This window comes from Dunckerocampus dactyliophorus, chromosome 3 (genome assembly GCF_027744805.1).
Source record: "Dunckerocampus dactyliophorus isolate RoL2022-P2 chromosome 3, RoL_Ddac_1.1, whole genome shotgun sequence".
Lineage (NCBI taxonomy): Eukaryota > Metazoa > Chordata > Actinopteri > Syngnathiformes > Syngnathidae > Dunckerocampus > Dunckerocampus dactyliophorus.
Genome location: NC_072821.1, coordinates 15,253,149 through 15,315,014, shown reverse-complemented (window position 1 = coordinate 15,315,014; position 61,866 = coordinate 15,253,149). Strand labels below are relative to the sequence as shown.

Below are 61,866 nucleotides of genomic sequence, written 5' to 3'. Positions count from 1 at the left end.
AGGAAATGCTTCGTTTTTAAAGACATAAATAAGCATAATAATATAACAGGAAGGCAACTCTCAACAGAACTGAAGAGAACCATAGCAAATACTATTTAGAGAACGAGGTACTGCTGATAGGAGGAAAGCACCTGATTGGTGGAGAGATGGAGGAAAATTACCGGAGGAAAATAACAAGAGAGGCCTGTATAACGAAGCAGGATTTTTTCTTATCCCGGATAAGTTTGAGGATTAATGGATATGCAGTACTACGAAGCTGGTTCACTTCTTAGCTGGATGCCGATGCCAACATTGTAACTTACACAGTTGAGCTAACCTGCTCCAGAGCAGTTTATGTTTGGGGACAAGAGCTCAGACCCGAAAATAGCACCACATACTGACCAATGTGAGATGAGAGCCTTAAAAATCACGGTCTACTGACCCATCAGTTGCCTCTGAAAATTACACCTCCTGTGTAGATCAGCGCAGATAGGAAGAGCAAGGACTTTCCTGGATCACACTGCAAAAACAGCCATACTTGAAAGAAGTCCAAATTATATTAAAAAGAGACAGCTTCTCTTATTTCAAGCAAAAGCTGGCATAGGCTCCAGCATACATGACTGTAATGAGGATAAGCGGCATAGAAAATGGATGGATGGATAGTTTTTTCAGCACAGGCAAAAGCCTTTTGTTTTTCTTCATTATTTTCATGAAGAAAGTTCTTGATTGTCGTTGGAGGGGACTGGCTTATCTTTGCCAGCTTCTGTGGTCCTATGTCCTACAACATGACAAGGTGAAACACTGCGTATATGGTGGTCATAAAAAGGACAGACAGTCCCCAAAGATCCAGACAACCGGACTCCGCTTGTTTGTTGAAGATGTTTCACCTTTAATCCAAAAGGCTTCTCAGCTTCAACATTTTTAAGTGTGAATTGCCCCTTTATGTCATTTATGTCTTGGGTAGGTGTGTCCTCTGGAGGTAGTCACAATAGGGTTGTTGTTGTCGCCTGGCGTGGTTGATGAATGACTGTCCTGCATAACAACCCTTTGACTGACGCCCGAGCCACCTCAACTGGCTCCTCTTGATGTGAAGAAGCAGTGGCTGTACTCTGAGTTCCTGCTGGATGACTGAGCTCCTCAACTTATCTCTTTAGCCACCCTGCGGAACAAACCCATTCTGTCTACCTGAAGTGTGATCTTGTTCTTTCGGTCGCTACCCAAAGCTTGTGACCATAAGTGAGACTAGGAACGTAGACCTGATAAAAGGTGAGCTTTGCATCCTGGCACAGCTGTCTCTTCACCACAGCGGTTTAGTACAAGGACCTTATTACTGCATCAATCCGCCTGTCTGTCTCACGCTCCAGCCTTCCCACACTTGTGAATAAGACCCCAAGATACTTGACCTCCTCTATCCGAGTCTACCCGACCTGAAGAGTGCAATCCACCCTTTTCCAACTGAGAAAATTGGTTGCGAATTCGCCTTTTCATGTCCACAGGGCACCCCGAAAAAGCACTACACCCTTGCAAGGTTCAACTAATGGAGCTACCCTTCTCTCCAGCTCTGTGGAATATTTCCTAGGGAGGCTGAGAGTGATCCTCCTGTAGTTGGAACATACCCTCTGATCACCCTTCTTGAAAAGCGGGTGGTCAGCCTATACTGTACATCTAATTTGACATAGTTATTTGCAAAAAAAACCCCAACAACATCAAAACCGTGTGCAGCTCTGAATCGAATGCATCGAAATGAAAATGTATGAGAATTTAACATTTAGTAGTACTCAACATTGCAAGTGAGTGAGCAGCTTCCTGGCGTTATGTAGCCCCTCCCTTTCAATCAAGGGGAAGCTTCGAGCACGCGCGCGCGTGTAGCTCAACATTGAGCCCCGTGGTGCCGATGACAACGCGCGTGCACGCAGCGCTGACAGTTCGCGCGCCCTCTCGCCAGCTCTCACTAGTGCTTCAACCCAGCAGCACCGCGGCTGCTCGCTCCCCTCACGCTGATTCCTGTGGGTCGGCGCCGCCGGCGCTGAGAGGTGGAGGAGAGACGTGCCTTCGACCGCTTCTCGCACACCGCAGTCCACTCGGAGACATGGAGGGGGTCGGCAGCAACAGGAGCATGTCGTACAGTAGATGGAGCTATGACAGGTAAGCGCTCCTTCCGTTCATGACTGCTTCGATGCTCTCAGTCCACCTCGTTCAATTGCGTTTGTGTTGTCATGGAAGGCCGATGATACTAGAGTTGGACCCTCCCCCTCAACAATGACTATTTATCAATCTATCTAGCTATCTAGCTATCTAGCTATGTATCTAACTGTCAATCTATTAAAAGTTGAATGTATGGGGAGTCACAGCTGGAGTATACAAACATTATCTTCTGGCTTGAATCCAATAAATATTACAAAAGAGGTTGTATAAGATAACCTACAGGTGCAGCATTAATAGGACTGACTTAGACACTATTGTAATCATTAGCACATGCAGGCCTGAGTCTTTTACGACGGACGGACAATTGCCCATTGTTTATGGTTATGGTGATGTCAGCATACTGTGCAAAGGGGTCGCTCATGCTTCAGACATGTCCAAGTTTGTTTTGCAGAACCGTATTCATAATAATAATAATAATAACAATCCCCACCATTTTCTATAACACAGTCACAATGAAAACACTGCTGAGTCGGCCACCGCTTCCTTCTCCTATTCGTTTTCCAAAAGGGTGGTTGGTTCACTTAATGGCAGCAGCAGCAGTAGCAAGAGACAACACTGTACATGTTGCCTCTGTCTGTATCATTGGTATTCCGAATCTGTTCTTGGGTATCCCAAGAGACTGCAGCTCCAGCCACTGATCTCTTGCAGCCTAAGATTTCTCACCAGACTGTGAACTGTTAACAATCGCTAATATGGTTATAGACTGCACACCGATCTATAGTAATTAACAAGGTGTGTGGTTTGCTTTTTACCTCGATATTCTGCAATTTAAAATATTACGGCACGCCGATGAAGACAATAAGCGATTAAGGATGATTCCCAGTGCATCTCCTGTCTACATGAGTTATGTGTGGTGTGACCTATTCTACACACAATCGCACAGGTGGACAGTTCCACAGTGTGTGGATATTTCATAATTTTTTGTCAGAATACATGCTTTGAAATCTGTAATGTCAGTGTAACACCTCTTCTTTGCAACTTGGCTGGCATTCTGTTCATGTCCTCTCATGAAATGAATGATCACGCTGACCTACAATAGCTATAAGAACATTCAAGGCCCTCTACAAATACATCAAATACCCCTCGGAAATTGGAACTCCTGTTGTTGTTTAATTATGGTTTTATCTTCACAGTTTCTTTCAATAGCATCATGTCAAATACCATCTTGATGGACTGCAGTTTTGAGGGAAAAAAAACAGCTTTTCTTAAATGCCAAGAGGTGTTATAATGGCGTTTGATTCTTCTACTGGAGCTTGTTGTTCGAATAACATTCAATTTCTAGATAAAACAGAGTCACTTTCTTTGTTTGATTTTACCAAAGGAACTGAAAAAGTATTGACGTAAAGAAATGTACGTTTGGAATTGAATGTTCATTTTAGAGAAATTATATATTTTTTTGTTTCAGTTGATGGGATGTTAAAGGCATGGGGGGGGCATTATTTCACTAGTTATTTTCATTATTTTTAGGAAAAATATTTCTTTTTAATGAAAAATCAACTTTACAGTATTTCACAGAAGTGAGTACACCCCTCACATTTCAGTAGCCATTTTTAATACAGTATATGTCAAGGGAAAGTACTGTACAAATGAAACTTGGATATACAGTACAGTACAGTGGTCAGTCTTATAGCTTGAATAGCAGTATAGATTTTCTATCCACTAGGAGTGTCACGATACACTCAGCTCAGGAGACGAGACGATAGACGATATTTGGGTTCACAAGAACAAGACGAGATGAGACGATATTACTTTTAAGAAAACAACGACAACCTATAGAACTGGGCAAACAAACTTTTTATTTAACTGAGTCACAAAAACAATGCAGGTACGTTTTGTAACTTTGCATGCATCACCTAAGCATCATGCTTTTCACTGTTGAACTTTTTTCCACACATTGAAACAAAAACTACAAATGATAAAAAAATGAAATAATGACAGCAGTTTTAGCCGCTACTACTAATCATTTATGTTGATGTGTAGCTATGTAAAGACTTGTAAAATAGATTGCAGATTGCAGGAGATTCGTTTTTTGGTTATGCTAAAAGAACTACAGCTCGAATGATGCTTACAATGCACTGCCAGGAAGTAGTGAAATAGACGTTCGTATCACATGTTCTGGTAGAAGTCATATGCAGCGATTGTGTTTTGATCTGACAAATCTTAAGTAAGTTTGATCAAATGTAGAATTACTACAGCTGACTGTAAGCAAGACAGATTATCTTGGACAGTAAATCTATACTGCTTTCCAAGCTGTACACAAACTACTATATCCAAGTTTAATTTGTATCGTATTATGTGTTGATAAGATATAATAAAATGGTTGCTGAAATGTGAGGGGTATACTTATTTTGGTGAGATACTATATATGTTGCATTGTGTTATGCAGAACAACAAAATGTCTTGCAATTCTCTCAAATGAACTACTGTAGAACCAAGGTATCCTCAATGAGGGAAGAGGAGTGGAGAGGAGGATGAAGACACTTGGGCCTCTTGGCATCAGCTACAGTATGTACTGGTATGATGACTCAAGTCCAATCACTCTCCTCCAAAGAGCTCACATTTTATTGAAATGATTTATAATATGGCATAAGTCAGAAATATTGACTTTCATTCTCTTCTGGTATTGTTGTTTTTTGTTTTTTAAATTATATATATTGCATTTTGTAGTAAATTCTGTATTTCCCAGTAACAACACACACACAGTTGTTATCTGTTGCTGACTCAGCAGTACATTGCCAGCCAAGGCTGAAAGGTACTTGCCAGTGTCTGCATTTGAAATCAACAGTCGTCGTATTCTGCTGTCTCACACATCTTTCCTAATTGGAGCTTGAAGCCCATGTAGGAGATGTCTTCAAGCACGATATAATCCTGACACTATATGGTCAGCACGAGCAAAGCCGTGAGGCCGTAAAACCCACCTTGAGAAGAAGATATAAACTATTATTTGTAATCTGTCAACAATCATTGGCAATATTGTGGAAACATTGAAGGGTGCCTTGAATGAGGGCTGGAAAGATATACATACATTGTATGTATGTACTGTATGTACATGGATTATGTAACAAATATTTGACTAATATAATAATGTGCTTAACTTCCAGCACCATTTTAGCTGTAAACTAGAAAACGTTCAATGTTTTGTTGCAGTGAATGTGAATGCCATCTTAAAATGTTGTCACAAATAGAATGACAGCCTGTTTGCTGAAGTCAACTTTTGTGTTTTGACTAAATAATTACTTGGATGATGTGAAGATGATGAATGGGCGACTCAAGCGACGAGTGATGATACCGGGGGTATCTATCTATGTTCGCAGGCGTCTATGTCTCAGGCATTGTAACTCATGGCATATCTGCCAGTGCTTGGACATACAGTATGTGCAATCTCACAATGTTCTCGCACCCACTCAGCAAACACTGCATCCTAGAGATGGAGGCACAAGGTGGGCTAACAAGATACCATCCAGATTCTAGAAAGCTCAGCACAGCATTTTTTTTGTTTTGATTCAAATATTATTTTATACTTTTTTGTGAGTGGAAAAAAAACTGCATCTTAAAAACATGGTCTTTATCTCCTTATTTCAGTACGGTTCCACCCAGTTCGTTATCTCTCCTCTATGCCTTTTCCGACAGTATATATTTTTCCAAACTGGTGTTGTAGGGAATGCAGCATGAGCGGACAGTTTAATGCTGCTCTTTTCATCCTGGCTAGCTGCATTGGACTACTTTTTCATTAGTGATTTCATGAGCACATTCATAAGCAACAAAGATAGCGAGCAACTATCTGTGTTAATCATTGACATGTAAGTACATTTTGGAATGATGTGTCTCTCTGACTGAAGGGGTTGGCACCTGACGCAGCTGGCTTAGGGTGGCAATTGGGCGAATTGATCCGAGTATTGATAGTATCAGTATCGGATCGATAGTAGCGTGTTGAGCTTGATATTTTTCTGTTCTCTTCTATGCTTATTTTCACAAATATCTGTGTGTATTTTGTTGTGTTGTTGAAACATATTGTATGTGTATTGTTATATTGTTTACAAACTCAGGGAATAAGTCCTTGGACACGGGAGGTTGTGGAGAAAAAAAGCGAAAGGATTTGAATAGCAAATAGCAGTCAATAGCAGTTGTTGCTTTTGTTTAGCCATTTTGCACTATTGACTTTATTTTGCTCAAACAATTGTATGTAATAAAAGGAAATAATTGTATTATTTGGTTGATATTGTTACATTGTCTTATATTGTTGTATTATATATGGTTAAAATGTTCACAAATAAGTTTGTTGATCCAAATATTTTTATGTTTGCCTGAAATGTTTGCCGTTTCTTTTTTTCTGATTATAATGACGATCAAATAATTAAAGGCAAAAATCACAGAATCATTCAATGAGCTTGAAAATTTTCAAGTAAAATGTATCGTTCGTTATCTGTAATACTGGCCCTGTAGTTACTTGGTACTGCATCTATTCCAAGCTTTGAATAATCGCCCACCTACCTACCGATCACCAATCAATCACATAAAGACGGACAACAATTCACAATTACATTCATACAACATTCGTGCAACTTTGTTTCTCACTGGTAGTCGTCACCGCTGCTTGAAGAAGATTTCTTTATTGGCTGTTGAGAGTGATGTGTGTTGCAGAAGCGTAAACTCCATACAGGTATCTAACGTGTGTTTGAAGTCTTTGTCTCTTTGACGCGTTCACTGTCATACAACAGGACAGGTTGTTGGTTCTCCTTTGCATCAAAGTATAGTCCTGTTAAATGACCCTTTCAGCAACAGGTGCGCTTTCAGACCAGTTGTGTGGAGCAGTACGACAAATCAGCTGTGGCCTTGACTCTGACCAAAAAAAAATTAAGAAGCAAGTATTTTCCAAATTGTAATCATAGTTGAAAACCCATCATGCATGACGTCAGGCAAGACCTCAGCATGCCCTGGGAGAACCCAGTTCAGAGCATCAAATGATTCTCTGCGTTTTTTGCAGTTTTCATTTTTCTTTGGCTTTGTGTGGCTTTTCTGGAACACTGATTCAAAACCATTCAAGACCATTGTTGTGCATTACATAATGCGAGATGTCAGCATTTTGTACAAGACCTCAACGTACCTCACAAGACCTAATTTCAGCAAGCATCAAAGGATTAAGTTTGTACTTGTATTTTTCTTTAGGTTTTTTTTATTTCTGATTCTTAATCCAACTGGAGGATCAGCCTCAATTAAGGTTGTTGGCAATAATGTCCATCCATCATCACTAGGGTCGCGGGTATGCTGGAGCTGACTTCAGGCGAGAGGCGGGGTACACCCTGGACTGGCCGCCAGCCAATCGCAGGGCACATGTTGACCAACAACCATTCACACTCACATTCATACCTATGGACAATTTAGAGTCACCAATTACCGTAACATGCATGTTTTTGGAATGTGGGAGGAAACCGCAGTGCCCGGAGAAAACCCACACACGCACGGGGGGAACATGCAAACTCCACACAGACATTCCCAACAGAGATTCGAACCCAGATCTTCCCGATCTCCTGACTGTGTGGCCAACATGCCACTAACCACTAGGCCACCGTGCGGGCCGGACAACAATGTAAGAAAAGAAAATAAAGATCCACGAGAAGTTACTTAAAGTAAGCTGATTTATATTACCAACAAAAAGACAGAAGTAATAATAGTAATCAAAGCTAGCGTACAGCGTTATGTTTTTTTACATAACACTGAACTATGACTAACAGTGGTTCACATCTTTTTACACTTGTTTGACATGTAAAATATAAAAAAGCGTGACACGGTAGCTCAGGCACATACTGTATATGATGCAACTCACTTTAAGGTTTATATTGAGTACTTATTGTTTTTAGGTTTTTTGAATATTTGCTGGAGTTTGGGAAGTATGGATTTGAGCATTTCTCATCACTGATTGGCAATTATTGTTTATTCATTTTTTTAATAGATAGTTTGTCCACAGTTGTTGACAGCCACACAAAGCAAAACCACATTAAAAGAGAACACGACTGTAAAGAGGATTAACACACTGGAGTCTCAGTGGACATTTGGCAACAAGCAAGGTGATGAAAAATAATTATAGCGCAAGCATCCTCTTTTTCTTTTCCACATGTGACCAATTAATTTTATCATCTCATTTGTCCTCCATAATAGTTGTTTATAACTGCATCTATTCTCACATTTTGTGCTATTATTGCCTGAGGACATTTCTTCTCCAACATGTATTAGTCTTTCAAAAACTAAAAAATATGCATTACCAGTGTTTCAACATGTTGAAACGCTTATTTGACAAGTAAAGGCGATCTACTTACAGACGCTTTCTGTCAAAGCATTGCATAACAAAGCTAATAACCAATATAAAGAATTTCTAATCTTTTGATTTTGTCACATTTTTTAGTTGCCTTTTATCCTTGATTGATATGTTAATAGGGTTCCTTCACGCTATTCTTTAATTCAGCTCTCCTCCAGAGCTCTGCTCCAGTGCTGAATGTGAGATATGCCTCTGGAGCTGGTTGCTATGGTGAAAGACCATGGTGTAAAACTGGAGAGGTGGCACTACGTGTTTTGGAGAAATATGATTCTGCAAGTCTGGTGTGTGCAATTATGAGCAAGCTTCACATGTACAGACATTCATTTCTGGTATCCCCTTCAGCATGGGGAGCAGTCACAATACTGCGCATGAACGTAAAGGAGCAAGGTGAACTACATTGAATATTCACCACGGGTGTAACGGGACACTAAAATGTAATTTCGGTTCGGCTCAGTTTCTTGAAGTGCTCGGTTCGGTGAATTTTCAGTACAAAAAAGGCAGAAGAAATTTATTTAAATTGCTTTTATTTTTAAAAATGCAAACAGAACTTTTTTTAAAATAAATAAAGGCGACCCATTTGTGTGATATTTCAAAAAAAATTAGACCCTGAGTTTTTTAAAATAGAGAAATAAGAATAAAATGAACTGGTGTATTTAAACAGTTGTTTAAACATTGTGGCGAAATGTAATGGAGAGTTCAAGTTAAATAGCTCTCTGTTGCACGTGAAGTCCAACCATCTGTCGTAAGTGAAATAGCGGACACAAGTGATAGCTCGTTGATGACATCACTTTTAGCTTTTTCATAAAGTGCTGGTACAACTTTCTGGCTAAAGTGAGGACGTGATGGTGTTTCCTAGCGAGATTCAAGAACTTTAATCTTATACAGCTGTTTTTTTTTTCTTGTAGATGTAACATTCACTGCCGGATGATGCCGCTTTCAGTGCGCTAACATGTTAGATGTGTTTCCTGCAGCATACCTGATATCCGTGGAACAATGTCGACACACAGCTTTGGATTTATCCACTTGCCTTTGTCCATCCGTCATTTTAACAGGGGAGCCAAGTGTTTCCAAACAGGAGACCGTAGTGAGATCTTCCAGCTCAGGCTTCTCGCTTGCCATGATGCCATTTGTCACGCCTGCGAGCTACCTGCGTTCCTCCCCCTCAGTCAGTAGTGTCCGACACTCAGAGGCGTCCGTGCGGAAACACGCCCAGGACTTTAGTTCCGCTTGAAGCGCTTAAAAAATATAACCGAAACGGTACACAAGTGGACCAAACCAAACATGCAGAACTGAAATGGTTCAATAGATCCATGTGAACTGTTACACCCTTAATATTCACTTGCCCACCACAATGTAAGATACACCTGCACTATTGAGATACAACACAAGAATCAGAATTCGGTCTTTACAAAGACAATATAAAATAACAATACTCTCACTGTCACAGAGATTAAAGTAGAACTGCACTGCATCTCACATTTTGGTTACCTTTTTAGCAACACAAGTCCAGTTAGAAACAACAACAATAATGAACATGTTTGGATGTGTACGACTAAACAGGGCATCTATCTTTTTAAAGGCTCTTGTATTTAACCTCATTACATTGTGTTGATGTACTTAGAGGGTCACTGACATGATTTATCAACTTTGCTGAAATATGTTCTATATTGTTTGTAATTATGTTCTATGTTGTTCACTTATTGAACGCGAATGGTAAATTTGTAAAAATTATATTTATATTACGTGGGGGGAGCCAAGATGGAGTGAAGTCCTTAGAAAAGGGACGTTTCCCAAGTGACGTCGGCGAAGGCGCAGCGCTCATCTTAAACAGAGTAAACAAACATGAGAGGATGGACGAGACAGAAGGTGTTTACAGTGATTATAGCAAAGATTTGAGCGACGTGTCAATAGTTTTCGAGGAGGAAGAAAGATCTGAAGATGAAATAGAGAACTCGCAGAACATGGAATTAAGCTGTATTTAGTCTAAGCACCTACAATGGAACTACTGTAGCATGTCTGATGTGGAGGTGTCCGATGACAAAGACGTGGAGATGAAGATCGGTCGGCTTCAAACACAGAATGGTAAGTGTAAATTACTTTGGAGTTGCTTATCTTTCAATTATTGTTTTGATCGGCTTCTAAATAAGTGTAAAGGGGTCTTTAGAGCCCTTTTTATTGCGTATTTCATCACCATTGCCGCCCCGCCCTTACAGAATCATTCGGACATTGTGAACAGCCAGCAGCAACACAACATTTTTACATGACTACTATTTTGATGAAAAATATACTGAACAAAGTCGACGAGTTACCTCTAGAAGGGTTTGTTTACTAGGCGTGAGCTGAAAGCTGTTCCATTGCCGACGTCACTTGGGAAACGCCCCTTTTCTAAGGTGTTCAGTCCATCATGGCTCCCGCCACACTATAAATGTAATTTTTACGAATTTACCGTTCACTTGCAAAAAACGCACAATGTAGAACATAATTACAAACAATATAGAACACATTTAAGCAAAGTTGATAAATCACGTCATCCACCCATCCATCTTCTACCGCTTATTCGGGATCGGGTCGCGGGGGCAGCAGCCTAAGCAGGGAGGCCCAGATTTTCCTCTCCCTGGCTACTTCGTCCAGCTCCTCCCGGCGGATCCCAAGGCGTTCCCAGGCCATTTGGGAGACGTAGTCTCTCCAATGTGTCCTGGGTGTTCCCTGATGCCTTCTAGCGGTCGAACTTGCCCTGAACACCTCCCAAGGGAGGCGTCTGGGAGGCATCCTGACCAGATGCCCAAGCCACCTCATCTGGCTCCTCTCCATGCGGAGGAGTAGTGGTTCTACTTCGAGTCTATCCCGGATGAAATCATGTCAGTGACCCTTTAATGACGTATCTAGTCATTGAAATTTGCAGTAATGCTGATCGTTATTAATAACAGATTATTCAAAAATAATAATTTTGTCCCAAAGCAGAATCCAGTCTAAACATGCACATCAGTTTTGCACTTTGTTCCTAAAAGGCGTATCAGTGAAGTATTTTCGTGAATGTTCTGACAATATGTGATTATTGAAGTGTATTTTAACACATAGTCCTCAACCTTTCTGAAACTCTGTTTTACTACATATTCATAACAAAAACGTGCTCATCTATCTTTAGGAAAAAGATCAACATTCATGTGGTGTACTTTTTTGCAGCATAATCTAACACATTTTGATATCATTTTTTTTTTTTTGAGCACCCACTAATATCATTTTAACTAATGAACCAGATCTGCATGAATATTCGATTATGTTTTTTTTCTAAAAGTCAGTGTGGGTGTCCTTATTGATGCAGGGAGCACAAAGGCACACTTTTACAAATGGTATCAGCAGACTTTGTGTAGGTGAAGGCACACTTCTGTTAGTTATGTATTCTCAGCACAATTTAATATCAAATATCGTTACCTTTCCAAATAATTGCCGGAGTCATTCTTTTTTTCCTAAATAGACAAACTTTATTAATCCCCTAATTGGCGAAATTCATTTGTTTTAGCATAAACACATACACACACATGTAAGACACCCATGTAAATGTACTGTACTTTTAAAAACAGTTAAAAACAATAAAAAAGGCTACGTGCAAAATTCTGAAGGCTACATATGAATTACACAGTCTGACAGAAACGACTTGCCATAGCGCTGCTTTAGACACCTCGGCTGCAGAAGTACTGCTCTTCAGACTGACCTGGGTGCTGTAAAGGGGGTGAGTGACGATGTTCACTTAGATCATACGCAGCGTTCTGTCTCTGACCACTTCCTCTAAATCAACTCCTTGATACTGCCCACCCCTGTAAAATCCACTACACTATCAGCTTGACAGATCATGTGATATCAAGAGTATGATAGGCATGTGGCTCAGTTTTTTTTTGTGTTGTCAGAAAAAACTGAAAAAATGACTTAGGCGACGATATCCAAAAATACAGTACCTCGCTGCTGCTGATGTCTGATACTATTCATCACTTTACTCCTTTTATCTTTATGCATATAGTCGGACACAGTAGATAACCAAATAAGTGACTATTAGTACGTTTGTTGTGATATGGGTGTGTTCAATGTGCTTGTTTGCTCATTCAGCATCAACTTTTAGATTCGCTCTTTTCAGTGAAGCTGCGGGTGTAGTGTGTCTCTTCCATTGTTGAACAGCGCCGCTGTGTGTTGATAAGCTGTCATTACACATTCCTCTTACTATTCGAGGACTCCCCCTGTTGGTCAAGAAAAGAATAAAATGCTTTGCTAACTACAGACACATGATGACGTTGAGGTGCATTGACAGAAAAGGATCATGTTTTCAATGTGATAATCACAGCAATGGAAAGTGACAGCAAAGGGAGGCTAGCTAAATATGTGTGACGTACACAGTCATGCAAGCTATGGCAGAATAGGCTGCCACAGTGCCTTTTTTCCCCCCAATAATGGCTCTGCTGTTTCCATGGTTACGAGAACCTGTGTGTCTTCTAGAGGAAGCTGCCACCTCCTCGCAAGGGAGCTGAGTTGGGATGCAAGTGATGTAGTCAATTACACCGCGATGGTGCCTCCATCTCTGTGCACGCATTCTTGTGCTGAGATTGGGGATGACAATGTTTTCAGGGGTGGGGGCTTATTTGAGCAACTTGTCAACAATCTGTCTGACTTGTCCTCATGTGCTGTACATGAACGCATAAGAGAATGTCATTTAAAGCTATGTACATTTGATTCTGTTGCTACCTATGTTAAAACTATTGCGTGAATATACATGTAGATGAGAATGCGACAAGACAACCTGAGGAAAGCAGCCTAGAAAGTGTGAGTCACTTTGTGTCGTTAATCCTGTGATAGATTGGACAGCACCTGACAAATGACACTCTGGGTTAACATCGTTGTCTCACTGCTGCTCAGCAGAGTGTGAGGTACAGTGTGTAAACATGGGTACCCTTAAAATGTTTCTTTTCATGCTCCTCCGTTCCTTCACCACACAAAACACTCATTGTGTAAGATGGGATGATGAGTGAAAATGTTTTTCTTTACAGTATATTAAGACCACTCATGTTGATGTGGAGGATACTGTAAATATGAGTCATCAGCAGACTACCAAATATTACACTTATTCTGAGCTGCTGTTGCCCTTGGATACAAGTGGTGTCCAAATTGAAAAGTAGAGAGATTTATTTCGACCATCTACAATCATTGTGTTGCTGTTAATGTTATTTATGCCTAAAATCTTAAGGCAGTGGTTCCCAAACTTTTTACAGCCACGTACCCCATCGGACATTTGACCTAAAGCCATGTATCCCCTACTCCTGCACACTTACAAAACATTAACCCTTTTATCTTAATTAACTGGAAATATTGAACACACTTAATTGGTATTCATTTTATAGTAATTTCGGGTCAAAATTGTGTATTTTGCATGGTCACATTTTGGATTTTCACGTGAGCTCTAATAAATAAGTAATCATTCAACATATATTTTACAAATATTGAACATTTACTGACTAATTAATTATAAAGTAAGTCTGAACTCAGTCATCCGGGAGTGGCTCAGAGTAGAGCTGCTGCTTCTTTATATCGAGAGGAGCCAGTTGAGGTGGCTCGGGCATCTAGTCCAGATGCCTTCCGGACGCCTCCCTGTTGAGGTGTTCCGAGCATGCCCAGCCGGGAGAAGGCCCCGGGGCAGACCTAGGACACACTGGCGGTATTATGTTTCACAGCTGGCCTGGGAACGCCTTGGTGTCCTCCCGTTGGAGCTGGAGGTGGAGGAGGTGTATCGTAGGAGTCAATCCGTGTTCTTCAGTGGGACACTGGGATGTTGGAACAATATTTCATCCAGAGTGACATTTTGTAATCCAAATCATGTTTTATGTATGCCCTCAGTTAGCCAATACGGGGACTTACGGTATGTTGACACAAGGCAAGTGTGTGTGTGTGTACTCTTCTTGCAGTCTCAAATATATACGTAACCTCGACAAAGGTAGATGTGATGCTTTTGCACAATCAGTCTTTGTAAATGTCTCACTATTACATTCACTAGTACATTTTTAACCACAATGTGTTGGCGCCAGCAAAGTGTACACTGTATTGCCCACATTAGCAGGAACCAGTAATGTGGACAAATTTGATTAAATCCATGCTGGAATAAAGCCAGTCACTTTTCATTCACATCATGCATAAACTCACACACATAATAATAAGTCAGAGTCTGAAACCTATATTCACACACACCTGCCTAGCGTTGTGTCTCTTATACCTTTGCAACTTCCATCCATCCATCCATTTTCTATACCGCTTCTCCTCTTTAGGGTCGCGTGGGCATGCTGGAGCCTATCCCGGCTGACTTTTGGCGACAGGCGGGGTACACCCTGGACTGGTCACCAGCCAATCGCAGGGCACATATAGACAAACAACCATTCACACAGTTAATACCAAATAAATGACTCTATGCAAGACACTGCAGTAAGAATAATTTAAAAAAAAACGGTTGGGTTACATACCAAGAAAACTACTTACAATTACAATTTCTCTTTTAACAGCAATTTATTAAACAACACAGATGTCCATCCATCCATCCATTTTCTATACCGCTTCTTCCTCATTAGGGTCGCGGGGGCATGCTGGAGCCTATCCCAGCTGACCTTGGGCAAGAGGCGAGGTACACCCTGGACTGGTCGCCAGCCAATCTCAGGGCAACAACACAGATGTGCTTAAATCATATTAAGGACCTCACAACTGACACATTTTTGGCTACAGATGCAGCAACTAATTTTACTGGACTCTCTCTCTTGGTCATGCCACACTTCGTACTGCACCTTGTTGCTTGCGATTTGGGGAGCAGACTCATTACTAAAATAATAACTCCAAAAACAATGTGAGACAAATTGAGTTGTTCATGTAACGGATGCCAGATGGCGTGGCTATGCAATAGTACGTAGGCCATTTGTGGAGCACACTCATTATTAAAACAATAACTCCAAAAACAATATAAGACACATTGATTTTCTCATAATGCCAGATGGTGTGGTTGTGCAATAGTACGTTGGTAAACCTCACTCACTGATGCCTTAAGTGCTGGGCTGGACAGTGAGTTGACAGCCCAGTGGTCTCATCTGTGAAGTTTGTGCACGCACAAAACAGAGCCGAAAAGTTGCATGCGGCGTTTTCCTGTATGCAATCTTTAAAAACACAACCTGACGTGAGAACTTTGTACCTGGCGTATGCACTCTTTGGAGACATAGCAAAAGGGGACCCACATGTTAAGTGGCGAAGTGATGTCATATGTTAGAAAGGAATTTTGATCCTACTTGCAATGGAAGGGAATACAGGTTGATCAATCATTATATTAACTGTCAGGTTGTTATTGAATTAATAAACATTTGTGTGGAAAGTGTTGCTATTTTACATGACACTGACGGACATAATTTATCATTAACATCTATAGCCTATATTGTATGTTCTTGTCAACATATGAGCGGTGGCTGTAAATAGATTAGCTTTCCTAAAGTATTAAACACCATTACGCACGAGTGTATTAGTATCCTGACAAAAAGATACATAAAAAAACAACGCTGCGGTTGGATATTTGATCATTTTACTTCATCAGCATGAGGACATTATGCATTTGATAATATTTAATTAGAGCAACCATCACGTTATCAATTGAATAATTACTGTAAATGGGTTTAAGTTTACAAGATATGATAGATACCTGATACGCATGTTCTCAGTTTCCCTTTTCCGCAAATGATAAGTTTGCTAATCTTTTCATGAGATGTATTCCATTGTAACTTGCATGCATGTTCAAATCAAATTAAACCAAACCAAACCAAACCAAACCTAACCGATCTTGGGATTTTGTTTAATTGTGATTCACTAATACACACTAATACAGACCTAATACACAAAATGTGTTTGTATTTCTGCTAATAATAATATTTCTCATATTTCCATGGCGTTAATGTCAGCATAACGTTAAATATTTTTGAAATATCTGCCTAGAAATATCTGTAGCAATTAATCTGTGGCGCAACTTCATCCATGTTTTGATTTTCCTTTGCATAAAATACTTAAATGTAGGCCTGCTGAAGTTTACTACCTTTAAACTAAACAACATTTATGACAGTTATTTTAATCTAAAATGTGTCATCGATTAGATTAAAATATTAAAAACGTGCTTGCTAAAATGAAATGACATCTGACCAATGTTTTTGCAACGGTGCACCTTGTTTCCATTTTCTTGTTCCATGAAGTGGGGTTGCATACACACACTTCTACTGAGCTAAAATACAAATTGCCTGAAGGTGTGGGTGCTTGTATCACTTTTTGATAGTCCGAATATTTTTGGCCATACGCACATTTTGTTTTCTGGCATATGGCGACTTTTAGTCAGAACTCCATGCACAATTTCATGGATGAGACCCCAGGGCCTTTAGCTCGTTGGCTCGTATCGACTTAAAGTATCTCTCATTCAGTGGGAACATGTGGACCCAGCTTAGAGCCTTGGTGTGTGCAGGGCCGGACTGCGCGGATGACCTCTGTCATATTCACATGCATTTTGTGATTGAAATATAGTAATGCTTTGTATTATGGATGAAATACTGGGAAGAAAAAAATATATGCTGGATTGCAAAAAGTTATGTATAAATATATAAAGTGGCAGTCCTTCAGGACACGGTACGATTTCCATTTTCTTCCGTTTTTCTGGGGACAGAAGTCTTAGTAGGGAAGCCCAGACTTCTCGGTCTCCGGCGTTCCAAGGCGTTCCGAGACCAGCTGTGAGACATAATCCCTCTAGCGTGTCCTCGGCCTGCAGTATGATTCTCGGCCCAAATTATAGTTGTGCCTAGTGCCGAGTGCAATCCAATAACCATCGAACGGCATTTGCGAGAGCAGTGTTTTAAGAACAAAAAATGTCTTCAAAGGCCTCGTTTCCTTTACGCCGCAAAATTTGGAATTGTCATTTGCACGAGAGCACCAAACATTGAAAAGTGGAAGAAAGATTTATTCTCTGATGAGGGAAAGGCTTCTTGAGACGTCATCTGTACTTCTGTGAAGAAGTCTGATGAGAAAAAAATATAACCTTGATGGTCCATATGGCTTCCAACATTATTGCCATAACGAGATCTCATCTGAGATGTTTTCTACATGGCGCAGTGGAGGGGGCGTTGTCATGATCTGGAGTGCTTTTTCTTTCAATGGAACAATGGATCGTTCAGGTTGTGCAGGGGCGTCAAACGGCAAATGCCTATGTGGAGATGTTACAGGGGGCATCTCTCATGACTAAAGGCCCTTGTCTGTGTGGAAATGACCGGGTTTTTCAACAGGACAACGCTGCAGTTCACAATGCCCGCCTGACCAACGACTTCTTCCAGAGAAATAAAGTCAGTCATTTGGGAACATTTGGGAATGGATGGCAAGGAAAGTTTACAAAAATGGACATCAGTTCCAGACAGTGGATGGCCTCTGCGAAGCCATCTTCACCACCTGGAGCAACATTCCCACTAGCCTACTGGAAACACTGGCATCAAGAATGCCACAGCTACTCACTACTGAGTCGTTGTTTGAACATTTTATTTCTATTTTAGGGGGTTTCATTTTTTTTAGCTATGGTCTTAAACGTTTGAACAGCTAATCAACAGCCTATTTCAGTTCCTCCTACATTCCAAAAACATGCATGTCTAAATTGTCCATAGGTATGAATGTGAGTGTGAATGGTTGTTTGTCTATATGTGCCCTGCGATTGGCTGGCGACCAGTCCAGGGTGTACCCCGCCTGTCGCCCGAGGTCAGCTGGGATAGGCTCCAGCATACCCCCGCGACCCTAAAGAGGAGAAGCGGTATAGAAAATGGATGGATGGATGGATGGTTGTTTGCCATTCATTGCTTATTCAAAAAAAATTCTCAATAAAATTTTTCTTTTTGTATTTTGAAGGTCTACTTAGAACCTCCCAAAGGTCCAACAGTGGAAAATTTAAATTCTTGCAATTTTTCAACTGGTCTTAAAATTTTGAGCAGAAGTGTATATGAAAACACATACCTGTACAGTAATTTTGGAAACACGTTGTCACTGGCTCATATCCTTAAGAACGCCAACCGCGCTTACATTCTCTGCAGTTATAGTTTAGTTTCAATGAGACAAGCGGACAACAGCCAGAGAGTCATTTTCACATCCTGTGCCCCTTCTGTGCACAGTCCATTATTCTAATTACTGATATCCGTGGCCTGTTGTTACGAACAATACTGTGCCTCCAGCAACAAATACAAACTGGACTGGAAAAATATAATTTATCATAACAGATTTTGTCATTGTCTGCGTGGTGCTGCCGTTACTGTAAAGCCAGCGGGACAAGTACTTTGAACAAGCCCGTACTTTTATCTTCAAGTCCCTAATGACCAAAACTATCCATCAAAGTCAAACTTCAAAGTCTTCTGTTCTGCATCAAATATTCAGCAGGGTGTTTTACTCAGGAGCATTCCTGAGCTGAGTGGCTTGTTCTATTTAGCTCCAATTTCTTCCAGCAGATCATACTGTACATGTGCACATCATAAACCACAGAAAATCAGTTATTAATCAGGTATTTGAGGACACGTAGATGAGACGGACGATGAACCCTTAGATACTGAAGACTTTTCAGGATATATTGGCTGATTTTGTTTTGTTTTGTTTGCTTTCCTTATGTTAAAATATTAGTATTTAGTGGGCTAAAAAGCGTTTTTTATTGTTGTGAAGAACAGCGCTGTGTAGCAAGAACTACCCACTGTATTTATAACTGTAATAAACCTGTGTTATTGCATCCCAAGACTCGTGAGTTAAGGCGGTGCAGTTGTAGACCTCTGCAGTTTACACTTTCTAGCCACAACATTAGGTACACCTACGCATTCTAAAATGATCCAGGACAACAATAATAACAATATTTATTTCAAAACCAAATGTTTTGCTCCTAACTAAAAATTAGAAGCACTCTCTGTTAGGGGGGTACACCCTCAATAATTGTAAAACAAAACAAACCATTACACTATCTGACAGCATTATCATCTTTGTAAAGGCGAGAATTCATGATACAGCTCTTGTATTGGGTTAGACTGTAGTGGTGTATCTAGGAAAAGTGGCCAGGGAGTGCATGAAGCAGAGATTTACAGTATTTACAGTGTTGATTAATGGTTTAATTAGGTTGTGGTTTAATGGTTTAATACATATGTTCACTTCCTGTATTCAACGTACAGTAATTCACTGTTTAGTTATTCTTCCATACAATCAAAGAAGATAATAATAAAATATTATTATTATTATTATTATTGCTACTATAATCACTATTATCATGACTAGTTTTTTTTTAAGAAAAACAAAAAGCAAAAAAGTCCTTCCTTTTTCCTCTGATGATATCCGGATGATATCCACTTGTTGCCATCTTTTGTGTTGCACTGTGAGTGTCATTGAATGTAAATACATGGATTCCTAATATAAGTACTTTGCTGAGCAGGCCCTTGCAACGTTGATATCAAAGTCAAATGTTATTGAATGTAATCCTTCTAACTGCATGGTTCTTATCCTCCATTTTTCTTGTTGTCATATTAATATCATCTTTAATATGTATCCACATCATTGATATTGTTGACAACAAGCACTCTTGCTTCTTCTGGACCTCCATATAGCTTGATGTAGATTTTACCGTTGGTGATCCAAGTGCTTTGTATCTTTCCCTGCTTCTTCAAGTCTCATGCTTTCTTGGCGATGTCAGCGTTGTATTTTTTCAGATGCTCATTCATGTAGACGTTTGTGTCTTTCAGCTTCTTTCCCTGTTTCAGCAGTGCAGTTTTGGATTCCCTGTTGATGAACTTAATGATGACGACAGGTGTGGTGTTGTTTCTGCCATATCGTGTGGGATGCAAGTGTCGATGGTGTTGATATCTACATGCACCTCCTTTGATTGTAGGAAGTTTGTTGCTTTGTTGAAGGAACATCCATTTCATCCATTTCTCCTGTTTTGAACCGTCCAATCTTTTGACCTGGATGTAATTTGGAGTCCTGTGAGGATAACTTTATTAATTCGTACATTCTGATCTGATCCAATTATATTTTTTTATTTGCTGAGTGATATTTTCCTTTGCTTCTTTCTCTTCCTCAAGAGTGGTGCGCAAGGCAGCAATGTCCTCCAATAGTGCCTTGATGTCATCCTGTAGAACCTTGATATCATTGCATAATGCTCTATTGTCTTCCTTAGGGGTTTTAACCTCCTTAAAGGGATAGTTCGGATTTTTTGACATGAAGTTGTATGACATCCCCTCAGCAGTGTAGTCCATCAACGGCGACCCCCCGCTTGGTTTCTTAAGTCCAGTTCTGGTCGGAGTTCAGTGAAGAAGAACGTAGTTCCAGGTAGTTGCTGGCGTTTCACAAGTAAGGAGTTTGGCTTCAGAAAACAATTTGTGTTCAAAATAGTAATACATTTGAATCACAAAAATGCTTACTTGAAAAAATCAGACCTCACAAATCACTCAACATTATATTTGTCTCCCGTCTCTCCATTCTTGTGTATGTGACGAAGAGCTTGCGTCCAGACTGCAAACAATATAATGTCACTGTGAAGTTTATCCTAAAATCCTTGTGTCCATATGTACCCAGTCCGCTCAACTTCTTCGTGTTCACAAGGCCGGGAGTATCCCACTGACTTCCATGACTTTGATTTTATGACCTCAAATTCCAATCTGTTGATCCTTAAGTCCAAGTGAATTTTTTGTGCCACATCTAAATATCCTGTGAAAATACATTTTGTGTGTAGATACAGTTTGAAAACTGTGTATACTATATGCACTTTTAAAAATACATTTCTTTGCAACATTACTGGTTGATTTTGCTAATTGGATTGATAGCTGAGTATTTTTAATCTATTATGGCTGCCCCATGGAGCTCTGCGATGTGATGTTTTTGACAGGGCGTCCATTTGAGCGTTCCATAAATGTTTCACGGTGTTGTCAGGAATACAGTGGCAGTTGACTTTCATACTGTTTGTTGTGTAGATGAGTGTTAGCTTGTCATTTCAGCCTAATTAAAATGCCATCCTAACAAGACGGAGTAGACAGCCAATTAAAAGAATAATCTGTCCTTAAGATGACCTATTAGACTGCATGGAAGGAGATATTAATGGCTAAAAGGTGATCAAGTTTCATTTACATCCAGAATTTTTTTGGTTCCAAGGGATGAAAATTACAGTTGTGGTTACAAGTGTACGTACACCCATCAATCATCCTCAGTGTAACCCCTGTCTCGAGCCGAGTGTGGTATGTAGGAATCTAGAGGTCTAGGGCAGGGGTCACCAACCCGTCGTTTGCAAGCTACTGGTCGATCTTTGAGACTTTGCCGGTTGATCGCGAGAATATAAAAAATATGTATATATTATTAAATCAGTGCCCTCCCCTCCTGGAGGGTGACCAACAGGCACACATTTTAACCACTGAACATGCCCGTACGCCTTGCTACCCTCCAGGCACGCAACCCCCAAGCTCCCGCCAGGAGTCCAGTCACCAAAACCCGACCAGAGGTATCAGCGCAGGTACACGGATCGCCTCAAGTGAGTGAGAGTGAGTGTAGCGACGTGCCTGTGCACACATTAGTAGTTATTGCACATTAATAAGGCTCAATATCTGCCTTTGCTACCTCACGATTAAGGCACAAATATAACTCCATAGACGTGCACCTCCAAAAAAATCTTTGAGCTGCGGCTCATTAGGGCTGCGTTGCGTTGACCAGTCTCTCTCACCTCACCAACGCTCGCCCACGACACTGAGCCAACAAGACCAGATGTAGTTTGCTCATAGAGCCCAGGCCACAAGGCCGACCCCGGCGAAGGTCCACAAAAGTAGGGATGGCCAAAGTGTGGCTCGGGGGCCAATTGCATCACTGCAGAAAAAAAATATTAAAAACATCAAAAATGGTAAAAATAGAGCAAAAGACAATGACAAAAAGCTGAAATGTTGATGATGGCAACACCCAATAATAACACAAAGCTTTGTATTGAAGACAAAGCTTTCAATGTGTATCACTGTATTACTTCTCTCTCTCTCTCTCTCTCTCTCATATATACAGTACACACACTGTATACTTAATGTTGTGTAATGAAAACATTATGCTTCTTCTAATGGATGCATTTTGCAAATAAACACTATTTGTGCAAAATAAGACAGATAGTACAATATGCAATACAAGTTATAGAAAAAAAATGCCAAAAGGTGTGATGTAAGGTGTGATGTTAGATGATTTCACTTCCCTCTCACATTACCAGCCCTTTATGTTATGTTCCGCATCACAGGTTAGACTCGTTTTCCTTAGCTTTCACATTGTTTCCTGTTTCGTGCTGTTATTTTGGTTTTCTGTTTCATCTTTGAACAAGGACGGCAGGTCTGTGACACCAAAATTCTCTTCCAAAAACAATTAACATCTTCTTCTTAACATCCTTCTTCTTAAGGCAGGTCCTTCCTTTGTAATAAGTGTTGCAAAAAAAGGCCCCAAAAGCTAAAGAAAAAGCAAAATGCACAACCGCACAGAGTTAGGTTTCTGATGCCTGCTGGACTGAACTGATTTACAAACTTCCTGGTGTTCCAATTTTGAGGTACAAGAAACAAAAACAAGTATTTTTCTTTTAAAAGGCAATGAATGGTTAAATAAATTAATTTCATCCACTGCTCCACTTTTTCCATGTTATTTCCCCACTAAAACATCAAACTCCCAGTTAAACGGTTGTTGATGAAAGGAACCACCAATCAGTTGGTTGAATATCCTTGCTATGACTTTGCTTGTATTTAACATAGTGGCACTAGCTTGGTTAATGTGCCACACTGTGTCTGTTACACTGTACAAAGTACTGACCTTAGAAATGAGCTGTACATTCAGCATTACAGAATGTTTTGTTGCTCTGAATATCCCTAATAGAGCCACAATTTAGTCACTTTTTTTTGCATAACACACGGCTGAACTTGCTAAATAAAATATAATGCCACGTGCAGGAGTAGATCCCAAAATCCTTTGATCTACATCCATCAGCTGCTGTTTTTTTTTACTCTATCCGCCGCCCAAATTATTGCAGTATGTTGCAGATCATTGCAACTTTGAGCAGAGGGAGACCTCGCACGTCCAAGTGAGATATGTGCTTGTTGATGAGGTCGCTTTGAATTGACTCCTTGTAGAGCAGTTGTGCTTCCAAGGAAGCTGCTTGGTTTAACTGTCTATAGATGGACTCTGCAGTTGGCTGGGGAACACAGTGAGTGATGTGTGACAGTGAGGAGCGTCAGACGAAGGCCGGAAGCAGATGTGCGTGAGAGCGCTTCAGAGCTGAGGCCACGATCACAGGGTGCCTTTGTCTGGCAGAGGAGAGTGTTGAATTAAAGCCTGCAAACACGAGTCGCCGCAGTCATATGCTAATGTCTCTTACTCTGGGAGAATAAATAAACGATGGTCCAGAGAATGCGTCTGAGCTCCTGATTTGTATTCGGAGTACAAAACAGTGTGTAGAAAAGATGCAAACAGAATGTTTGGTGATATGCAGAAACAGGACAGATATGAAAGAGGCTGGAAAAGGGAGAGATTCTCCATACGCATTTTTTCCCTCAAAGCCTGAGACTTGGATGCTGCTGTTGGTGATGGTGCACGAGAGAGATGGATTGGGGAGAGTGGGAGAAGGAAGGGAGGGGGGATTTAAAGGGCAAGAAACAGAGGGAGATTTAGATCCAGTCAAGAGAGCCAGCGCCGAGCTGGAGCAGACAGTGGATGTGAGCACAGAAGAGGGGCATTGACTGCAAGCAAGAAGAAAACGGCTAATTTCATGTGCACAGCGCATACGACTTGACAACAGAGGCTCCCTGCGTGGATTGATAGGCATTTGACGCCCTGCAGCTAGTAGATATTCGAGCAAAGGCTGGGGATTCGAGGAGCTGTGAGGAGTGATGATCGGGCTATGTGTGCTCTTGCTGTTTGATTCCTGTCCTCAGACCACTTAGCCACTTTGCTGTGGTGCTGTTGCAGGCCGCCAGCCTTGCAGGTAGGCAGCGGCACTCACTGTGACTGACACAGAATGAGCTCCAAGCACACCTCCGATTGGATTCCTTACAGGTATTGTATCACACACTGTACACACCAAGCGTCACACGTCATCTTTTTGCCGGTGTGCAGCTGTGTATGTGTTCACTTGTGTGGAGTTATGGAGTTACTTATGCACCGATGATATTGCAGAGCAATCGAAATGCAAATAATGCTGAAATGGGTGTAATGATCTTATTTTCCTCACTGTGGACACGTTGGCACACGTAGGCACAAATACAATAAGATCCAATGCAAAGTACTCGCTCTGCAAAGATCATCATGGTCAGTTTTGATCAACTGTAAGTGAGGTATTAATAGGTTTATTATTGTGGTTGTACTTTGTAGTGTAGAGCTGCACTGCATCATACCAAGGAATGCCCCTTTATTGTTTTTAAATTAGATAACCAAATAAAGAAGAAATGCATTATTATGAAAATACATTTTTATATAGCTCTAGCATTGGAGCTCATTCATTTGCTCATTCAATAAGTCAATGTTGTGACTAGGGTATATTAAAGTATACAATGTAACTCACATGACATTAGAAAGTTACATTCCTTAACTAGTTTAATGGTTATTTGTTGCAAGGCAGTTATCTGTATTTTCACTGTATTGCTGTATTGCTATTAAATGTTATCTTGTGTATTTATGCTTTTCATTGCTGGCAAACTTTTAGCTCTGTTATGTGTATGTTCATTTATTTCAAAACTGCATGATACCACAATTCTGATTTCGACAATGTCAAATAATTTCGGTACATTACTAATTACAAACATTGAAGGGCTTCGACTCTAAGACGTATGTCTGCAATAAATGATCAACATTCCTTTTATAGAACGTTTAGTTAAGATCTCTTGTGAATGACAAACCATAAGCAAAATTCTGAAAAATTATTTTATAGTCATGTCTTCTTTGAAGTCAGTGTGGTAAAAACAAACTGAGCAGAGGAAACATTTGTTAACATAGAAGCTAAATCGATGGATGTACATGATGCATGTTATATGATCATGTCTCCTCTGCGTGAATATTATAGACCACTAAAGTAGGTGATTAGGGTCGCTATGGCAATGGCAGAGATGCGATTACCCCATTTACCAGCCATGAAACCATGACAATGATTTGAAAGTGCTCCTTTTTGGTATTTCATATTGTTGCTTTAAAGGAACAGGTCACATTTTGAACCCCTCAACCCTTTATGATTAATTCTGAAAAGATGTCGAAAGAGATGCTGTATTTATAGTAGACAGCAAACAAATGTTGAACGACATGTTAGCCATTTTTAGCATCTAAAATTTAACTTGGAGGCAAAGTGCGAAGGTGGGGGCAGAGAGGTCGGTGGTTTCACAGTAAACACTTTTGTCTCATCTTGTGAGGTGCCCATGAAAAATACATGGGCTGCTGAGGGAGCTGCATCCCTCATCTCATTAGAGATATGTAGTGTGCTTATGCGTGGAATTGAAGAAAAAAGCATGGAAACCTATCCCACAAACACTCATACGTCTCAGCGGTCGACGGCTTCAGTGACTCTGTAGTTTCCCTTTTTTTTTCCCTTTCTACCAAGGAAACTTAAGTAGGACAGCAGGAATCATCAGAGAATGAATTAATTTGTAGTTCTCAACATACTTAAGGTGTTTTTACTCACTTTTTTGTGTCTCTCCTACGAGGTTATGCTTTTTTCCTACAACATTTTACAACATCATGTTGCTATATGTTATATAAGAAAGATTACGCTAAGAGATCCAGTAGAGCGCTTTTTCAATCTGTATTTTATATTTGATACAGAGCGGTGGGTCAATGATGAAACTATACCTGTCTCATAATCATAATTAATCTTTTAGGTGTCTGACCTCCTGTTCCTGGGGCACAGGACAGGCCCTGGTTTGTCACTCAAAGAGCTTACTTTTGCAGCAATTGCCTGCATTTGACAATTTACTTAATGGGCATTTGTGGTGTTTATGCTAGAAACCTGGGATGAGCAACTACACTACTATCTGTATCTGTATCTGTATCTGTATCTGTATCTGTATCTGTTCACCCATCTAAATTATCGGTGTTCGTATCTGTACTCGGAGTGGGTGGAGCATAAGCCGGAAGTGGGTATGGTTTAACCTGAAATGGGTGGGTGCAATTGACATGTGGGGTATTCTGCGAAGCGACTTTCATAGGTTAGCGAGATGTGTTGAGTGTAAAGACAGACTTGCCCGTTCAGCGAAGGTAGCTCTCTTTTAAAGCAGCTGCATCACCATGGTAACTTAGGCTAAATGTCCAGGCTTTCAGCTTAAAACCAGCTATGAAAGTGCCACCGTTTCACTGTTCATCTAATTCAGCGATAGCGTCAACCTACAAGGTTCCCGAGGGGACATGGAGAAATAAAAAAAATAAAAAAAGAGCATTCCCTGATTATATTATCCATCTATAAGAAAGATAATTTCCCCGCTGTGGGATAAATAAAGTACAAATACAATACAAACACAAATAAGATTTTCAGACGAGAGAATACGCTAGATATGCTCACACAAGCACCAGGAATAAAATGCAACATGAAATACTAATAATTAGGCGCACGTAAATGTCACAGCAGTCCTTGCGTGAGTACTCCCATCAACACTCTAGTGGTCACGAGATACAACAAGAAGACATATTTCAAAGATTAAAAAAAATATATTTTTGCTCCAATTTATTTTTTAAATGGAAAAGCGTTAAAATGTCAAAGTTGTGCAATGTTGAGCGTTGATAAATGGAAACACCAGTAGGGTATCGTTAGTACAATAAATCAGTGTTAACTTGCGCATTACATGCTCAGCATTATTCTGTCAGCAGTTCTTCCTCACTCTATTGGCAGCGACAGTGTTGCTTTTTCCAGTGATGGCAAACAGGGAAATAATCTGTCAGCCTTGTTCACTGTATTTTTCTTAAAAGCACCGCCTTCAGTACTACGAGCCAAGTTTTCCGACTTTATATCACCAGCCAAATTAGAAGCAAGCAGACGAAAAAAAAAACCCACCAGCAGTTACCGACGCAACACAAGCCGTTTACAGCTCTGTCTTGTCAAATACACCGTGTACGTAACGAAACAAGTTTACCCAGTAACTTTAGATACGAGCTGAGCTGAGGAAAGCCTAAAAAACCCCGTCCGGAGTGAAGCCAGTGACCAACACGACACAAACCGTTTACAACTCTGTCTTGTCCAATGGATCGCATACTCCTCTCTCTGGCTGTGGGGAGTCTGTCTAGGGAGGGGCGGTCACTGTGTGTGACTGGCCAATCACAGAACGTGAAGAGTGAATACATAATGAGGATTTTCCTTCATCATGATTACGGATAATGACGAGCTGTACTCGTTTCATGCTCGTATTCCATAAAAATGTATAATCCGTAGGCTCATGCCTACTAGAAACAAGTGGCTGTGCAAATGTGTGTAATGACTTTGACAACATTTTCAGTCTCCATCACCGTGTCTGCTAGATATAGTAAATGCTCTAATTATAGCCGAGGCTTTCATTTATTTATTCATTCTATACCTAAACCACAAGGACAGGGTGATAATCAGGCGATAATTGGAGAGAGGTTGTTATTTCTGAAATTCAAAAAGCTGTTCCTTGCCACATCCCGGTTCGAATTCCATGGCTTCACTCAATCATGGTTTTTCAAACATATATTATTTAATAAATCATGTTGTTTTGTGGTGGAATACGGCCTATTATTAGTTTAAAAAAATGCATATTCAAGCAAGTTGTAGGTATTTTTTTTTGCCTAAATTGAGGCAATTTCAAGCGTAAAAATGGCTAAATGCACTAAAATACAAATCTAAGCCATTATATGGCAATGGTAATGGTTTAATTCATCTTGAACATGCACACAAATTACACTGTAGCACATCACATAACACAATTCACGGGTTTATACCTACTGTAAAGAACTATAAAACCGACTTAATGATAGTAATAAATTGATAATAGCTGATGGAATAGTTGACAGAGACACAGTTTGATAATCAGTGAGTACAGACAATGTACTCACCAGAAATGAAGAGTCAATGCAAGAGTACTGTTTCTTCAAATCGCTCATTTTAGTGCATTGTTTGAGTTCCTTACTCAGGCAATTCCACAACTTGATTCCACAACAGAAATGCTGAAGGTTGGTAGTGTTGTCCTTGCATATAAGTGTCTCTCTTGTTGAGAAGATTTGTTTTACGTTTTTGGGTAACAGGTTATTGTTTTCTTCATGCATAATTTTAGCTGTTTGAAAGTTTACCAGATCAGCAAATTTTAATAATTGTGATAATTGTGTTTAGGAATAAAGGGTTTGTATGTTCTCTAAGCAGCATTATGGATTATCCGAACTGACCTTTTTTGTAGCACGGTTAGTGAGTGAAGGGTACTTTTATAGTTGTTTCCTCATATCACCACACAACAAGTTAGATATGGTCATACCAGAGAGCTATGGAGTGATTTTTGGTCCAGAACAAATTTGCTGTATTCAGTATTGAGGTATTTCTTGCCACTTTATGTTGTATATTTTTGATAGGAGATTTCCAGTTCATATTATCATCTATTATGACCCCGAGAAATTTCTTTTTGTTTACCCTGTCAATGTCCACACCGTCAATTTGTATTTGAGCATGTGTATCCTTTTTGCACTAAGCAAATAGCATTATTTTAGTTTTACTTAGGTTCAGGGATCGTTTATTATTGAAAATCATCTTTTTAGTATAATTCCTCTGTGATTTTTTTTTGTTAGTTCTTGTGTGATATCCCCAGAGCGCAATGTGGTGGTATCGTCTGCAAATCAGGAGTCAGTCAGTAATTTTTTGGTGAGACAAGCACCAGACTTCATCACCGGAAGAACAGGCTTTTATTGCAGGTTTAAATTATTTCATAACAGGCACAATAATAATGTAATAATCATAATAATAACAAACATAATAATACGGGCTACTATTGTAGCCATAATCTAGCTAAAACTCAACTCTGAACCCCCGATGTCATTTGCTGTCTACATGCCTGGAACAATTTTATTAAAATACACACGATTATGTGTGATCTTATTTTCTCTGATTATACTTTATCTACACTATTGGGTAATATGAATGTAGAGGTGACTATGGGTGTTATTTCATGTCTAGAGGGATAGTATTAAAACCCATATTTAGAAGATTGTAAACAGGTTTTTGATGTCAGAACTACGAACATATTCCATTCCAAGAAGGAATCCTACTTTGCTGAAATTAACTTATCATGGTGGGATCTGGAACCGATTAGCAGCGATAAACGAGGGATTACCGTATAACAGCTTATTTTTCTTTAACTTTAATAATGATGTGAAGTTCATGAGGAAGTGGAAAGGAAAATGTAGCTCTCTTTGAACACACGGTCAAATGTATTATCAAGTGTATGGCACAACACAGCAGCAACACAACCAATGTTGTAATACTGGAGTGAGCATGAGTTTCACCCCAACAGCTGAGTAGTGCAGCCAACATTTTAAAGTGCATGCAGAGGTAGATAAAGCTGTTGGATGGTAACCATGTGATACTATGAATGGATCTACTGTCATCTTGTGGCGCTAATAAAAACTACATCAAGAGGTCGTTTGACGCATCACGCCATGAAAATTACTCGACTTGTGTGCTGATTGTTAATTTGTCCTTGGCTGCAGCACCGCTGCTGCAGAATCACATGAGATTTTTACACTTTTAAATGGGGTGTTGTTTCTAACAGTTGACAAGTGTCAAGAGGCTCGCATTGAACAAACACAGCCACTCACATGAGGTTGCCAAAGTGAAAAATGAAAAAAAAACAACCTTGCAATTGCTGGTGTTAGAATCAATATTTCTCAACTTATATTACTAAACATGAATGAGGAATCTAAAAAAAGACCTTTAAGTTATCAAGGACAATTTGCTGATTTTTTTTTTTTTTTTTTTTTTACCTGATTACACAAAATATTTATACCTCCTGATAAATGGTACTCTTGCACTGGGCAACAACAAGTTGTTATTAAAATAACAAGGGTACTTTCAGAGATTACAAAGGCCCCTACACCGCGGGCTGCAGGGCAAGGCTCTCCATCATAATAAGCCGTCGGACCTCCATGGGAACAGCTCTGTTTGAGCCATTATCTTGCCATTTGATGCCTATTCACACACTTCATAACTCTGATTGCCGACTTGGAGTGCTTTGTTTATCTGCATGTTTCACACAGAGTGGGAGGCAAATACTTTTTTTATTGCATCTGTGTGGGTCCCGATCGTCAGGACTACAGCAGTGCAGGCCGACTCGCTAGTCCCTGCTTGACAATCCACTGTCACTTTTAACATCTCAGCCTGCCATCTGCATGATTGGAATATAAATGTTTAGCACTCTCGACAAACCACCTGTCCGCATTATCGCTATATTAAGCAGAAAGGGGATTGAAAATAGCCTTGCCACAGTTGCGATAAGAGTACAAGAAGATAAGAAAAATACAAAATAAGAATATTAAATTTAGCATAGCATACAGTAGAGCACAGATCTTCTTCCCCAAAGCTGAACAATCGTATCTGTCTGCCTTTTTCGAATAATAACACAGTGAAAGGCCATACTGTTGCACTCCAGCTTTGTTGGTGCAGCTCCATCTGTTGGATCTGGTTAGTCCCTGCTCCACTTAGCCCTGGTGCAAGTGGACAACTACTTCAACTGTGGTATACAGTACTTGGATCCTTACCAAAACTTAATGGTTTCTTGGCCACGGCACAAGCCAGCCCCCCATATCGTTTCATGCAAATTGGTCATGCAGATTCTGCTTCAGCCTGCTCACTAACAAACAAATCAATTGAAAACGACATCTCACACATTGACACTTTTGCGACAGAATAAAAAATGGAAGGTTAAAATGCTCCACTGCACATCATGTTTTATTTATTTTTTGTACTATTTCATTTATTTGCATATGCACAGATTTTGTGCAGGTGCGGTTAACATTGCTTCTTAATCTTCATCAACATCATCATCTTCTTCTTCCTCTTTGAACATAAGATAGTGCTGAAGTAACATTTTCCTGATTTGATACACTTTAATTCTTATATGAACTATTACATTTTAAGATAGTTATTCATTGGTTTATACTTCAAATGTAAATATTATTGTTGCAGCCATCTTGCCGAAATCATTCAGAATCTCATTTTATCCTCATTGCTTGTGCTGCGCTGACCTTTAAACATTTGCTTGGACCAATGACATTATGTCAGTGTACAGAGCGCCATCGAATCAGATAAGATTTAAGTCAATAGTGGTGTTTGTGGAGACTGGGATATTACCCAGTTGTGTTTGGAAGAACAGTCTGCTCTGGGAGGCAAACTCACAAAATGCATTTAACAACAGGAAATCAGATATACATTGTGCAGCCACTCGAGTGTTAAGCTAGTCATTGCTGCAGTGAGTCCTCCATGATTGGTAATCATACTTTCCACTGCAAGTCACAGGAACAGCAGATGCTCGCAATATCAGCGAGACATTAGTCAATATGACTCAATGGGAATCACAATGTTCACACCATATGACAAATGGAAACTCCTGACAGACGCTGTCCATGTGTTCCCTGCAGTTACTTCAATATTGTCATATGGATTCAAATAAAAAGCATGACAACAACACTGGTGCTGTGGCGACCCATTCCTGCAGATACGCAAGCACGTTTGTAGACTGTATATGTTACAAACAGATGGAAATTAACATGCTAAGAGTATAACCATTTGCTACACAACCTGTACCAAATTAGTCGCAGCCTCTTTCACTAAGATGCTGCAACTAACCTGTCTCACGACGGCCTAAACCCAGCTCATGTTCCATATTAGTGGGTGAACAAGCCAACGCCTGGTGAATTCTGCTTCACAATGATAGGAAGAGCCGAAGTCGAAGGATCAAAAAGCGGCGTCGCTATGAACGCCCGGGCCGCCACAAGCGTCCTTTTTCACAAAGATCCTGCAAACTACCGCATCAGACCCGTAACAGAAGATCACACATTGGTCTGTGCATTAGTGAGGCCGGATATTTCCGTAATTGTATGCACATTCACACCTGGAATCGGCTCCTCACCATCTGATAACAACATGCTTGATGACGTCCGAGCCAACATCTGGTTTGACATATACCGTACAGTAAATACTTGATGGACAATGGCAATTGGGCAGGAGAAGTGAGTCTCAGGCGTCAAAAGTCTCACCCCTTCCTTACACCCTTTCACGTAGGCATTAAGTTGGAAATATTGGGTTGACATGGTGTGTCTGTTCACACAGCAATATGCGCAGAAGATGGAAAACGATGGCTTTTAGGTGCAGTGTGAAAGGGGCTAGCCTATCTTGCAAACATCCACACGCTCCACTCTTTCCAACATGATTGTATGTGACCAACGTTCCCTCTAAGCTGCGCGCTTGCGCAATTGCACACTGACCTTGTGTTCTGAGTGTTCAGCCAATCCTTGCGGCGCAACAAAATCAAATCTAACCTGAACTGTACATAAAATAAACACATAACAATTTATTGTGTTCAATTTTGCCACGCACCTCTGTGACTGACAGGCGACAACAAGCGGTAACAAAACAATGACGAACGTGGTGACTATAAGTCGCTAGATGACGTCATCTGCTAATATTGCATATTATTTGCATTTGGTATTGTAAAAGATGCTGTAGGACAAAAGCAAAACCTCGTAAGAGACAATAAAGTGGGTAAAACCATCTTAATTACATTTAGAACTAACAAAACTTGATTCTTGGTTTGCTAATTTAAAATTGGCCATAACTTCATCAAATAATATATTTTTAATGTTTTATCTCGACCAGAGCATCTCAAAGTGTAGAGAGTGTTATTATTACATCCAGACTCGCCTCCAACCTCCACCTTTTATCTTACAGTTAGGCCTGTTTCATTTATCACACAACGTTCTTCCATCACACATCTAGGCAAAAAGGTGAGCGAGTCCGAATGGGGCTTGAGTGTAATGAGTAGTAATTTAATGAAGATTAAGAAACATTTACGTTTTAGATCCTGCTCTGTAAAACAGGGCAAGATCCACCCCGGCGGCATCGCACCTCGCGCATGCGTGATTCATGGATGCGTAGAGCTCCATTATGCTCTGTGTGTCACGGAAGCTGACAACCCAACCCTAACCCTGACCCCAATTGCTCAGTGAGAACAGAAACTGCAGGACAATAGGTGCTTTCACTTTTAAGTCCCCAAACACCAGAGAACTCTCCAACGACGCCAGAAAAAGTCGCTAGATTCGTCGCTAGTTGCTTTTGAGAAAATGTTGATTTGGACTGTTGCCAGATTTAGCGACAAAGTTGCCAAGTTGGCAACACTGGGTATTTCCTTCCGCAGCCAATCAATTTATTACTCAGAGAGTTTTCTGATTGAAAGGTGTGGGCTAAATGAGTGGCTTAACTGTGCATGTGGGGTACTGGCATGCCTTTTTGATGGCCGGACTTACTGAATACAGGGAGTGTTACGTCAAGTTTGCCTGAGTGATGCCAAAGGGCCCGGAAGGTGGTTGTTTTTTTTCGGTTGAGATTATTTATATAAAAGTAAACATATACAGCAAATGTGCTTTAATTACCATGATTTTCATAATTAATTCATCTGATTGGTCAGCAGTTAGACTGGGTTGGACATCACCCTTTGAACTAAACGTATTGAGGAGCAGCATCAATTTCCATGGTGACCTGACCTGGGTAATGAGCCAAAGCAGTGTAATGTAGTGGATTCGCTGCACGTATAGAATAGTTAAATTAATTGAAAATAGAATGAATTTGACCTATCAAAGCCTTGAGAGCCAAAAAGTCAATAGTCAAATATTAAAAATGAAAAATTTCAAATGCACATTTTCAATTGTAATATCTGCACACAATAACAAAGATTCAAAAAGAACATAAACGATTTTCACACACTCCTTTCAAACTTTTGTCCCAGTATTATAACATTCCTTCTCTTTGCAGCACTTTAGATGATGAGGGCACCAACCTGCGACAGCAGAAGCTTGATCGACAGGTAAGTCTTAACACAACAGAGGAACATATTACTAACAGCATCAGCTAGAACTGGGCTCTTTTATCCTGACACCACCTCCCGGGGGCCACAAAAGGTCAGCTGGTCTCTGTGGCGTTCCACTGACAGATCAAAGTGCTTTATAAGTGTAGATCACTATTATACTCTCAACGAGCCCATAGCCAAACTGTATGATCACGGTCATTGGTTAACACACATTTTAATACACAAGATTCGTTTGACACATTTAGTAACACCACTTTTTGGCTAGGATTAATTTATATGCACCGAGATACCGTATGTACAGTTTAGCTACTTGGGAGATGGGCAAAATATCAAACAGCTCTCAGTTGGATGCAGTGCACCACTGCCAACTGCAATCACAGTATGGAATATATTGCTAAAATAATTCCTGATATCTGACAGCATTTGGGATACATCTCTTTGTGGAGCCCATTAAACTAGGCACGTGTTCAATGGATGTGAAGACGATCTTCTCTTGCAACATCATCCATTTGTTCTTAAAGATGTAATCACAGATATTTTTTTTTTTACCTTGCAATCGCTCCTATGCGACTTTGCAACAGTAAGAACAACATAGCAATAATAATCACATACATGCATTAAACATGTATGCATTTACAGTATGAATATATTTAAGGTAGGCTGTGTATTCTGCAGGCTGAGCAATGCGAGCAACTCTCCTGTATTTCTGAAAGTTCTATAATTCTATTCTTTTTTTAAACTTCTATAATTCTATTCAAACACATTTTAAGGACCTTAAATGTTAAATAATGCATGACATGCAAGTGGCATGGGTCGATTGACTCAGTGATAAAGAATATCCAAGATTTGTATAATGATGCATTGTATCATGAAAAGTCACACTTCAGCCTTGCAAGAAATCGAAGCCATGTAGCTAACCTGACAAAGGCGGCATGCGTGGAGCACTCTTATGCTCTGCACACTGAAATCTCCATGAATAGAAGCTTTCAATATTTGATGAACTCTGGATGGAAGAAGACGCACGTACAAGTCCAGATGAATGACCAACCTTATGTGAAAGGCGTTATAGCAATGTGTTCTTTGCAGGATAAACCCCAGTTTCATTTGAAAATGTTGCATCAAAATGCAGCCTTCATCTATAAATGTGTTACCATATTTCTGAATGTGTCCACTTTGCACAGCGAGTGCTCCTTGAGCAGAAGCAGAAGAAGAAACGTCAGGAACCTCTGATGGTCCAGTCCAATGTGGATGGACGATCTCGCACCCGCCGTACCAAACAGAGTGAGGAGCAGGCTCCGTTGGTGGAATCCTACCTCAGCAGTAACAGCAGTACCATCTACCATGGTTAGTATAGGACCTTATTCCCTCACGCTGTTGGAAATAACTGCAGTGGAGGAGTCTATCAAGGCACAATCTACATGAATGTACACTGGACTAAACGGTAACTTTTTGTACATTTTCTAGGACCAACACTGTACAGTACATGTTGCAAATCAGTGTAGATACATGCGGCAAGGGTACAACTACAGCTACCAACTATTTCACTTAAAATAAGTCTGTACTTGCAATGCATCAGTGTTTATGGTCCACATTGGAGTCACCACTGAGCTGCAAATGTCTTAGCTTCTGTGCAGAAACTGGGTGTTGACACACAGAAATCACAGGACGACTCTAATCTTTACCTCTGAGGGCCTCTGAGCTGAGGTTCGGGAGCTGAAACTCTCTCAGTCAAGCTAGGAGAAAATTCGTTGGCAAAATGTCACACAGAAGTTCATATTCGGGGGGAAAAGGAAATAATAACCTTATCTACTTCAAGAAAAAGAAGCCGAAAGGAAAAGAAGAAGATCTACTTCAAGAAAAGTCAGTTGAATTTTCTGACATCCATTAAAATTTTCTTATGTTTTTCCTTTATTTGGATGGTCTTAATTTCAATTTGTATCACAGTAATCCCTTGTTTATCGCAGTTAATTGGTTCCAGACCCAACTATGATGAGTACATTTCCGCGAAGTAGGATTCCTTATGTATAAATTGATTATTTTTGTGGTTAGCACCTGTTTATGACCTTCTCAATAGTTTTTAACATTATTAGACATGACATATATGTGTTGCCTAGGGGAGCAAAGTGGTGGACAGGAAGTGACGTCAGGGGTTCAGAGCTGAGTTCATCTTGCTGTGGGTTATGGCTGCAACAGTTTCCCGTGTTTTTATTAGGAATTTTTATTAGGGATTATTGTGCCTGTTGTGAGATGCAATAAAAGTCTGTTGTTCCGGCGATCAAGACTGGTGATTGTGTGTCTCACCGAACATTACAGTAACATTACTGACACCTAGTGACCGGTGTAGAATACTAGGTCAGCATCTTGGAAGGAAATCCTTTTTGAATGCCTTATATTTCTATATTAGTTCATTTAGCAATTTTTTTTGCTTGAAAATGCTTAATTTAGGCCAAACATATGTAACATGTTTTGACTGATAATAGTAGTCAACCACAAAATTGCATGATTTATTAGATTTTTGAAAAACCGCCATAGTGAAGCCGTGAAATTCAAACCACGGCGTGGCGAGGGACAACTGTACTCTACTAAATTACACTAATTATATTTGACATTTTCAGCCACTTCATTGTTGGTACAGTTTGCACTGATTCCCTTTTTGTATCTTGTATAGAATCTGTGTGCAAGTGTCGAGTGTAGAGTCTAGTGGTACATTGCTTACACATTTTGCATGCACCTTGTCTGACGATTGTTATTGACTATTTCCGTCTCTGTTTAGTGCAAGAAGCCAAGCAGGAGGAGGTGAAGGTGAAAGCAGATTCGCAGCCCCCTCGCTCTGTGAAAAAGGGCAGAGCGTCCGCCAGCTCCACTCCGCAAACAGGCAGTGACAAGAAGGAGAGGAAGGGGAAGCACAAAGGTCAGCCAGACAGTGCGGACATAGACACAATTTAAGAGTAACGACCCACAAGCTACCAGGATTGACAGACAGGGCCAAAGTCCAAAGTCGCAACAAATCGAACAAAACAGGAAAAGTGATATATAACGCACAGTGGAAACTCCCAACATGGTGCAAAGTCCAGTCAGAGATAAGACGATTGCAAGCTTTTCAAGTATTTATTGAAATAAAACGCAGTTACTGTAATTTCCGGTGTATAATATGCACAGACCTGTACATTTATAAGCCACACCCGGACTACAAGCCGCACATGTCTATGATATATTGAGGACCGGGCAGCTCTTTATCTGATGGGAGCCAATCATGAGCTATGAGAAAACTCACGACAAGCTTGTGGAAATGGAAATGGAAATCGCAGGAGGTCATTACTCAATATAACAGTCTGACTCACGGTGTCATTTTAGAAGACTAAAATCACCACACAGCGACTTAACACTCAAAAGGTATACCTAAGAAATATACAAGTACCAATACAAGTTTAAAATAAAAAAATATATATATATATATATATATATCTTAACTTCATCCCATAATGCATTTCGTCCCAGCAGAGCAGTTCATTGGCTGCCATGCAGAGCTCAGCATGGCAGCCATCATGTGTTTTCTTATACTGTAGCTCGTGATTGGCTCCTGCCAAAGAAAGAGCTACCATTTCCTCACTGACTCGCGAGAGGCAAAGTTTAAACGATTAGTAGAAGTTTTGAAGTATAGGAAATCGCCAGATTAGAACGTGGTTATAAATTAGCTGCACCGCTGTACATGTATAAGCCGCAGGGTTCAAAGTTTACACATTGTCACATTGCATCTGTCAGTAGTGACCAACACTCTCATACCCTGTGTCTCAGTTAATCACCAGGTGTGTTGTCCACTTCAACAATGGCATCCTCACCTCAAATAGACGCCTCATTTTTCATCCTCAGGAAAATGTACAACGTTTCCACCACTGGTATAGTTTGGTACACTGTGGTGTGTTTGGATTGTGTAAGCAGTACATTGATAGCTGTATGATCTCTGTAAATATAGCAATACGGGAGTAGCCAGCAATCAAATTCAACAAAGAATCAACAAAGACTAACACATAACAGTGTGTTGTGATGTGTGCCAACATTAAATGTCAACAGAGCAAAAAAGAAATGAAAATAATTATGTGGCGTTTTATTTCTTCCGATTCTAGCATCCTCCAAGCAGCACACAAAGCTGTAAGGCCTTGTCTAAAAAGCAGGTCTTAGCATGACAAACTCAAGCCGTGAGCACTCGGTTGAACACAAAAGCATGCTCTTACAGCCGTGCAACAAGTGCAAACTTGAATACAATGTCCAGTAACTTCACCAAAGCCAAGTTCCTCTGTCCAATAACATTTATTCAGTGAACAAATTCTGCTTTAACTGCACTACATTATTAATAGACTAATAGATAGGATAAAATGCCAGAAATAAAAACTGCTAATGTTAATCTTCCATTCCCATTGTAGCTTGATTCAATGTTGTGTGGACATCAGTGTGTCTAAACACACTTAAATGTCATAGTTAAATAAAATTCATTTCAATAATACAGTGTCCTCATAGTGAGGCTTTACCATGTTATACAGCCTTGAGATGCTATTTGTTGTTTGTGGCTCAGCAGGGATGGACAGCCTGGCCTGCCAGTCGGAGGATGGTCAGATCCAAATCTTAACAGTAGGTCACCCTTCATCAGAAGAGGGAGATGGCGAGCCTGTCATGAGCTGCACTCAGTCACAGAGCAAACAGGACCTGAGAGTGACTATGCTCAAAAAAGGTGCTGTTCAAATGGATTCTTAAAAATTTACATCCAGTCATCGCTATTATTTCTGTGCAATGTTTTTCTTTGATTTAACGATACCAACAAGACAAATGTAAAACACATTGGTCAAACTATGAGGTCCTCAACACCCTGAAAAGTAATATATTTGTGATAATTAGGGGTGTCAAATGATTACATTTGTAAATCAGATTAATCCGTTTTCAAATGCATGAATCATGATTAATCACCATTAGCAACTATGTCTGAAATATCCATACATCCATACATCCTTTTTCCACTGCTTATCCGGGTCCGGGTCGCGGGGGCAGCAGTCTCAGTAGGGAAGCCCAGACTTCCCGGTCCCCGGCCACCTCTTCCAGTTCTTCTAGCAGGACACCAAGGCGTTCCCAGGCCATCTGTGAGACATAATCCCTCCAGCATGTCCTAGGTTTGCCCGGCTGGGCATGCCGTGACACTTCACCACGGAGGCGTCCGGGAGGCATCCGGACTACAGTAGATGCCTGAGCCACCTTAACTGGCTCCTCTATTTGTGAATGAACAGCGGCTGTACTCTGAGCCCCTCCCGGATGACTGAGCTCCTCATCCTATCTCTGAGGGTGACTCCAGCTACCCTACGGAGGAAACTCATTTCAGCCGCTCGTATCCGCAATCTCGTTCTAGGGTGGGAACATAGATCGACCGGTAAGTTAAGAGCTTTGCTTTCCGGCTCAGCTCTATCTTTACCACGACCGTTGACCTCACGCTCCAACTTGCCCTCACTCGTGAACAAGACCCCAAGATACTCAAACTCCTCCACCTGGGGCAGGGCCTCATTCCCAACCTGTAGGGCTTTTCCGACTGAGAACCATGGCCTCGGATTTGGAGTTGCTGAGTCTCATCCCGGAAGCTTCACATTCAGCTGCAAAACGCCCCAGTAAACGCTAAAGGTCACAGCCCGATGAGGCCATTAGGACCACATCATCGGCAAATAGCAGAGACGGGATCCTAAGGCCCCTGAACTGGACTCCCTCGACGCCTTGGCTGCACCTAAAATGCTGTCCATGAAAATTATGAACAGAATTTGAGACAAAGGGCAGCCTTGCTGGAGGCCAGCGTTCATCGTTCAACAGGCTTGACTGACTGCTGGCAATGCGAACCAGGCTCCTGCTCCGGTTGTAAAAGGACCAAGTGGCACGTAGCAGCGCACCACCAATCCTGTACTCCCGGAGCACCCCGGGAGTTGTGAGATAATTCAAACCTGCAATAAAAGCCTGTTGTTCCAGTGCTTGTTTCACCTACTGACATCTATGGACCGGTGTTGAATACCGCTTTTTAATGGTTTATATTTGTTCATGTAGCCATTTTTATGCTTAACAATATAGCATTTGCTTAAATATGCATACTTCTTTTTATTAATAGGCTGCATTCAACCGTGAGACGGCACAATTTCTTATTTTGGCAAAACCATGATAAAGTGAAGCCGCGAAATGTGGCGAGGGACTGTATAGTGTTGAAATTGCACTGCTGTTTATGTGTTCAGGTCAGAATAAAGTTATCAAAGAGCGTCAGACTCTGGGGGGACATTAAGCCGTGCCTCTGTATGACCGTCATAACAGAGAGGTGTGGCTTGCCATGATGCGCATGCACCTTATAAGTTTTAACCTAACTTTGTAGGGTCATCAGATGTACACTGCTGATCAAAATCTTAAGACCAGTAAAGCTTCAAAATGCAAAAAGAAAAGGGAGTGAGACATAAAATTCCATGAAACTAAAATCGGCTGTTCATCAGCTGATCAAAACTTTAAAGACCATAGCTAAAAAAACCTCAAACCTCCCTAAAGCAAAATAAAACAGCTGTGCCATTCTTGTTCATCACCTCAAAAATTTGTTTGGGCATGCTTGATTCCAGGAGGCTAGTGGGAATGATGCTTAAGGTGATGAAGATGGCTTCACAGAGAGCATCCAATATCTGGACACCCATTTTTGTAAACTTCCCTTGCCATCCATCTCCAAATGTTCTTAATGGCATTTAGATCAAGGGAACACGCAGGATGGTCCAAAAGAGTGACGTTATTCCTCGAGCACTGAACTGCAGCGTTGTCCTGTTGAAAAACCCAGTCATTACCACACAGACGAGGGCCTTCAGTCATAAGGAATGCACCATGCTGCAACATCTCCACATAGCCATCTGCTATTTGACGCCCCTGCACAACCTGAACGCTCCATTGTTCCAGTGAAGGAAAAAGCACCGCAGATCATGATGGCGCCCTCTCCACTGTGCCATGTGGAAAACATCTCAAGTGGGATCTCCTTGTCATGCCAGCAACTTTGGAAGCCATCAGGACCATCAAGGTTACATTTTTTCTCATCAAAAACTTTCTTCCACCTTTCAGTGCCCCATGTTTTGTGCTCTCATGCAAATTCCAAACGGGCAATTTTGTGGCAACCTTCATTTGGCTTGAGGATCGGATCCTGGTGAAACTTTTGGCGGTCTACCACTTCGACTTTTTTGTTCCATAACCCATCAAGAGATAATGACAGTGTGAATACTTGACAGAAAATGACAGTAAATCCAACAGTTTTGCCAAGATTTTGGCTTTTAAAGGCTGCGGTCTTAACTTTTGATCAGCTGTTGAATAGCCCATTTCAATTTAATAGTTGTTTGCAATAAATTGCTTACTCAAAAAGTGTTTCTGTCTCATTCCGTGGTCTCAAAATTTTGATTGGGAATGTATATGTAATTATTTAACAGGTCCAGTAACACTTCCTTATCATCTGTCTGTCTGTAAAGGCATATCCAGCAGTATGAATTTTGACGAAGAAGATGATGAAGATGAAATTAGTTCCACTTCCTCACAGCTCAACAACAACACAAGACCAGGCTCTGCCACCAGCAAAAAGTCATGCAAGGTACAATGAGTTATTCTGAGATTAGAAAGTAACCCTCTTCTTAAGATGTACCTGTGGTTTCAAATGCTTGATTTCCATCAGGGTTTAAAAGACATGACGTCTCATCAGCTGGCTAAACACAACTGAAGCATTGATGATGATGATTAACCTAAAATGCTCCATACAGAAATATATATGCAAAACGCTCCATTCTGTTTCTCTACCACGTATCCACAGCCTAACGGCTTGTGATAGGCCTGTGCCTACCTGGACTCGGATGAAGGGTCAGGCTAGAATTACACAAATGTTCTCAAAAACATAACTATGATGAAATTATGCAATGCTATACAGATTGAAAGCTGAGCTAGAAGATCAGTGTCTCTGTATGATACTGGATCGCAGTGGGGAACAACAGTATATACTATAATATTAGTTTACTAAAATACTCCCTATATTTCAAGGTTGCTTGCATGGTAAATCTGCATTATTCTTCTCTTGGGTGACTCAGATTCGGCAACTTCCTCCCTCGACCACGTCTGTACTGTTGCGATTGGTCAGGGGTCAAAGGCCAGAAAAAAATATCCCTATTGTGCCATACTGCAGTTCAGATACACAATTCTTACATCCGAAAAAACACTTTCTGGCTGCCATATTCAAGAAAAAGCAAGAAACGGTACTGCGCAGTTGTCGTGGGTTACCACTTGGGCCCTGGCAAGTTACCATTCATGGACTTCCTAAAGTTGTGATTTGAGAGAGTCACAAGATTTTGTGGAAATCTCATTAAATTGTCGTACCGACCTTTAAAAACAAACCACGTAAAAATTAAACCAGGGATAACTTAAAAACACACCAATTAACACTCTAACTCATTCAATCCCAGGCATTTTTCAAAAGACAACCACTCCAGTGCTGGCCATTTTAGACGATTTTGACTGATCTTTCAAGGCACACAGAATATTGGGTTCTATGGCCATGGCTAAACATGGAACCTACCAAAAAAAGATTAGACTCCCATCATACATCAGAAAAAAAGTTATTTTTCTACCTTTTTCCTTTCTTTAGTAATCACAACTGAACTATGTGAGCTGCAACTGAACTATGTGTGAGCATGTGTGTGCACATGCATCCTTGCGTGTGCGTGCCTTAAAATGTCCCTACAATGCGTAACTTTTTTTGTGTGGTACGCAATGTAGCGGCTGCCTTTATGCGAGGGCTTCTTACTGTTGTGTTTTTCTCCTTCCTCTCATGATCTCACGATCCCTGCTGAGCTCTTCTGTCACCTAGTGGCCGTTTTTATGGCATTAAAATTGCTTTCAAACCTAATCCATTGGTGAGGAGTTGCATCAGCATCTCCTTTAACCTCTCGCGCAAAAAAAAAAACAAAACAGAAAATAAAACAGAACTACGTTTTTGGTATTGAATGAGTTCAACACAGTCCAACATCTTAAGATGAAGATGTTCTTTTTTGCTACAGGAGGTTGCATCAGCGCCATCTCCACCTGTCACTGAACCTGCCATTGATGTGGACGACCTTGAAGAGTTTTCATTGCGACCTGCACCACAGGGGGTAAGAGTGAAGTGCAGGATCACCAGGGACAAGAAAGGCATGGACAGAGGCATGTATCCTACTTACTATCTTCACCTGGAAAGAGAGGATGGCAAGAAGGTAAGGAAACATTTGGAACACCTACTATATGAATTGTGCTTTTTTAATGGGGTAATCATCGAATAGTGTTCTCTTAGGCCAAGCATTCAGGACTTCGTCAGTGCACAGATGTGTACGTAACCCACACATGTATTGTTTGTTCTTAAACCTGATTGGATGTTAATACATGCATTCAATGAGACAGATTCAAAGGGAAATATGTTGTCTTGCTGGAAATGACGATCACGATGGTTGAATACTTTTAATGGGGACACATTCACTGAAAATCTCAAGTATTTCTAAGTCTTCAGACAAAAGTCCCAGTCGGGTCCCAGAGTCTTTGATGTCAAAATCCACTTTGAGTTGCAAGTCTTTGATGATATTGTGACTTACTTGAGTCCGACTCAAATCCAAGTCGTGTGACTTGAGTCCACACCTTTACAAAAAAGGAAGGCAATAATTACATTTCATTTTAATGACTAATTATTAATAACACATTTTTATATTGTACAGGTCATGTTTAGATAACAGTTTAGCATATTGTCTGTCATGTAAGGCAAAGAAGAAGCTAGACAACAGTCAGTTTACGTTTTAGTTCTATTTTTCCCAAATTGTGGGTCAAATTCCTTCCGAGGGTGTATCGCATAGACATAGAGGTTTTTGGTTTCATTTTCACTGACTGCTTGAAACATCGCTGTATTTATTGGTTTATTTTTCTACAGGTGTTCTTGTTAGCAGGCAGGAAGCGAAAAAAGAGTAAAACATCAAATTACCTCATCTCCATTGATCCCACTGATTTGTCCCGAGGTGGAGAGAGCTTCATTGGTAAATTGAGGTAAGTCTTGTGCGTTTATATCCTAGTCTACAAACCTCAAAATAACCCCTGGCTGATTGACGTAAACATTAATGAAAGTGTGCTTTGCCGACGTTCAATCTGTTCACATGGACTCTATGATGTCAGTGGAAGTGCTATGACATCATATAGTGTATATGTAATACATAGAAATGTATTAAAGCCATGTACCGTACATACGTATTCAGTAGAGGACCAACCCTTGAGTTTTTCTGGTAGAGAAAGTCCTTAAATAGCTTCAGAATGCCAAATATTTGAAATCATTAGTCTTTAGCGTTCAGTTGACAAAAAACATGTCAACAGTTATATACAATTTCTATCTCTCATTGCTTTTCCGATGACAAATAATGGTCTCAACACTTTAGTGGCTTTAATCTTAATTCTTTATACAAAATTATTTGTATAAATTACACATCAAAGGTGGCCATGCAGTTTTTTGTGATAATATCTGCATGCATTGTGGAGTTAACTAGCTACAAGTTAACCCTCCATAGGGCGCTCATGTAATTACTGTACAGTGGAACCGAACCGGATGCTAATGGAATGCATTTTTCCCATGATAAATAATGTAAATACACTTAATCCATTCCAGAAAGCCAAAAATGTTAACAGAAAACACATTTTATAGTTTTGCAATTATAGTTTTACATGCATAAAGCAGTTCTAAATCCGTATCATAGATAGGTGACGCAGCTTACTTCTGGTTCCTGTTTCCATGTAGTGGCAATGAGGATGTTTTGTCATTAAAAATACATTAAGAACATAGTTGGAGTCACGCAGTGTATTAATAACATGACAAGGTGCGCAATATTGTGCACTCACCAGAAAATGGACGCAAAAATTATGCTGTAAATTTTCAACGTGAACCGAAAAACACACTAACTGTGGGGCGAACGCTAACTGAAGTATTCTAATTTGAACCTTAGACAACTTGGGACTTTTTCAATTTTGAAAAAATTATCATCATTATATTTCATTGTAATTATACAGTCAAACCTGTCTATAGCGGCCACTAAAGGGAAATGGCAAAAGTGGCCGTTATAGGCAGGTGGCCGTTATAGACAGGTTGGCGGCCATTTTGAATTTGTGTGCGCACTTATTAACATGTCTGTGATTAGAAGCTTGTTGTGTTTGCAGATACATATAATTATACTGTTACATGTGGACCAGTAGATGGCACTGTGGAACTGCGGATAAAAGTTGTAAAGAACAACTAGGCTTGTTATTCTACACCACCCACAGAACAAAGCTGTGCTACTATGTATACGGCAGAGTGCCATTACAGCTTTAGTTCATCGGGAAGTGACGAGAAGTGACGGGAAGTGCGACATCACGAGCAGGAGAGCTAGGCTGAGTGCTCGCTGTTGAGTGTCGAGAGAGTTGGGAAGTGTGTGGATGTTGGCGTGGATGTAAAGTCCTGCAATGTTCTCCGCTGTTAATAAAGCGATTAAAGTGCATCGGCGACGTGAGTCTCTCCTTCCCCACAACAAGCAGCATTAAAGTATTGACCAGTGCACATTGTCTCACACCAGGAAATAAACGGTGTCATTGTTTGCAACAAGCTCCAAAGAAGACAGCTTTTTTTTTATGTCGAACAACTGACAGTTTGTGTGGATCTTGTGAGTGATTGTGACTGAGCTAGGACTCAGTAATTAAAGTCTACACACGACGGCTTCATTGATTAAAAAACGCTACTTTTTTGTGCATGAAGCTTCTGCTTGAGTCGGTATTTTGGCTGCTATATGCGGTCAAATATTGACCAAGGGATACAAAATGGGTGGCCACATTAGACAGGTGACTGCTATACACAGGGTCTACAACACGTAAATTTTCTGCGGGGGATTTTTTTCAGTGGCCGCTATAGGCAGGTGGTCGCTCTATACAGGTGACCGCTAAGACAGGTTTGACTGTATATTATTTGTATATTGTTTTATTGTATTTGACACATTTTTTCTTATATTAAAAGTTTGAGCAACAATTAAAAAAACTCAAAAAGCTCAAAGCAAGGCACTTGTGAAATTTCAAGCCAGTGAATTTTTTAACAGACCACAATGAGTACTGACACCAAAATAATACATTTTCTGTTCTCCTCATACAGTCTCCTCTTTCACTGCACAAAGTACAGATCAGTTTTGCCTGTAACACGTAGCTTAAGATAGCAGGTTTAAAATACTTCTTCATACAGTTGGGGAGCAGTGCCTCCAAAACCACTGGCTTAGATTACAGATCATGAGATCACAAAACCACACTGTATTGATTAGATAACTGCAACTGTGTACGAAAATAATCACAAGTATTGCAGTATGAATCCAAATGACCGTATCTCTGATAAATACAATGATTAAAGGCCAAGAACTGAACACAATTTTCAGGCATGGCCCCACAAGCCTTCACTTGGAAAAAAAGTCTGAACAGAGCTCCACATGCTCTGACATCTTTTAAAAAAATCTTAAATGTCTAAGTAAGAGTCCCAGACTGAACAGGGCCACCTTGTGGTACCCACTGAAAGGCCAAGCTGAGTTCCATGAGGTCTGATTTTTCAAACACAATCCTTTGGAGTAAAGTTGCAGCTGTAATACAATAGTGGACCTTCCTTTTGTTGTGAAACCTTTCTGTCTGTCCTCCTTAGCCATTATTTTCTGCCAACGTCTTTGGAGGCAGCAGGTCATCCATCGCCTGCAGCTCATCCAAACCTTCACCCTCCCTGGAAGCGCCTCCGGCCATGCCGATCTTGCTAGAGTTAGGAGCAAGATGACCTCTTAAAAAAGTCATTTCGATTTTTCATCTTCTGAAACCCTTGACCTTTTCTAAGACCCATCCTTGTCCATGTCCATGTCTATGTCACCAGTCAGTGCCTCTATCAGAGCTGCTCTCATCAAACCCTTCTGACAAATTGGGGTTTGGCCTCACCTCATCCTGGATGGCCCTGGTGCTGGATGTTCTTCTGCCTCTTGTGCGCTGCAACCTTCACCGTCCGTAGAAGCTTGTCCCTCCTCAGCCACAACAGTGTCACTAGTGCTCTGTGTGGGCCCACAATTACACATTCCTGGAATGTTGTCCTGCCATTTGAAATCTTTCTCTCCCTTTTCCTCTCCTGTATCAACATCATCGCTTGACTTAATTTTCGGGTTCTCTTCAACAACATCTAAGTCAGTGCCACTGTCAGAGCTGTTAGCTTCAACTCCATACCACCAGTGGAAAGACTTGTTCCCTCTTGACTCACATTGTTGTCCACCCGCATCTGTTGAGATCGTTTCTGAAGGTTCAGGCAAACAGTTCCTCGTGGCTCCTTCCTCAGCCAGATCACTATTGTTTTCAGCAAGATCGTGACCACATTGCAGTGAAATATCTTCTGAACCATCTCTTGACCTTTCCTCGGCTCTACCAAGTAGAGGTTCTTCTTCATTATCCAGGTCCACGCTGCTGTCAGAAGTGTTGTCAAACTCGTGCCACCACCTGGAATGTTTCCTGTTTCTTGTTTCTTCGTCCTCCTGTCCACCACGAACTTCTCTCGTTCTGCTACTTGATGGTCCAGGCTGAGGTTCATCCTCTTCCCCCTCCTCGTCCTCCATCACCTCATCAACTTCCATGTCGACATCAGCTTCAACATCGCTGTCCAGTTCATCATTTTCAGCAATATTGTTCAGGTTGTCAGCGTGGTTCACAATGTTGACATTCACAATGTTTTCATTGATGAAACCAATTTGATTTTGTCTGAAGACTCTCATGTGATGATTTATGATAAAATGCAAGAGGAAGATAAATTCCATGTCATTATTGTCTCCATTTGGTGGGTGATCTTCAGTTGGAATGTGAATATGATGACCTACAGGACAATGAAAACTTTTCAATGCAGGGTACACCATTTGGAAATACAAATCAGATTTATCTGAATAGCTGCTGGAAAACAACACACCAACAACACCGACATATCCACTATCAGGTACTTACGATTTGGGCCATTGTGGTCTCCGTCTCCTTGTCCATCCATTTGGCTAAAAATAGTCAGACAATGAATAATTAAGTTAGTAATCCATTCTCACGAAGCTGTCTCTTGACACATTTGAGAACATATCACTAATAATACGTCATATCTAAAGAATATGCATCAATACCAATGTTTACGTAAAAATGTAAAAAGCCCATAGTGTTCTGCAAAATCAACTGACAGCAAAATGTTAGAAATTTCAGCCAAAACAAATAAACAACTGGAACTGAAAGAAGGTTTTGTAAATGCAGTGATGACAAAGAAGTTGGCCCCGCCCCCAAAAGTGATGTGATGACAAGAGTGTCATTCCCTTCCTTCTTATACTCATTATTATGACATTTCATTTGATGATGATGCTCATTGTCACAGGACTGCCTTGCACTAGTGTGTGCCCTTGCACGGTGTATCGTCATATTATAGACTTACCGCTCTAGGAAGTGATGTGCTGTTTACAAAGCCATTGGATGTTGTCCAGACAATTTGAGGTACTTTTGTAGGTTTTGCATGATACTAGTCGCAATCATGCTGATCCACGTTGATTAGGTTTAGAGTAGACGTCTATTTGAGTTTCAAGATTCTTGACTTCAAAGCATCAGTCATGGCAACAAACAGTGCATCCCAGCAGTCTGTGCGGTAATACAATGCTCTTTGTAACCATAAAATCGAAATGCTTTGAATTAAGCACTTCATGGCATCATGTTCAATGTCATCATTATGATGATGAATATAGTATAGTGTGCCAAACTTGCAGTGGCATATACTCTACATGGAATGTGAACATTTATCAACTATTGATGGTCGAAGGAGCATTGAATGAGGCGGAAACCCTGAAAGGAAATTTTTCGGGCCCGAGTGTGACATGTGTCAGATCCTGATGAAATATATGTGGCCGTTAAGCGTAAAATCAGCAGTAAGGAACAATTACATTTTTCACTCCAAAGCGTCTTCTACAGTTGTGAAGCTTAAATTACTCGGAATTCACTGTGGTAAATTATTTGTATTAATTGAATTAATTTGTGGTAATTTATTTTTCATTACTAATGGTGGGAATCACGGAGTAGATCAGTATTAATATTACTAATGTAAATATTAATGTTAATTTGATAATCATGACATTATACAGTGATTATGTGAAAAGATACTGGGTAGAAACAGCTATGGTACATCATGATATACAGTACTGTATATATATACTGTATATATGGAACTGATGAAGGGAACTTCATGGACATTAAAAACACACAATTACAAAATAAAAAAAAAATACTGTTTTCCAGTCAAATGAAAAGTTGGTTTATTTATTTATAAGCATAAATAAAAGCAAATATTTTGAAAAACACAAAACAAATTACAGCTACTGGTAATGGTTGAATTTATTTGAACATGCATACAAGTTACTTTGGAATACATCACGTATTACAACTCACACAGATGAGATAATGTGATAAATAGTACAAAAAATTGAAGTCAAGTTTCAAAAGTAGTCAAATTTCTTGTCACCGTAAGTACTTGGTTTGACAATCCTAATGAATAATATGAAATAGACATAACAAAACATAGTTTGATAATGGGTGAGTAATGACAATGAACTCATAGAAAAGAAGAGTAATTAATAAGTGTGGTAGTGATTGGACATACAAGTAGCATTGACAAATAGAATAGAACGTAGATGGGTAATGGGTGAGTGTTGGCAATGTACTCACATAGGAATAAAGACTAGTAAGTGACAAGAATGAAGAGTTAGTAGTGAGTATAGTAGTGTTTAGACATAGCACGCAAGAGCTGATAAAAAAAATGACTATACTAAAAATATGGTTTGATAACAGTGGTACCCCAGTTAAAGCTTGGCCTGGTTAGCATGTTTTTCAGTTAACATTCAACATTTTTGGCTTATGTTTGCCCACTGGTATGGCGTTTATTTACTGCGCTATCTTGGATCACGTGCCGAAGACGGACTCTTACGATACTTGCACGTGGGCCAAGGGCGCCATTTTAGGACAATTGTTCATACAAAAGTTGTAGAGAGATACACATTGACCGCACAAAAGGGAAAGGAGATGGACCGTATCGAGACAAGGGTGCAAGACCTCCAAATTTTATGGCTTAAAGAGAAGACTGTCATCATTTCAGAGGTAAATGTGACGGGAGTGGCTGCATCATCGGCTGCGGCGCACACACATGTACTCCGGTTCCCGCATAACCGTCTATCAACCTGGTGACAATCTGTGTTTCTGCCTGTCTCATTTTACATCCATAACACTAATTTCTGGTTCCAACAATTAAACAATTTTCTATATTAAACAACAGTGTACATGTTTAGCGATTCTAGAACATTGATATTTAGTTTGATATATTTTTTTACATTTTTGCAAATTGTGGTTGCAGCAGAATAATGTACTTTTATTGTGTTATTATGGAACTGATGGTATTATGTTTTTTTTTTCCCCAACAAAACTAGATAAAGTTGATGTTAAATGCTCAGTTGTCCATTCATTTTTCATTTGTAATTATTTTTGCACAAAAAAACCCCAAACTATGATAGATCAGTGTTTCTGATTGTGTTTAGGCAAACAGAGAAGACCTTGCTGGCCCCCGACCGCACACCGCCACTTCATGATCAATATTCTGTTAAATGTACGGTGTAAAACTGGAATATGCTCATTTCTCCTTCATTGCAGGTCAAACCTCATGGGGACCAAGTTTACTGTATATGACAGTGGTCTGAACCCTATGAAGACCACCACCAGCCTTGAAGACAGCAATATGCGCCAAGAGCTTGCAGCCATTTGCTATGTGAGATCTTTCTGCATCATGGATCTAGTGCTATACTGACTATATGCATTGCTGACTTATGTATGATACATTTAAATTAGCCTACATTTTTTATGTGACAAATTTCAAGAATTGGTGTTCAGTAAAGCATACACCTCCACTCACGCTGAACTTCTAAAAAAAAGAGAAAAATTATTGTATGAGGTTTAGAATATTCTTACTTCATACTGATATTTTAGGAATACAAATGATTCCATTAATGTTTCTCCTATTTTCAACCCAGGAAACCAATGTCTTAGGATTTAAAGGACCTCGTAAAATGAGCGTCATCATTCCTGGAATGAATATGGACCATGAGAGAGTGTCAATTCGCCCACGAAATGTATGTTCCTCAATACCCACATGTGCTGATCAATTCAAAAATGTCCATTAGCATTACATTTGATGTCTGCCTTTTAAGTGATGCTGTAGCTCTACTCCTGTTGTTTCATTGTATTGTAGGACCATGAGTCATTGTTGGCGAGGTGGCAGAACAAGAACACAGAGAGTGTGATTGAACTTCACAACAAAACTCCAGTGTGGAACGATGATACACAATCATATGTGCTCAACTTCCATGGCAGAGTCACTCAGGCCTCTGTCAAGAATTTCCAAATCATTCACGACAACGACCGTGAGTTTGATATACCTCTGTAGTAACCTTAATAGTTGCCTGAAGCATACAAGAGACCATACAGTACTGTATATCAAAAAAGTGAGTACACCCAGTGGGGGGCGGTGCATTTGGTAACCGGGTCTTCAGTCTGTACTTAACCTGCAAGATTTTTTTTTGGCAGACACTGTGAGGGCCAATATTCCATCCATCCATCCATTTTCTATACCGCTTCTTCCTCATTAGGGTCGCGGGGGCATGCTGGAGCCTATCCCAGCTGACTCGGGCGAAGGGCCAGTATTGTTTAATAAAATATAATAAATAATAATAATAATAATGATAGTAATAATAACACTAATAACAAATACTGTCGACCAGTCCAGGGTGTACCCCGCCTGTCGCCCGAAGTCAGCTGGGATAGGCTCCAGCATGCCCCCGCGACCCTAATGAGGATGAAGCGGTATAGAAAATGGATGGATGGATGGACAAATACTGTCCTATGCTGCTTTTCACCCTGACTGGGTTTCAAATACCGAGTGCACCATGCAGCCACTTACCCACAAAAAACTAACACGATACATTATTAATAAAGCAAAAAACACCCACTAAACCCTTTCTTTTTGAATACATTGTCACCGATGATCGGCGGTGCTTGTAACTTTGCAGTTCAGAATAAATATTTATGTAAAAACATGACAAAAACAAAACTTTTACACAAAACATGATGAGATATCAATTTCCCCTTGTCTTGTCAAACACTTTTGCTCTGATCAACCAACCAGGACAGAAAAATGCTAAAGTTATTGTAGGCCAGCTGGCCCTGTGAGGGGAATCTGAAATCAGATCAGTTAAAGAAACAGCCCCACCGATAATAGTGTTTAAGTGACGTGGGCCAGCACTCTTGATTCTGAAGGCCGTGGCACCTCCACACACAGGCCGCAGATTACATTACATGGAAACACATGGAAGCTGAAATCTGACTGGACAAGAAAATCTTACATATGCATACACCAGGGGTCACCAACGTTTTTCCTTGTGAGAGCTACTTTTACAAAATGAAAACGGCCAAGAGCTACTCATTTTTGTAACATTTATTTTCAGAGCTTATTTTAAACCCAAACAAAGCGAATATGCTTGTTTTACCAGAACATTAACAAAATGCTGGTGTCCACAACTCACATTTTGTATTTCAGAATGCATTTCTTTCTACTGTTCTTTCATTATTAACTGAAAACCTGAATGAAAAGCAGGCTTGCGGGCACCTCATGTGGTCGTGGGGGGCTACCTGGTGCCCGCGGGCACCACGTTGGTGACCCCTGGCATACACATACACTACTGGAAGCAGTGCAGCCAAGAAACACACTACTAAATGAAAAAATAGACTGTAAATTAATAGAATTTCATTGACGAAATACTGGAATTTAAGTTGTAAATATAGGTCAGTGCTTCTGATAGTGTTTAGGCCAGCAGAGAAGGCTTTGCTGGCCCTGACTGCACATCAGTGAGTACATCCCTCACATTTCAGCAACCATTTTTATTATTTTACCTTCTCATGGGACAAAACAATGATCAAACGATCAAAAAATGAAATGGAGCGGCCAAGTATGTCTCCTCCACAGCTGAACCTAATTGAGCACATGTGGGGCATCCTCAAGTTTAAAGAGCGCGGGGTGTTTAACATTCACCAGCGCCGTGATGTCATCATGTCATCATAACCTGTGCAGCTCTGGTGTATTCTATGCCCCAGAGGATTAAGACAGTGCTAGATAACACTGGTGCTCACACTAAGTATTCACAGTTTGTTCACTCTGAGACGTTCTCACTTGTGTTGCCAGTTATGTATTTCGTCATTGATGGCTGTGTGTTGACTTATTGTCAGGGGATAGTAAATCAATACTGCTTTACAAGCTGTACAGTGACTGTTTTTATTGTCCCTGATAAGATATCATAAAATGGTTGCTGAAATGTGAGGGGGTGAAACATTGTACATCCCTCATAATGAGCAGCTATGGAGTGTCGGGCTGCTTTGGCTGCAGACTGGCCGGTGTTAAATGCAGTTGTGTTGTTGAGAGTGACAGCACTTCTGCCATCCATAACTGGAAATGATCAACAAAGCATGTCCTTTATTCATTTTATTTGTGTCATACCTTTATGCAGCCGACTACATTGTGATGCAGTTTGGCCGTGTGGCAGAGGACGTCTTCACCATGGACTATAACTACCCAATGTGTGCCCTTCAAGCCTTCGCCATAGCCCTGTCCAGCTTTGACAGCAAGTTAGCCTGTGAATAAGACAGCAGTCTGAGTGAGCTTCAGTGGCCAAATTCTCTGTGTTGTCTCATCAAGGGCTGTTCACGTATCCCCAGGGCTGTTCTGAGATCTCCAAAACACCTTGGAAATCCTGCATATCCCAAAATGCTTTGTGGGCCTCAAGTTCTCTCTCTGTGTGTGCGTGTGTGTGTGTGTGTGTAGGTGCAGGATGGATACTCTGTGAAAGACTTCAAGCACAAAGAGTAATCAGCTTTTAAAATGAAATACATGAAAACATTTTGGAGTGTACCGGCACTCTAACGAACCACTGTTCCTTTACGTGCTAGCTAGAGATGTTTAACATTCTTTTCCTGTAACTAATAATTGTATATTTGTACCGTTTATGACTTGGCTCCATTTTATGTGTCACCACAATAACGCAAGGTAAAAAAAAAAAACACTTCCTGAAGCATGACTACTTCTTACACACTTCCTAAATTCAAAATAACATGCATGTGAAAGGCTATTTATTTTGTTATTTATGTATTTATTACATGTTGACTTTTGTTCTTGGACAGTATTGGCTCTGCGGAGCTGCAAGCACACGGAGGTCGAAGTATCCACACTAAACGACTGGACACAAGCAGGGCAAAGGCATGTCACACTCTGCTGTGTACCGTATAATATTGTGTCACTGGGTCACATATGTGAATGTAAAGAAATATCGCAGCACTTTAATTTCAAGCCAGTAGTGGACGACATATAGCTGTACATGGTTTCTTGTGCCTTTTCAACACTAACTGCGGTGTTACGCTTTGGCTGTAAAATGAGCTGAGCCTGTTCTTGCTATCGGGTCTTTCCCTGTCACTAATCACAAGACAGGCGCTTATGTCGACTCATCAAACAACACAAATGACGAGAAACACAAATAAGAGAATCGCATCCACATGAATACTGTGTTATTTTTTGCCAGGGGATTAGCACACACTGCATAACACTCGACTAACATCTAATATAGGCCATCTATTCTTCCATCTTTGAACTATTTTTATAAATTACTCTTCTAAAGAGAGATTTATTCCACATATGAGTCCCCGCCCACACTTCACTCGGTGACATCCTTTCTCAAATTCACCATACGACAACATTTTGTACTGTACTTCATGACCATCAAAAAAATACTGACTGACGGCAAAGAACAATCTCTGATACTGCAATTGTTGTGGATCATGAGGAAATCTTTATCAGATGTGCTATTCTTGTACTTAACTGTGTTCTATTAACTATTTTGGATTTCTATTTGAGAACTGTTGATACCCTTTGCTGTGAAGTGTGCTTTTTGTACATGTGTTCAAGATCCCATGCTTCTTCTTTCTCTTTGTTTTTAGTGCTGTCGTTGTGATGTACAGTAAATGGTGTTATGTGATGATATAGACACACTTTTTTGATCATGACGTCAATAAAAACTTTAGTAAGTTTACGTTTGTGGTCACTTCTGTCAAAATAAGGGGTTTAAGGGGAAGGGTTAAAGGAAAACTGCACTTTTTTGGGAATTTTGCCCATCATCCACAGTCCTTATGTCAGACACGGACACAAATGTCTTTCTCATAGCTGTGCATTCTAAAGATATAAGAAAAACATAAGGACGGAGCTGAGAATGTATGTTGTGGGAAACACATAATCCGCCTGAAGCCTTCTGAAAAAAAAATGCAAAAAGCACCAACAGCACACCGTTTGCATATAATGTGACGTCCCTATTAACCACGCTGCAGCAACATTATTATTGACATTGTTACGCTGATCAAGCTACATTACTGGCTAGCTACTAGCTGGTTAGAGACTATACCTTCACCACACACTCACACGCAGTGTGCCACAACACACAACGCCTCGGACGACTACCAAAGGTTAAAGCTAGTCTCTCTGCCGTTGGCTGTGAGAGGCATACTGTAAAAGGAGAGAATTCTCCTTAAGAGCAGCACACAAGGCAGCGTTTACATCTTGCATCTCCTCCATTTCCTCTCTTAGTGCCTTGGTATCCTTGCTCAGTGCTCTATTTTCTTCCATAAGGTTTCTGACATCTTCACGGACCCCCATGATCATATCGATGAGGCTGTCGTTCTGCATGTGTGCATATTGAATCTCTGTTTGCAGACACTTTAAATCTTGCTTTGTTTGCAATTGCAAATACTTAATTTCTCTCTGCATTCGTGCATCTCTTTCTTCAAGATGCATAATAATATCAAATTTTGCTCTCAAGTGTATTTTCTGGGCCAGGAGGTGAGGAAGGTAGGAGAAGCCTCTCCGACTGCCAGATTGTTACTATTTCTGATTTTGAATCCGTATTTCCAGGGCCGGTATCTTTTCGCTTTGTGCGTGACACAGGCAACCGCTTTGAACTTCAGCAGTTAGCCAATTAGCTTGACTTGCTAGCAGCTATCACACTAGTTTATTTCAAGGGACCTGTACCTATCCGAGTTAAAGTTGAGAGAGTCAGCAGCCAGTTGTGATCTGTTCGTGAAGTGTAGTCAGGAAAGCACCAAAATAGTTCCGATTTCTAGTATATAAATATATACACTGCTCAGAAAAAAACACTCAATTCACACTCTGTCAAAACTGCTGCGCAATTATTCAAACTGTCCACTTAGGAAGCAACACAGGTTGACATCTGTTGAGCAGATGGAATAGACAACAGGTGGTGTGTTTTTCCACTCCAATTTTGAGCGTGACTCCAAACCCAGACCTCCATGGGTTAATACATTTGATTTCCTTTGATCATTTTTGTGTGATTTTGTTACCAGCACATTCAACTATGTAAGGACAAAAGTGTTTAATGAGAATATTTCATTAATTCAGATCTATGATGTGTTATTTTAGTGTTACCTTTATTTTTTTCAGCAGTGTATAAGCTGCACTGGACTGTAAACTGCACATGTCCGCCTCATAAATAGGACTCTTTGAAACACAGTTAGAGGTAAACGGTGCTTTTATTTTGAAGTGCCGGAAGCGTGTTCCTGTGTTCTCTGTGTGTTGTCATCCGGAATTGTAAAACCCTCCTTACAGAAAACGGTAAAATACAACGCGGTGAAATTATACTAAGCTAACCCCGCTAGCTCCCATTCACGCTGCGTTAGAGGCGGTTCCGCCAACTTTCGCCGGCGTTTATCGCCATTTCAACATGTTTAGGCCGGGAGGGGGCGGATGGACACGGATGGAAAGCCTAGGTTTGCCTTGTGTAAGTCGGCTGCAGATGCTTCGTGGGCAGGTGGGACCAGCAGGCTGCTTAATGACTTGGGAATTTGAGGACAAGCCCAATGCTAAACCATCCAAGCCGTCAGTCGTTCTGGTGAAGAAGCGAGACATCTTCTGGGCCCCAAAGTAACGCCAGGGGCACAGAAAGGTTGAAAGCAGACGGAGGCGCACCTGGGATGCCAGGTGTTGCCGATGAGCCCCCTCTGGAGGTGTCGTGGGACTATCATCAAAACACCAATGAAGCTTGTAACACACCCCCACCCTCCAAGTCACCATACATCACCACAGCTTGGAGACCCCTCTGACGGATGCATTATTACCACTCATGCCTCAGGTATTTATGTTCACTCAGGGGATTACTTCACCTCGTTTTAAAGCACAACTGAAATGCTTGTAATACTATTTATTTCAGCCAAAGCCACTGTTAGCTTGGACTCATGCAGACTTTGTTGATACCACCGCATTTAAAGGTCCTGACTTTTCTAACACCAACAATCTTTAGCCCTTCATCATCACTTGTTTCCCCTCAGCACTGTTTCTGCCAAAGACCATTAGGTCCAGTGTTGACAAGATTATCAGGGCCCGGGAGCGCCTTCCAGGACTGTGGCATGAAACGTTCCTTACAGCAGCTTTTAATAAGGGCAGCTTTCTCATGTGTTGTGACAAAACAAGTCTTTCAAGGGGATTTCTTGAAGCAACTGCCTCTGATCTGCAGTAAATGCGACAACAACCATGTGTTTCAAACTGCGTGTGGTACCAACCTGCTGTCCCACAGCTAGGTTTTTGTTATTAAAATTCAATGTGAAGTTTGTGGACTGCAATACGTTGGTGAGGCTATTACAATGCGAAAAAAGCACGCAGGTCTCATTAGGCCAGTGCTTCTCAAATAGTGGGGCGGGCCCCCCAGGGAGGATGCGGTGACCTGTCAGTGGGGACGTGAGAGGCTGGGAGTACTTTCAATGCTACTACAGACCTGCCAACATGTGCGAAGTTATCGTAGTCAACATGCAATTTGACTCTCTCCGTTTATTTGTTGCATTTTCCTGGTTTCAGTTTTGAGTTCAGTCTGTTCAATACAGATAAATAAATAGATATCAGTTTCTCAATAGTATTGGGGGGGGCGTGAAAACATTGTGTTTGGGCTGGGGGCATGACAGAAAATAATTGAGAACCTCTGCAACATTTTATTCAAAATGTATTTGCAAGCTTTACAGCCACTGTACCGATCATAGCCCAACTTGGTCAAAATGTCCAACAATCCCACAGAAATTTGTGAATTACAAAACAAATGCTTACAGTCTCCCAAAAGTACACCCCTCACATTTCAGGCACCATTTTATCATATCAGTGTTCGGGCTCATGTTGGGAATGTGCCATGTGGCCCAGTTTCCCGAGGGGAGGGGGGATGCTCTGCTTCAGAATGTCACATGTTGGAGTTTCCCCTGAATGAACCCACAGCTCCCCATTGCTGGTAGCACTCATGCTGCGCCAAAATTATTATTTCTATACCACCATCATTCTTGACTGTAGGAAAGACACAATTACCTTGGTACTGTTGATCACTATTTAGACAGGCATAGTACATTTACACCGCTATGCATGCTGTACACCCACTACTCTAAAGCAGCGGTCCTCAGCCCCCGGGTACCGGGCCGTGGGTCATTTGGTACCGGGCAGCACAGAAAGAAAAAATAATTTCGATGATTTCATTTTTTTAATGTTTTATTTTGAAAAGTGGCCGGATTCTCTCTGTTACATCCGTCTCACTTGACGCATGTCCATTGTGCGTGTGCTAACTTTCTCTCATGCCGCACAGATAGACTACTACTGTATTTTTACCATTTTTCTTTCACCTCATATTTGGTGTCAAATTCTGATACTATGTGGGAATGCATAATGGTAAGTTTTGATGACTTATTGAGCGCTAATGTGCACATTTGTCTCAAGTTAATTCATGCTAGCGCCCTGCCTGTTACCACACACGTCAAACAGCGATGTAATAATCTCTCTGGAAAAACTTGGCTGGAACTTGAACAGGTGGATGGTGGGTCGCCATTCATTTTGTGCTTTTAATTTGATGTTCATGTCTTAGTTTTACACAATACATAATAAATAAGATAAATTAGATCGCTACAATGTACGAACCCCACACCCCCCGGTCCGCGGGAGATTTGTGGGAACACAAGCCGGTCCGTGGGTCAAAAAAGGTTGGGGACCACTGCTCTAAAGTATATCCTAGTTTCCTTTCTGTGGTATTGTTCCTTGATAAGATTTACTGTCATAAAAATGGTTGCTGAAATGTGAGGGGTGCACTTTTCGGGGATACTGTTCCTGCAGGTCTCAATGAGAAGTGTGTTTTGGTGATGAGGACTTTGATAGGATGTCCACGCTCTCACCAGTGTTTAAGCAACATAACACATTTTTATTGATCGTAAAAAATACCCCATGCAGAGAAAATAAAATATTCTGAAAAAACATAAGGGTCTCAAACTCATTTGAATGGGTGTCCTTTACGTCTCCCTCCTGTTCCGCATCCTCAGCCCACTGACTTCTTTGCGACTATCTATGTGGACATTCATATGACTCCCCACCGATGCTAACATGAACAAACCCTCCGCTAGTTCCTCCTCTGCTTCTTCCTCAGGGTTGGCACACCCCGCACTGCTAAACTGGAGGCTCTCCGCCTCTGTCACTGGATCCTCCTCATCTGCTTCCTCCTCCTCTTCCACCTCTGTCCCTTCATCTTCTTCATCCACATCCTCCTCCTTTTCCTCTTCCTTCTCTACTTCGTCCTCCACCTCCTCCTCATAGGTGTCCTCTTTAGGGTAGTGAAAAACATCTTTGTGCTCATTAAAACTAATGTGCTTCTTGCCTGCATCATAGCGTTGGAGCTCGTAGCTGACTTGAAGACCTAATCTTGTGTCTGAATCAGCCTGGGATACATGCGGACTCAGCAGAAGTCTTTTCTCAGCTTCTGCTTCCTCTTCCTCCTCTTCTTCCTCCTCTGTATCATCCCCCACATCTTCAAGATCCTCTTCTTCCTCCTCCTCCTCCTCCTCATCTTCATCTTCCTCTTGTACTATGGAGAGCTTCCTTGCTACAATCTCTTCCTCCTCTTGTTCCATCCTCTCTGCCAAGGCCTCCGCAGTGGGTTGGCTGGTGGGCTCCTCCAGGGCCACACTGCTCAATTCATATTTATAATGGGGTACATCGTACTCAGGGTATGTCTCCTCTGGGTAGCCTGTGAGGGAGCGGGACAAGAGTGGTTCAAGAAAGAAAACAACAAATAGTAATGACAGCAGTCTTAAAATGTTCCTTGCATTGTCATAAAATTGTAGAATAAAATTTAAAAAAAGGTGTTTTTTGTTCTGGACATGTTGGACACAGATGTTGATTAGGGAGGTCCGATAATATCGGTATTATTTGCATGATCGGTATGTTTTTTCTGCTACTGTAATAATGAAATCAGCACGCGAGTGATGATGATGTTCTCCACACAACAACTAGTTTGCTAGCTGAGTATGTCCGTGGTTTCGCCTTCGGATTGTATGTATGGCATTTGCAATGACTGTACTGCGCTGTGAGGGGGGAGTACCGTCACGCGTCTTCGTTCAGTCCTTCTAATCTAATATCACACCTCAGGAAAAATCACTTTTCACACATAGCTAGTAGTCCAGAGTTTTATACTTTGCACTTTGTTCTTATATGGATGTTTGTGCCACATGGAAATGAGCAGCTTTTCAAATTGCATGGTTTCCATGGTGTATTATATCACCAGCATTATTTAATTGGATTCTTATATGTGAATTTATTAAGATGAACCGGTCTTACTTTTTGAGAATAGGAGAACGTTTTACTTTGACGACTGGTCATAATTTGTTTAATTGTTGAGACAAAATGTGCACTTTTTCTATAACTTACTTTGCACGCTTCACAGTAAAAGAAGCATAATGTGTTGATGTCTCATGATATCTCATGTGTTAATGACATGAGATAGTTTGAGCGAAGAGATGATGCTGGTATCGGTATCGGAAATGAAGTGCTGGACAATATCAGCACATCTGATATCAGTAAAAAACAATTTTGAGAACCACAAATGCCATTTGGCCATTAAGTTGTGCTGTGTCAAAACTCCTGAAGAACCAATATTGTAACTTCATCTTGATTTGTGATTTTAGTCATTGGTGGTGAACATGGACGCTTTTGGTCATTACATCATCATTATTGGGCGTAACATAGTAAAAAGATCATGAAAGCCTGTATAA

General features: G+C 40.6%; 1 protein-coding gene across 3 annotated transcripts; it reads left to right on the top strand.

The window, feature by feature from the left end:
• The first annotated feature begins 1,877 nt into the window (after positions 1-1,877).
• On the top strand, positions 1,878-55,801 carry tub (TUB bipartite transcription factor). Of its 3 annotated transcripts, none has more exons than XM_054769621.1 (12): positions 1,878-2,124; positions 34,536-34,587; positions 35,772-35,934; positions 37,364-37,501; positions 39,164-39,316; positions 42,093-42,211; positions 43,665-43,856; positions 44,558-44,670; positions 51,355-51,469; positions 51,732-51,830; positions 51,950-52,121; positions 54,258-55,801. In XM_054769621.1, exons 1-12 carry the CDS (start codon positions 2,069-2,071, stop codon positions 54,389-54,391), a joined length of 1,506 nt encoding a protein of 501 aa, XP_054625596.1. In that variant the 5' UTR covers positions 1,878-2,068; the 3' UTR covers positions 54,392-55,801. The 3 variants fall into 3 exon arrangements, with proteins under 3 accessions (XP_054625596.1, XP_054625595.1, XP_054625597.1); XM_054769620.1 differs by having other exon boundaries at positions 1,925-2,124; positions 39,161-39,316; XM_054769622.1 differs by lacking the exon at positions 1,878-2,124 and adding an exon at positions 24,207-24,592 and having other exon boundaries at positions 39,161-39,316.
• Positions 55,802-61,866: the final 6,065 nt, after the last annotated feature.

Bases quoted from the DNA above. Each gene is read 5' to 3' on its own strand.
- tub (XM_054769620.1), top strand. From the start codon at position 2,069: ATGGAGGGGGTCGGCAGCAACAGGAGCATGTCGTACAGTAGATGGAGC. The intron at 42,212-43,664 runs GTACAATGAGTT...TTTTTGCTACAG, and splicing joins CCAGCAAAAAGTCATGCAAG to GAGGTTGCATCAGCGCCATC. The intron at 52,122-54,257 runs GTGAGTTTGATA...ACCTTTATGCAG, and splicing joins AATCATTCACGACAACGACC to CCGACTACATTGTGATGCAG.